The sequence below is a fragment of the Prionailurus bengalensis genome, chromosome E3 (assembly GCF_016509475.1).
Source record: "Prionailurus bengalensis isolate Pbe53 chromosome E3, Fcat_Pben_1.1_paternal_pri, whole genome shotgun sequence".
Taxonomy (NCBI): Eukaryota; Metazoa; Chordata; class Mammalia; order Carnivora; family Felidae; genus Prionailurus; species Prionailurus bengalensis.
In genome coordinates, this window is record NC_057357.1 from 26,045,861 (window position 1) to 26,117,949 (window position 72,089).

The 72,089-nt window shown below is 42.0% G+C and overlaps 1 protein-coding gene across 1 annotated transcript; it reads left to right on the forward strand.

The window, feature by feature from the left end:
* Positions 1–13,907: 13,907 nt before the first annotated feature.
* On the forward strand, positions 13,908–54,216 carry GPR139 (G protein-coupled receptor 139). The gene is made up of 2 exons (XM_043560394.1): positions 13,908–14,237; positions 51,996–54,216. The coding sequence occupies exons 1-2, from the start codon at positions 14,114–14,116 to the stop codon at positions 52,928–52,930; spliced, it is 1,059 nt and encodes a 352-aa protein (XP_043416329.1). The 5' UTR covers positions 13,908–14,113; the 3' UTR covers positions 52,931–54,216.
* Positions 54,217–72,089: the final 17,873 nt, after the last annotated feature.

Consider the following 72,089-nt stretch of genomic DNA (forward strand, 5'->3'; position numbering starts at 1 on the left):
ATGAAAGAAATTGAAGATGACACAGAGAAATGGAAAGACATCCCAAGCTCATGGATTGGAAGAACAAATATTGTTAAAATGCCTATACTACCCAAAGCAATCTACATATTTAATGTAATCCCTACCAAAATATCAGCAGCATTTTTCATGGAACTAGAACAAATAATACTAAAATTTGTATGGAAACACAAACAACTCCGGAATAGCCAAAACAATCTTGAAAAAGAAAAGCAAAGCTGGAGGCATCACAATTCCAGACTTCAAGTTATAGTACAAAACTGTAGTAATCAAAACAGAATGGTAATAGAACAAAAATAGACACATACATCAATAGAACAGAATAGAAAACCCAGAAATAAACCCATAATTATATGATCAGCTAATCTTCAAGAAAGAGGGAAAGAATATCCAACAGGAAAAAGACAGTCTCTTCAACAAATGGTGTTGGAAAAACTGGACAGCAACATGACAAAGAATGAAACTAAACCACTTTCTTGCACCATACCCAAAAATAAGCTCAAAGATTAAATGGATTAAAGATTATAAATGTGAGGCCTGAAACCATAAAAATCTTAGAAAAGAACACAGGCAGTAACCTTTATGACATGGACTACAGCAATTTCTTTCTCCTGAAGCAAGGGAAACAAAAGCAAAAATACACTATCAATAAGACTATATCAAAGTAAACAGCTTCTGCACAGCAAAGGAAATAATCAACAAAACTAAAAGGCAACCTACAGAATGGAAGAAGATATTTGCAAATGACATCCAATAAAGGGCTAGTATTCAAAATATATAAAGAACTTATAAAAGTCAACACCCCCCAAAAAAACAAACTATCTGATTTTAAAATAGAAGACATGAACAGACATTTCTCCAAAAAAAAGACATACAGATGGCCAACAGACACAAGATGCTCAACATCACTTATCATTAGGGAAATGCAAATCAAAACTACGATGAGACATCACCTCACACCTGTCAGAATGGCTAAAATCAACAACACAAGAAGCAACTGGTTTTGGTGAAGAGGTGAAGAAAGGGAAACCCTCTTGCAGTGTTGGTGGGAATGCAAACTGGTGCAGCCACTGTAGAAAACAGTATGGAGGCTCCTCAAAAAGTTAAAAATAGAACTACCTTATGATCCAGCAATCGCACTACTGGGTATTTATCCAAACAATATAAGAACACTAATTCAAAGGGATACATGCACTCCTATATTTATAGCACCATTATTTATAATACCCCAGATATGGAAGCAACCCAAGTGGCCATTATTGATGAATGGATAAAGAAGATATAATGAAATATTATTCAGCCATAAAAAAGACTGAAATCTTGCCATTTGCAACAATCTAGATGGAGCTAGAGTATAATGGTAAGTGAAATAAGTCAGTCAGAGAAAGACAAATACCATATGATTTCATTCATATGTGGAATTTAAGAAACAAAACAAAGAGAAAAAAATAAGAGAGAGAAAGAGAGAAATCGAGAAACGGACTCTTTAAATACACAGAACAAACTGATGGTTACCAGAGGGGAGATGGGCAGGGTGATGAGTTAATTAGGTGATAGGACTTAAGGAGTGCACTTGTGATGAGCACAGGGTGATAAATGGAAGTGTGAATCACTACATCATACACCTGAAACTAATATAACACTCTGTTAACCAACTGGAATTAAAATAAAAACTTAAAATTTTTAAAAAGGAAAAAGAAATAAAGCAAACTATATAAAAAAGTTTTATTTCTTTCCCCTTCCTGCTATAACATTTTGACCTCAATGCTACATTTAGACCAGAAAATACCCCATAGCATATGGATTCTTACCTGCATTTTAAACTAGAACAAACTTCCCATCCACCCTCCAAAATGCAAGCCAGCCCTGGCAACTGATGGATGGATTGATTGATTGATTGATTGATTAAATAAATGAATATGTATTCACCATTGGAAATGTTGTCACCATGATTAAACCTCCCAACAGTCACTTTAAAAGCAGCCATGACAAAGAATAAGGGAAAAAGAGTAAATGTATTGCAGGTATCCTATGGACCAAGCACTATGTAAGGCATATACACCATTGCAGTATATTTCCCCCAAATATAGTTACAGGAGATGCTATGTCTAAATGCTGTGCACCCCCACCCCCACCCCCCACACACTAAATTCATATGTTGAAATCCTAACCCCCAAAGATGATAGTGTTAGGAGGTGGGGCTTTTGGGAGGTGATGAGGTCATGAGGGTGGAGCCTAATGAATGGGATTCATGCCCTGATAAAAGAGACCTCACACAGCTCCCTACCCCTTCCACCATGTGAGGACTCAGTGAGAATACTCTGGCTATGAACCAGGAAGTAACCCCTCACCAGCCACTATATTGAATCTGCTGGTTCTGCCGTCTTAGACTTCCCAGCCTCCAGAACTATAGAAATAAATGTATGTGGTTTATAAGCTACCCACTCTGAGGTATTCTGTTATAGCAGCCTGAACAGACTAGGACAAGAGACCATGGAGAATATAAATTTAAGGGTTCCTAGACCCAGTATTAAATAACATTGGAACACATGGTGAGCAGTTCATCCCTCACCCATCTTTCTAATTACACCAAGGGAAAGTCTCAAGTGGGTGCTAGCATGTCTTTAACACTTCTCTACCACTTGCTAATCTCTCCTTTCAACAAAAAATGAACAAGCCTTAGACTCAGAGCCGTGGCAGGCTACAGTACTAGCTAGAATTTTAGTGACTATTTTTTTTTTTACTCCATGATTCTTTAAATGGTTTCCTTTTTTAAAGAACGAGAAACTAGTCTGCTTATACATGATAAAAATTAATTTTAAAATAAAGTTTAAATACCTACTTAAAAAGCAATATCATGTTAATAATAGTACATGTGGCAAAAATCATACACACAGTACTCAAATGGCTAAATTTCAGGAAGTGCTGACTTACTTCTTTTATCCTAATAGCAACCCTGTGAGGTAGATGCCATTTTTATCTCTAGTTTACATGTTGGAGTCTGTGACGCAGATAGGAAAAGTGAGGCAGCCAAAGTCAGATAGGCCTCTTCAACCCAATTCTACCTAGCTGCAAAATTTGAAATCTCACCACGCTGACTGATCACAGTGTTTGTTATCAGAATCAGAAGTTGTCAACTTAGGAAAACCTCCGATGCATCTCTTAGGAAGGCTCCAGGGGTGCCTGGGTGGCTCAGTCAGCTCAGATCAGGAGCTCAAAGTTGTGAGATCAAGCCCCGCATCGGGCTCCACACTGAGCTTAAGATTCTCTCTCTCCCTCTTCCTCTGCCACTCCCCTGTGCATGCATGCACACACACTCTCTCTCTCACTCTCAGAAAAAAATTTTTAAAAATAAAAAGTTCCAGTGAGTGCTGGCTTTAGAAATTAGCTTCCAGGTGTATGGCTAACCCTCACCTGCAAATGCTTGGGCAAGCACTAAATTCTCTCTCCAAATCTCCAGCAGCTTCTCTTCTCACAGCATCAGCTATAGAGAGGCAGAGTGGTACTAGAACCCAATGTTGCACTGTTAATTGGTCTCTTAGGTCAGTAATGTGGAGTCCCTGGGATGACAGTGCTGTTCCAGGGAAGACAGCATCTGGTGCTCAGGTATTCAGGACATTCTGAAACTTTCCTGATCAGGACAGTTCACTCCTCTGCCCCTACCTAGTGTGGCCCAGCCACTAGATTGCCTATCTGCTGGCCTTTCTAGCTGCTCTGCTTCTGTCTTCGTTGCTGCTTGGCAGAACCCGCCTTATCTGTACATTGATGAGTCATGCTTTCTGTACATTTCAATGTTTTATCCCTGCAGGGAAGATTCTGGTAAGTACCTTCACTCTCACTGCTCTTAATACTCCATGCTTCCCTGTTAGGACTATTTCTGAGGCTCTTAAAGAAAATTGAACTTTTCAGCAGTTGGAGTGCAGTGGCTGAAAAAAAAAAAAAAAGGCTCCAGGATGGGGGGAATGTTCTTGTGATAACCTGGCTAGAAAGAATATTGAAACCTTCTCTCATCTACTAGTTTGACAACTTGACCATCTATTCTAGGTGTTATATAGTATATGAGAATTCTTGGCCTCTGAATGTATACAAATCAGAAGAAACTCATATAACCCACAGACAGGATTTCAACAACAAGTTACTGTTCATGCCTCTTCTGGAGCCAGTTGTCAATTATGCTGGGAGTGGCATGATACTAAGTGTTGTCAAAACTGCCTTTGTGTTCCAGCTGTGATATCAATGCAGTGTGTGACCATGGGCGCCACACTTAACTTCCCTGGACCTCAATTCTCTCATCTGTAAAATATAGGAATTGGACAGAATCATCTCTGTGGGTATCACAATCCTCAAACACTAGGTAATCATGTGGGCACTGTGCTTGCTGTCTCCAGGCCATGGATTTCCCATGTGTAAAATGAGCTAATTAAGTTCTGACCACTTCACACAGATAATGATGAGGATTAAAATAAAATGGTGTACACAGCTATATTTGTTAAAAGTAAATTTCCATCAGTTTTGAAGTGTTACTGTAATGACAACAAAGATCACTGGTTGATCGACGCATGCCCTTGAGTTGCTAGGAACAAAATCCTTCTCTAACTTAAACAAATGGGAGGGTTTTTTTTCTGTTTTCATTTTTGTTTTTGTTTTTGTTCTCTACAAAGCCTTACCTAGACTATCTCTATGTTTTTTGGATTTTTAAAAATTGTAATAAGAACATTTAACATAAGATCTACCCTTTTAACAAGATTTTAAGTGTGTAATGCAATATTGTTAACTATAGGCATGATGTTAATGGTAAGATTTTGAGAACTTATTCATCTTGCATAACTAAAACTTTATGCCCCTTGAGTAGCAACTCTACATTCCCCCTCCTCCAGCCCCTGGCAATCACCATTCTACTCTCTGCTTCCATGAGTGGGCTATTTTAGATACTTCATGTAAGTAGAATCATGTAGTATTTGTCTTTCTGTAATTGGCTTATATCACTCAGCATATTATCCTCAAGGCTTATCCATGTTGTCACATTAGGCAGAATTTCCTTCCTTCTTTTCTAAGGCTGAATAATATTCCATTCTATGTATATACATTTTCTTTGTCCATTCACCCATGATTGGACATTCAGGCTGTGGCCACATCTTAATGATTATGAATAAATGCTATGAACTTGGGAGTTACGAGGTACTCAAGGGCTCACAGGGAAACCGGGAGCCATAGATTTGAGAATGGGCAGGAAACAAGAACCACAACAATGGCTCCAGAGCAGTAGAATCCTGCCAGACAGTCCTCATAGGACAAATGAAATCCAAACTCTTCTCCTGCCCTTATTTCACTCATTCAAGATTCTGACCCCAGAAGACAGAATCTACTGGCCAAGTTTAGAACACCTGCCTTCCCACCCATGACAGTCCTGAGCCAGAGGATCTGGCCCCTTCTGTTTCTGTAAATGAGTAGCAGACACCAGAATTCGCTGAGACCACACCAGGTAGAGAGGATCACTCTCCAAAAGGAAATCAAAACTGCGGGGAAGGGGAATAAGATTCTGCACAGCTCCTGAATATGAAATAATGACCACCCAGAGATTACTTAAATGCTTAAATAATCACAGTATGTCACCCACCAGTATGACTTTTTTTTTTTTACTTTTCAACATTACATGTTCCCCTGCCTGATAGGAGACAGGTAGTTTGGTTAGAGTGGTTTTCTTTCTTTCCTCCATATCCTCTCTCTTTCCTCTTCCACCCCTACCCCACCCCTGTTCTTTCTGTCCCTCTCCTTCTCTTTTCTCTTCCCCAACTCACTCCTGTCCGGTAAGGTGATAGGAGCAAAGGCTTAAAGGATACTTACGAGTCTCCTGGGTCTCTGAACCAAAGAGAAAAGACTGTTTTCCTCATGCTTCAACCTCCTGGTCAATTACCCCTCCTTCAATCTGCCACACAGGTGCGTACACATAAGACACAGATACACGCCCCAACCCTTGCTTCCCTCTTCCTCTCAGGCAGAGGCCCTGTTTCCTTCACCTCATCCTCTGTCATTCCTCACCTCCTGATGAAATTTGCCCACGTGCAATTTGGACCCTTTCTTCCCCCACCAGGCTGCAGGGTTGAGAAAGAGGCATGCAACTGTGGAAATAATTCTCTTCCTGCTCTGTGGCAATCACTGACCACCTCAACAGGTCAGTGACAAGCAACAAAAGACTTTATCCAAATTCTATCAGAATTGGCATGCCCCTCAGAGAACTGTAGTGAATGGTTGTTACAGAGAGCACTGGAATGGATGGATTCTCAGCAGCTCACCAAGACGCCCTCAACCACAAGCCATGCGTGTGGAGTAAAACAAATACAGCAGAGAAACGCAACGCTACAGTTCTTATTGGAAAGCAAACAAGAGCCTGCAGACAAAGACAAACCAGTAAAAGCTCTAGTAAAGCTGGCCAAGGTCAGTGGAGAACCAGGAACATCAGGGGAAATGTCAGGTACTATTTTGACAGCCTAATAGCAAGGAAGGAATGGTCTTCTGCAAAAACTCTCAAGGCTGAATTTGTCAAGAACTGCAATACCACCAGAAGGTGCTGGTTTTGACAATAGCTTGTAATAACCTACATGCCCAAGACAAAGTACACAAGATATTTTTTCCTATATTTTACTATGAAAATTTTCAAGGATACATAAAAACTGAAAGAAGTTTATAGTGAAAACTCATATACCCATGACCTAGATTCTACTATTAATATTTCCCTGGGTTAACACATATTTATCCATTCTTTTATCTACTCATCAATCCATCTGACTTTTTGATACACTTCACAGTTAGTGGCATGCAATGGTACATGTTACCTCAGAGCTTCAGCATGCAGTATTTGCTTAGGGCACATGCAGAAGATATTTCTGATATAAAAAATAAAACACAGGGATTAGGGAGAGGGAAGGATGAATGGATGAGGCACAGAGGATTTTTAGGGCAGTGAAAATACTCTTTATGACACTGTAATAGAGGACCCTTGTTCTTATACATTTGTCCAAACCCACAGAATGTACAATACCAAGAGTAAACCCTATTGTAAATTATGGGCTCTGGGTGATAATGATGTGTACATCCATTGTGACAAATGTACCAGTCTGCTGGGGGACATGGATAATGAGGGGGCCTGTGTATGTGTGTAGCCAAAGGTTTTATGGGAAATCTCTATATTTTCTGCTTGATTTTGCCATTAATCTAAAAATGCTCTTTAAAAAGTCTATTTTTTCTTTTTATAAATAAAGTCTATTTTTTAATTAAATAGATGATTGAAAATTAAATAAAACCTATGACTTATCTCTAACAGAGGATCGGCAAACTGGCATCCCAAGGGCTGAACTTGGCTTGCAGACATGTGTTGGTTTTCCCTGCCCAGAATCTATTCTCATTCCTCCTGTTACAGAATCCCAAGCTTCTTTTGAATAAATGATCCACCTCCTCTCATAATCCATGTGTTTTGGGAAGAACGGATTGCTTCTCTTGGCTCTATCACCAGGCCCATGAGCCCTACCTGGCCAATCAATGCAGTGCTGATTGGCTACAGAAATCCAATTCAAATGGTGAGTTGAGTTGAGATGGGCACATGGATCCCATTGGTCCATTGAGAGCCTTCCCAAAGACCCTCACTGAAATTCTCTTTCAGTTCAGGTTACTAATCCAATAGGATAAATCTAGGGATGCTGGTGTGCTGGTGTCCACCTTTTTTAAGATGTTGTAAGAAGCTGCTTAAAAATGCAGCTAATCCAAAGCAAAGCAGAGCCCATAGGTAGAAAGGTACAGGTAATTTATGCTCCTGGATCCAGCCAGGCCTAAAGTCCAGAAAACCGTATTTTTCAGTTATAAGAGTTAATACATTCCTTTTAAAAAACTAAATAGTTCAGGTCGATTAAACATCTGACTTTGTGGCTCAGATCATGATCTCACAGTTCATGAGTTCGTGCCCTGCACTGGGCTCTCTGCGGTCAGAAAAGAGCCTGCTTTGGATCCTCTGTCCCCTTCTCTTTCTGCCGCTCCCCTGCTCGTTCTCTCTCTCTCTCTCTCTCTCTCTCACTCTCTAAAAATAAACAAATAAGCTTTTAAAAAAGAAAAAATAGCTTGAGCTCTTTTTCTATTCATTTCAATAAAAATAATCCTGGCGAATAGTTACTATGGGTTTCACACCCAAGTCTGGGTTCAAGGTCTTGACTGTTAAGTTACGCTACAGTTAGGTCATGCACTGAAAATTCAAAGAGGAGGAAAACTTACCCTGCCCAGTAGGTGATGTGAATCCAGAAAGCACAGGTAACAAGTAACCCTCTAGTGGGAACACAATGTGGTAAGTAGTATAGAAGATAGATCTCAGTGTCAGGGAGGTGCTGGGGGACTTGGAAAAGCTTGGAGGACAAGGTGACCCTTAAAACGAGCCTTGTAGGGGCCCCTGGGTGGCTCATTCAGTTGAGCATCTGACTTCACCTCAGGTCATGATCTCACACTTCACGGGTTTGAGACCTACATAGGGCTCTGTGCTGACAGCTCAGAGCCTGGAGCCTGGACCCTGTTTCAGATTCTGTGTCTCCTTCTCTCTCTGCTCCTCCCCGACTTGTTCATTCTCTCTCTTTCTCTCTCTCTCTCTCTCTCAAAAATAAATAAATAAACATTAACATAAAAATTAAAAAAAAAAAAAGAGGAGGCTTGTAAAGTCAGGAGAAAACAGAGCACAAGTCGCACTCTTATGGGAGGTAGGGAACAGAGCGGGTCAGCAGAGTGGTCTTAGGGAGCTCCAAGCCCTTTTCACCAACCTTCTGAACCAAAACAATCTCAGTCATAATCTGTGTGTGTGTCCCTCTATCAATCTGTGTATTCATCTGTCTTCTCTGTGTCTCTCTCCACATCTCGGTCTCTCTTTTTCTTTTCTTTTTTTAAAATTTTTTTAATGTTTACTTATTTTTGAGAGAGACAGAGACGGAGCAGGGGAGGGGCAAAGAGAGACAAACACACAATCCAAAGCAGGCTCCAGGCTCCAAGCTGTCAGCACAGAGCCCAACGCAGGGCTCGAACTCATGAACTGTAAGATCATGACCTGAGCCAAAGTCAGATGCCCAACCAAATGAGCCACCCTGGCACCCCTCTTTTTCTTTTCCTGTCTCTCACTGTGTGTCTCTCTCTGCGTTTCTCTCTCTGTATCCCTCTCTCTCTCTCCCTCCCCTTCTTTCTCTCTCCTCTCTTCATGCACTCACTTGCCTACCTTCTGGGATGCAGTCCACCCCATCATCAATACCGCCCTAGTCTAAGCCACCATCATTTCTCACATGTCCAACTTGGCAGCCTCATAACTTGTCTTCCCACCTCCATTCTTGCCTTGCTTCCATCAATTGTCCACCTCTCTGACAAAGCAAATATTTTAAAATGAAAATCTAATCATGGTACTCCCCTGCTTAAAACCATGGATAAAGAAAGAACTCCTCAACACAGCCTACAAGACCCTTCCCATTCTCCAACTACATCCAGCTCCACATATCCACCCCACTCACTGCACCCCAGCTTCCCTGGTCTTCCAGTTCTTCAAAGAGTCCTTCTCTATCCCATCCTAGAGTCCTTCTCTATCCCATCCTAGAGCCTTTGAATTTGAAATCTCCTTGAAATGCTCCTCTCACCCCCAGCCCCACATCCCTTTACCTAATTAACACTTACTCGTCTTTTACTTCTTATCTCAGATTCAAATATCACTTCCTAAGAGAAGCCTTCCCTGATTGCCAGACCACATCAGATCTCACTGGTACATGTTCTCTCATTTGTTTGACTTTTTCTTTATAGCACTTATCCAAGTTTAGAAATGTGTGTATGTGTGTGTATTTGATGGATTGATTCATGCCTGTGTCTTGTACTTAAGACCCAGAAAATCAGAGACCACGTCAACTTCTTAAAATAACTTCATACCCAGAATTCAGTACAGTGGCTAGTGCACACTTCCATTTTGTTACAGTCCCCACCACTCCCTGTTGCATTCCCAACTCCAAGTTGTGTTAGTTACAATTTATGTTGTTTGTGCTACTGTTTCCCTAGAAAAAAGAATTATTCCTTTAGACTACTGCCTCTATTAAAGGGTAGAGAAATGGAGGCTAGACCCAGAGTGCCAAGTGTTTCCAGGAAAATGGGAGACTGCATTTTTCTTTACGGAAGTAGAAAATGTACAATAAATAGTTCGGTCTCACTTATGTTTATTTCCTGTCCAGGCTCGTAGGCATTTGAATTTTCAACACCTTCCCCTAACATTATTCATATATTTCTATTACTTATTTATTTATTTAAGGTATCTGACTCTTGATCTCAGCTCAGGTCATGATTTTGCAGTTTCGTGAGTTTAAGCCCCACATCAGGCTCTGTGCTGGCAGCATGGACACTGCTTGGCATTCTCTCTCTCTCCTCTCTCTCTGCCCCTACCCCACTCATGCTGTCTCTCTTTCTCAAAATAAATAAATATACATTAAAAATTTTAAGATTTATTTCTGAACACCCACCTGGCACTAGGTATGTTCTTGGCACTGAGGATACAGCGGATATGGCAAATGAAGTCCCTGCCCTCAAGTCATAGTGCCTGAATTACAGTGTGAGTTTCCTGTTGTATATCTGTCCTTCCACTAAGCAGAAGTGGTTCCAACACCAGCTCTGGAGCCAGACAGCCTTGGACCTAATCCCAGCCAGGTGGCCTTGAGCAACTTACCAAACTTCTCTATACCTTGGTTTCCTCACCTGTAAAATTGAGCTAATAGTGTTATTGTGTGCATGTAATGAGTTAAGACACAGCTGTCTCATCATAAACCCCCATATCTTTTATTTCCTACCTCTGTACCTTACGCAGGACTGGCTTCACGGGTAATGTGTCCTGTGCAGCCACACAGAGCCCCATACTTAAAAGGGCTCTCCACTTAGTTTAATGCTCTGCTGTTGCTGCCCCCCAAATTCTTAATTTTTGAACAAGGGGCCCTGTATTTTTATTTTCGTATCAGGCCCTGCAATGATGCAGCCAGTCCTGATCAATACACATTAAATGCTCAGTAAATGTCTGTTGAGAGAATGAATAAGTGAGTGAATTTAGCCAACCACAGTTGATGCTCAAGAACGCCTTTATCTTACAGAGCCAGTCAAGTGGCTCAGCCCCTGAGCAAAATTCAACAAACTTCGTTGTTGACTCATCCTGTCCCTTCCCTGGTACTAAAAGCCTGACCCAGGACCTTAAATTTCTTCTCATCTAACCCACCCATTTCCTGGGAAACTTTGACCTTGACAGGCTGCCAGAGTTCTCAGTGGAACCAGCAGTGAACCCCATCCCATTCTCCATTCTCCAGATCAGAGTCTGCACGGTTTCTACCTCTCTACTCCCTCTCTTCCTGCTCAGCATCCCTGGAATAAGATGCACCTGGTTTCCTTCATCCCATTTTACAGATGGGGAAATAGAGGCTCAGTAAAAATAAGGTCCATCAAGATTCTCCATGCAGCCCTGCTCCTTGGCCTAGCCAAGTTTCTAGTTTTATAGTTTCTAACAAGATCCCCAGAACCAAATCACACAAATTATTTTTATAGTGGTTAATCAGACTTGATAATTACATGCTAAATCTGAGACTGAGCCCACAACCCTAACAGTATCCCATGTTCTGACACTCTGGCCTGCAAAGACAAGCAAAGATAAACTTATCTCCCCATGCCCTGCCTGCCCTAAGTCAGCAGGTGCTGGGGCCTTTCATTCTCTCAATGTTTAATGAGAATCTGCAACATGCAGGCACCATGTAGAAGCTGGTGATGCAACTGTGAACAAAACAGACAAAAGTCCCTGATTCTCTAAGAGGGGAAACAGATAAGAAACAAACCAGTTCAATAAACTGTATATGGTATGACTGTGGTACTAAGCACGATGGAGAAAAATTAAGCAGGGGAGGGGCAGAGGAAGTGAGCATTTGGGAGGGTAGGAGTGGAGATTTCAATTTTAAATAGGACTGATTGGGAAAGACTTGAAGAAAGTGAAGAAGCTGGTTAATACAGCTTTCTGGAGAAAGAGCATTGCAGGCAGAAGGAACAGACAGTGCAAAGCCCTGAGGCATTATCCCTGACTCATAATGTTGAGAGATACCTGAATAGACTGGAGCACTTAGCCAAACCATACACACTCCCCCTCCCAGCCCCAGCTTCTCATCTCAGTTTTGTAGCCTATAGACAAATCTAATCTATAGGGTTTTGAACCATTAGGTATTGAATTTCTGCAATGGTACTACTTTCTTTATCAACACAGTGGGGTTTTCCTTTTGTCTTTGTTTGGGGTAGTCACATTTAAATGAAAGAGTTCACAACAAAATTTCAATATCCAACTTGGCTTGAGATATCAGACCTGTGCTCACTGGGCCCACATGACTCTTTGTAATAATCTGTCCCTTCAGGGGGCATAAGCCCCCCTATTCACCACAAACCCAGCCAGAATGCCTCCCTTATGCAGAATGCCTGGCCCTGAATGCATTGTGGTTTACCACCAGCCCCACCCCCAACGCCTGCCTTGGAAAGCCCCTAACAGTGATGGAGATTGGACACATGCCCCTTGCTGGGCATGAGAAGCAGGGGTCTCCTCCATCTTGGGAGACTGAAAGAGGCTGGGGAGATCCCTGTCAGTTCCTTCTCCCCAGGAATAGATAGATGTGAGTGGGGAGGGGCTGGGAAGCCAAGAGAGAGGTCTAAGGCTTCTCTGAGCTCATCACATGCTCTTGCATTGATCCCCCTGGAAATGCTTCTCCTCCTATTTCTGCAGAACCTAATTCTCACACATGCTGTCTTGAGCCCTGATTTCTCCCCCTGCCCAAATCTGTTGTGGCCTCTAGAAGAGCTACACTAGGAACTCTCCACCCTCCTACACTCAAGAAAAAGGGGGGTGTCTATGCACCAAAAATTTCCAAGATTGCCTAGGTCCCACCTGTTTACCTCTTCTATGCTTCACTCAACTTTCAAACTAGACCACCCTCAAATGACACCCACGTGAATTTGTATGTGTTTGAGTTGTCACGTGAGTGTGGTCTTTATGCATGTTGATTAGGGTGCTCCTGTGTTTTCACGTGTCTTGCTGAGGGATGAGAGGGCCTCCGCGTGCCTGTGAGTGTGTGTGTGTGTGCGTCCGCATAACTGGGTATTGTGTGTCTTTGTGTGAGCGTGGGTGAGTCTGTGTGTGAGTGGTTGCAACATCTTTACTCTTGACAGAAGGTCTTTGCGGCACACTTCTCTCAGCCAGCCTGCATCCTCTTCAAAGGCACTCCAGCTCAGGGACAGTCCACCTCTGGCCTTCCCCAGAATCAACACACGCATTGAGACGCACGCACACTTCCTTTCAAGCGCTGTTCCTTTGGCCCAAGAGAACCGACAAACCTTGAGCATCCTCACTCCGACAGCCTCCTCCCCAACCCCCAACCCCACCCTCCGATGCCCTGGCTGAAGGATACTCTACATGGAGATGGACTCAGAGCACTGGCAACGGGGAAGAAAAGTGACTGGGAGGAGAATCGAGCAAGGCAAACTGAGGACACGCTGAAGGAGTACGGAGCCAGAGCCGCTGCGGGGAAGCAGGTCCCACCCACACCACGCCCCTCCCGCAGAGGGATAGCTTGTTCCCACCCCGGTCTTCCTCTGGGGCTTCCAGGTCTCACTCTTCTCCTCAAACTGGAGCTGTGAGAGGCAGCTGGGACCCCCTCCTCCCATGCATCCCCCTCGCCCCACCATCCGCGTCCAGGCAGCTGCTGATTGGCTGCGGGGAGCAGCGCCCCAGCTCCCGGTCTCCGAGGCGGGAGCGGAGCGGGTCCGAGGTGGGAGGCGCACGAACCGGCTCTGGGAGCCCCTCCCAAGTCCCTGTGCCCAGCGCCCTGTGCCCTACGCGACGGCCGTGCCAGGACTCCAGGAGGGCAGGTGTAGAGGGAGCAAAGGGGACCACGGCCAAAGGTAGAAGCAAGTCCTGCAGAAAGAAAGGCGCTGCTGCTCCGGCTGCTGCCTCCGCCACTGCCGCCACCACCGAACCAGCGTCCAGAGCGGGGCTGGCAGGCCAGGCACGGAGACGAGAGGAGCGAGGGGCGAGCTCATGGAGCACACGCACGCCCACCTCGTAGCCAACAGCTCGTTGTCCTGGTCCCCCGGCTCGACCTGCGGCTTGGGCTTCGTGCCCGTGGTTTATTACAGCCTCTTGCTGTGCCTCGGTTTACCAGGTGAGGAGCGTGGGGGAGAGGGAGGAAGCCGGGACCCCCGAATGCGGAGCGACCCTGTCTAGAACCCCCAGGCCTAGACATCCTCGGCGCGTGATCCCTGGCGCCCCTTCTGAAAAAGTTTAAGCCTAAGGGCAACAGCGGACATTTCCAGACTGGGGAGAAAGGAAGTTGCTGTGCCTGTCAGGGACTCGTGTGTGTGTGTGTGTGTGTGTGTGTGTGTGTGTGTGTGTGTGTGCGCGCGCGCGCGTGCCGCGCGCGCGTGCGCGTCTCGAGCGAGCGTGGCAGGTGATGGGCATGGTGTATGTGTTGGTGTGAGTGTGCGCGTGGATTCGAGTATCTGCATGAGCATCTGAAGCAATCCGCGTCCCTGAAGGTGTCCAGTGGGGGCTGTGTGACTTGACCGCATTTCCCCACGGCTTTCTGGGGTTTCACTTCTCTTGTGGCCCCCCCCCACATCCACTCCAGCCTGAGAAAACCTCTGCCCCCTCCCCCACCGCGCGTGTCACCCCTGATTGGAGGTGAAGCCAGAGGTTCTGATGCCCAGCACTCTTTCTCTGGGGCTGCTGGGATGGAGCAAAGGATGAGCCCCTGTGACCCCTAAGCGAGGAAGGGGTCTCCAGGGAGGCTAGGAAGAGTCTGGGTGGGTCTGGGACCATGCCTTGGCCAGGGTAAGGGTCCAGAGACACCCACAGGCTTCAGAAGCCACTTCAGGGGGTCACAGTCTCCTTGAGGACATGCCTTGCCCCCTGGCTTTGCTTCCCTGTCCATCCATTCTGGGCAGCTCATGACCGCTGCGGATGTCTGGCTGGTCCCACATCTTAACGTCCTCTCCAAAGTGTGACTGAGACTTCTGCTGAATTCCTGAAGAGAGCTGGGCTGCTGGGGGCTGGGGGTGCTTGCTGTTTGTGAGAGAGGGGGAGGGGGTTCCTGGGGCTCCAGCTTGAGATAACCCCTTCTTCCAGATAGTCTCTGAGACGGTCTGTGTGGCAGAAAGATTCCTAAAGATCACTTGCAAGCAGACAAGAGAGGGACAAAAGGAAACAGAAAGAAAAAAATCCAGCATACAGCCTAGAATCACAACATCATCTACCCTGCCATTCCGCATCCTGGGAACTTGGGAGCTGGATTTCTGAAAGCCTTGTTGACATTTCCTTTTCAAAACATTCAACTTGGTGGTCAGGGCCCCTGATAAGGTTGTTTATATAAATTCCCCCTCCCAAATTTTGGAAGGAATGAGAAAGCATAAGTTTACAATCACCAAGCCTCTCTCCCAGCGAGTGATGAGGTTTTTATTACTAACTAATCGTTCTGGCTGCCCTGGGAGAGACGCTCAGCCTCTGATTCACCCTGCTGGGGCAGCAGCACGTGTCCTATAATTACCTTGAGCAGGAATTGATTTGTCCAGTCCCCACCTCCCCATCAGCCCCCCTGAGCCTCTCCCAGAGCTCTCTTTTAGGGAGTGAGTTTTTGAGGAGGTTGGTTATTGGTGACACTTGCTGAACCAGAGAAGTGATAGCCGCCCCTTTTCCCTTCGGCTCTCACATCAGAATGTCTGACCCCTCCGCCTTCAACCCTCCATCTCCTCTGCTGACTAAAGAAGCTACTGTCTCAGGCTTTCCTTCTGAAACCCCTTTAAGGGACAGAGACATAAAGACGGGGAGGCTCCAAGGGCCCAGAGCAGGGACATGAAGATGAGTAGAACAGGGGAAAGCTCAGACCTTCAAACACCTCAAGGTGGAAAACAAGATACCTCACATCTTTACAGCATAACTCCTATGCCAGACATGGCCTTCCTGACCCATAGCATTGGCACCTATTGTGTGCCAAGCAGTCCTAGGCACAGGCTCATCATGGCTGAGCCCAGGGTTAGGAGACAAAGAGAGAGGGATTAGGATGAGAACTTGGAAGGCACTGATAGGTTCTTATGCTCCACTAAAAGCTGTGACCACCTACTGTGTGTCAAGTGCTAAAGAGGTGCCTAGAGGATTCAAGGAGCTCACAAGTGGAGCTTGTGGTGGATGCAGAAGGACCAAGCATTCTGGAAAAGGATGATTGAAGAGGGCAGGCTTGCAGGAAGATGATAGGTTGATAAGTGTTTTGTTAATTGCTTGCAAGGTGGTTCAGAAGGTGAAATCCTTAAGTCACTCTCTTAGAACCATAAGGGCAGGCAAGTATGTCCTAGTGACTAAGAATGCAGACTGCAGAATGAAGCAGAGCTGGTTGTTAACATGTGGACCTTCTGTGTTTCTGTGCCTCAGTTTCCACATCTGTAAAACAGGCATTAGGACAGCAGCCACCTCCCGGAATGATGGCAAGAAGGAAAGACGTTGATGGAGATGATGGTGCAGGTTAAGCGCTCAGCTCAGTGCCTGACACACCACACACTGACTGATTGCTGCTGTGACACTGCAGTTGTGGTCATCATGAAGCTGATCTGGTTGTAAGGAGGGGGACTGCGTGGCATGGGAGTCAGAGAAGGGACTGGGAGCACACAAGAAAACCACTTAGCTCAGCGCCTGAGCTCACTACAGTATTCCCCTCCCCACCCCCAGCTACCGGCAATTAGCAAACCCTCATTGTCCTGCTACTGACCAGGATGCACAGCTATGCTGAGTGTGAAGTAACAGACCACAGAGCTTGGTCATATTGTTGAAAACTGAGATTTTAATTGAATCACTTTTCCTGGCAGTGAACTCACCCCCATTTCCAAATTCTCACAGTGATTGGAAATTGAGGGGTGGATGAGGAGTGGCTGTTTGGCAACAAGGGAGCTAGTGACTAGGAGAAAGCACAGATGTTTCTTACCTCCTTCAGTATCTAGACTAAAAGGAAGAGCTTGGGAAAAGCCATGTGGTCCAATCCCCTGCCTCTAGGAATCACCTCAGTCTAACTTAACTGCTTTGGAGTGGGACCCGGGGGTCCTAATATGAAGTATGGGCACAGCTCTGCCACTTAAGAATTCTTAACATTTCTGTACCACAAATTACCCCACTTGTACAATGGGGGTAACAGCACTACCAACTACCCACACAGATAATGTATATTAAATAAGATCATCCATATAAAAATGGCTAAGTACAGTGCCTGGACTGAGGAAAACACTTGTTAGTGCCTTCTCTGCACGGGATCTTTTTCTATGCTAAATGCTTAGATTATTGCACTTAATCTTCACCACATCCCTGTGACCTGTACATGTCCCTGAACCCATTTTACAGATGAGCAAACCGAGATTCTGAGAAATGGAGCCTCCCGTCCACAGTCACACAATCAAACCAGTATGTAAACACCTGCTCTTTCCATTGTACCACGGTGCCTTCATTATTGCCAGGAAGTTCTTCTAACTAACCCCAGTCCTTTATGCTGTGTACTCAGTGGAGAACATTGGTGTGTCCCAGCTGTTCCTAAAACTATTTCTCTTTTCTCTTCCTTTTAAGTAAGCAAGATGTTTCTAGCTTTTCCAAATGCATGCAATAAGCCAGTAAAGCTAACAAGGTACAGTTGGGGACCCTGATGGGGCCAAATGGGACAAGATAGTCCAAAGCAGAAGGCAGTACAGGAAGAAGAGATGAGCCTGATGCCTGAGGGAAGAGAGTGGCAGGGAGGACGGGTGAGCCTGGCTGATAAGGAAGGAGCAGCACGAAATTAAACTGAGATATGAAAGATATTTTTTTAAATTTTACCTTCTAAAAGGCACCAGGGATGTTACGGGAGACAAGGTAAGGAAGACGATAGCCTGACACCACACACAGCCCAGCAGATAGGAGCATTTCTGGAACTGCCATGTGAGGATGGTAATACCTGCCTGTGAGGATCGGTGCACAATGAAGGAGATGATGAGTCTGTCACCTGTCAGATAGTGCTTTGACACATGGTGGTTACAGTTGCTGCTAACAAGAGGTGAGAAAATGGTGACTAGCAAGCTGGACTGAGCCCTCAGATGCATTCTCTTTTGAGAACCTATAAACATCTTTTGAGAAAATATAGTAAACAGGTTAACAGTACAAGGTCTGGAGTTAGCCCTCTGGGGTTTGAGTCCTGGCTTTGCTATTTATATGCTGTGTAACTTTAGGCAAGTGACTTTACTCTCTGCCTCAGTTTCCCCATCTGTAAAATTGGATGATGATAATAATGGCACATACCTCATAGAGTTGCTGTGAAAATTCAGTGGGTTATATATTTAACACAATGTCTGCCACACAGTAAGCACTCCATAAGTCATATTTTTCATCATTTAAAAATTAGGAAAATTAGGGACGCCTGGGTGGCTCAGTCGGTTAAGCGTCTGACTTCAGCTCAGGTCATGATCTCACAGTCGTGAGTTCGAGACCCGCGTCGGGGTCTGGGCTGATGGCTCAGAGCCTGGAGCCTGCTTCCAATTCTGTGCCTCTCTCTCTGCCCCTCCCTCGTTCATGCTCTGTCTCTCTCTGTCTCAAAAATAAATAAAAACGGTAAAAAAATTTTTTTTAAATTAGGAAAATTAAGGAAAAATTCTCAACTTGTCTTATGACACCAGCTTTACACTAATACCAAAGCAGACAAAGATATTACAAGAAAACTACCAATCAATATTCCCCATGAACATAGACACAAAAGATCCTCAATAAAATATTACCAAATCTAACTCAGGAATATATAAGAATGATAACAAATCAAGATAAAGTTGGGTTTATCCCAGGAATGTAAGGCTGGCTCAACATCTGAAAATCATTCAGTGTGATCCACCATAATAAAAAACCTAAAAAAGGAAATCCATATGATCTTCTCAGTAGATATAAAAAAGTATTTGACAAAATTCAACATCCATTCATGATAAAAATTCATCACACTAGAGAACTTCTTTAACCTGATAAAGGTTATCAATAGGTAACCTATGGCTAACATCACATGTGATGATAAAAGATGGAATGTTTCTCCTCTAGGATCTAGAACAAGGCAAGGAGATCTGTTCTTGCTACTCCAATTCAACATCATACTGGAAGTTCTAGCCAGGAAAGAAAACGAAATAAAAGGTATACTGGAAAGGGGCACCTGGGTGGCTCAGTCAACTGAGGGTCTGGTTCTTGATTTCAGCTCAGGTCATGATCTCACAGTTTGTGAGTTTGAGCCCCAAGTTAGGCTCTGCACTGATGGTGCAGAGCCTGCATGGGATTCTCTCTCTCTGCCCCTCACCCACTTGTACTCTCTCTCAAAATAAATAAACTTAAAAAATTGTTTAAAAAAAGGTATACTAGAAGGAAGAAATTAAACTGTTTCTATTCACAAATGATACAATTACCTTCATAGAAAATCACAAAGACTCCACACAAAAAAAGCTCCTCAGAATAAGTGAGTTCACCATGTTTGCACATGTTGCACCATGTTCACACTGTTAATATGCAAAAACCTACTGTATTTCTATGTATTAGCAATGAACGATTTGAAACTAAAAATTGGAATTAAAAAAATAGATTTCCAAGTTTCCTTGAAAAGCCAGAGGAACTAATATTAGACACATATTCCCAGAAGGTTGGCTGCAGATGAGGAATGGACTGCTTTCCTATGTAGCTGCTTTTTGGGGAGAGAGAGAGAGAGAGAGAGAGAGAGAGAGAGAGAGAGAGAGCGAGCCTTAAATAGGCAATGACATTCATATTATTCAAAAACCTAGTAATATAAAAAGGCACATATTGTGAAATCTCCCTCCCATCCATTTCCCCCACTCACCAATTCCTAAATCCACCCCATCATCACTACTACACAGATAACGAGGGCATCAGTATCTTGGTTTCTCATTTGTTTTTTCAGAGTGTTTTAGTTTATATACAAGCAAGTATGAACAGAGGATCTCAACTCTTCATTTTTTTTTTACTGTTCTCAAAATGAGCACATTATACACACTGTCCTCCATCTTGCTCTTTTTCACTTAATATATTAATCATCCATCATGGTATATTGAAGCTTTTTCATTCTTTTATGAAGCTGCATAGTATTCCATTGTATATTTGTACCATAATTTAATGGGTGCCCCTTTCAAAATCACATAGGCACTCTTATGTGAAAGTCCCTATATGCGACACCTCACTGTTCTCTGTAACATGTATGGCCCCTCTTTATGCACATTTGGCCCTAGAATCCCTGTTGTAACAGTGGGAGAAAGAGCACTGCATGAGGAGTCCTGGATTCCAGGCTATTCTCTAGCAATAACTCACAGTGTGGGTCTGTCAGAGGCCTGAGAGAGCTGGGCTCTGCTTGTATAGCTCAGTTGGAGACATGGCCCATAAATGGGACACAAGCGTTGACCAGTGAAGTAGCTATGCTGGAGGCTGGCCAGGTTGGCCTTGGGCTGGGGTCCAGAACAGTAGCTTTGTTGTCCTTGCCCCTGCACAATTTCTGTAGTGATCCCATGTGTAATTTCTGCTTTTGAGGTTGTGTATAAAATGCATTGCACTGGAACTGAATGGACATGGATTTGGATCCTGTATCTTACCCGTGTTTGTTGTGTGATCTCAGATATGATACTGTACCTCTGAGTCCCAGTTTTCATTTGTAATAAAATAATCAGCCAAGTTCAGCATTTAAGAAAGAGGTCTCTGATGTTAGACTGAATGGGTTTGAATCCTAGCTTCCCTACTTACCAGTCTGTGACCTTGAGCCAATTTCTCACCCTCTATGAGTCGCAGCCTCATCAATGAGGTGGGGCCATACTAATACCTATCTCATAGGGTTGTTGTGAGGATTAAATGAAAATGTAAAAATACTTAGCACCATTCTTGGCACATGTTTGCTCTTGTATAGAGTAAGAGTTCAGTAAGTGTTATTAACCTTCTGTGCCCTGCATTGTTACTGTGGTGATCCAAAATAAAATATGCAAAGGCTTCTCACAATCCCTCAAACATTGTAGGAGCTCAATAAAGAGTACCTGGTGTTGTTTTTATTGTTTAACATGTCAACAAGCCTTGTTGACCAAGGTCTTTCCCATACAATTCCACTCAGAGTGCACCCACCAGGAATGAAACTCCTTGCCCTGGAAAACTAAGAAAGAATTATCCAATGGATTAAACAATCAATTCTATCATAAGCCTAAGGAATTTGTACCTCTCAAAGAGTTGCTTGTGGTTCAATGAAACCTCCAGAAATACCATCAGTCCAGAACATGAAACCTTCTTCAGCTAAAGTTGATAAAGGGACTGACAAGGACCCAGAAGAGTCCCCTGCATTCTGCAGCCAGGATCATAAACAGAAGTGATGCAGGGAGGTGAACACAGATCCTGCCACTGAACCTCCATGTGATCTGAACTGTGTGGGCAATGCTGATAGGGGATGCTAGCCCTGCACAGGGTGCCATGAAATGCTGGGGGCAGGGAAGGGCAGGTGTCTTGAACTCAAATACTTGCTAGAGGCAGTCAGATAGCATAAATAAACAAAGTGGCCCAGTTTTAAGAAATATTTCACTTACCCAAAGAATCATCCTTCCCTGCTGTTTTTCTGAAAACATGTGGCCCTTTTGGTCTCTCTAATCTTCCCTCAGTGATAGAGACGTATGTACCAAAACCACTGCACTCTCCTCTTAACAACTGCTAGCACGTTTGTTGCACTTACTATATACTAGGGATTCTTCAAAGCATTTTACAGGCACTAGCTCATTTAATTCCCACAATGACCCTTTGAGGTGTGCATACTTATCATGCCCATTTTTCAGATGAGAATGATGAGATGCCCATGGTCACATAGCTAGAAATCAACAGAGTGATACTCATTACTGCTATCCAGCTTTATGATAAGAAAATGGCAACACACACACAATGACAGATGACAAGCAACACTTGGACTAGATCACTAGGGACAGGGGTAACAAACAATAGGGAGGAGTGGGGAGGAGTAAGGACTGGAGGAGGTTACAAAGTACCATCACCACTCAGCTCTCTAGCCAATGCAGTGTTGCCAAATTCTTCCAAAAATCTACAAATCTAGATTTTTATATGAAATATCCTAATGTTTCAATGTTGGCAACTAATTCAAAAATTTTAAAAAACACTGTGCGAGCCAGCACTGCATGAGCCAAACCAAACATATCTTCAGGCTTGATACAGCCCACCAGGCTGCCAATTCACAAACTCCAGAGTGGGTAAAGCTTTAAGAGGTACCAAGAAATGCCAACACAGTGCACAGTGTGTGGAGAATAAAAACAAGAAGCTAGGGGGAGGAGTAAGGAATAAAAGAGAGGGAGACCCAAAGAAACACATGACTAAAAAAAAAAACAAGCATGCCAACTCAGGAAACCAGGGGTTTGGCATGACTAGAAGAAAGGACTCCAAGTAGTACCACAAATTGCATGTTGACAATGTCCTGGAACACAAATCCCCCATTTTTTTTTTGTAAATGGGAAGAGCCCTTAGAACCTGACAGCATGGTGGATTAGGATGTGGGCTCATGGTCTCCCACTGACCTGGATTCAAGTTCCAGCCTTGTGACTTCCTAGTGGCAGGGCTCTGGCAAGTTGCTTAAACCTCTCTGAGCGTCAGTGATCGTCTCTGCAGAATGGGCATAAAAGTGCCTTTTTCACAGGGTGTATGTACAGACAAAATGAAGCAATTCATGGCTAGCAGGGGTCCCAATGTCTGCCACTCCATGGCTGCTGTTTTTTAATCAATGTCAGCACCATCATTTTATAACATGAGGAAACTGACACCTTAGCCAATGTCACAGAGCTAGGAATGGCAGAATCTAGACCAGAACTTAACTTTTCCAACTTTAATTTAGTTCCCTTTTTATAAAATCACACTGCTAGTGATTTCTTGAGGAAGCAAAGTGATAGGAGTAAAGGAGAAACAGGCTGTGGAATTTTAGAACTCAGAGTAATCATCTAGATTTGGGGGCATTTTGTTGTTGTTATTGTTGTTTTATGTAACATTATTTTAGGTGGCACAAGACTGCATCATTAGTTAATCCCTTTTCAGTTTTCTCAACCTTTCTGATTCTATCAAAGGGAAAGTCTCATCTTGGTGCTAGTATGTCTTTAACACCTTTTCACGTGTGCTAAACCTCCCTTATTAACAGACACAGAGCAGGCCTAGAGCTCAGCCTTGGGAAGCAGCAGTATCTAGCTAAAATTTAATGTCACCCTTGCACTGTCATTATATTTATGTTTAAGGCTATCTTCTGTTTACAACAGGGAGGTGGGTTTGGGATTCAGGGTTGCTATATATGCTGTCCAATATAGTAACCACCAGCCTCACATGGCTATTGAGCACTTGACATTTGAGTAGCACAACTGAGGAACTGATTTTTTCATTCAATTTCATTTCAATTCATTTACAATTAAGACCTGATACTTGATTCAGTTATTGGACAATAACTGTATATTGGAACAACTTGGGTATGCGAATCTACTCTGAAATTTTCAACTGTATATTTTATGACATCTAAACAGAAATCAGGATTTCCACTGAAAAATTTAGCATCCTTAGAGAAATGTGCTCAGAATGTAAAATACATGCCAGACTTTGGACATTTAGTATGAAAAAAAATTTAATATCTCATTAATAATTTATATTGATTACATTTTTGGATGAACACAGTTAAATAAAATATATTTTTAAAATTAATCTCACCCGTTTCTTATTTTGTTAATGTGGCTGCTAGAAAAATCAAGATTGCATATGTGGTTCACATTACATTTATATTGGACAGCAGTATTGTATAAAGTATAAATTCAGGGGGAAAAAGACAAGTCACTTTAAAACAAAATGTTAATAATAGCACAGGGGACACAAGAATATGGCAAAAATCATAATATTGGTGGCCAATCACTAAAATCTGGGGAGCCCTGATATAGTACAATGTTCTTAACACAAAAATTGAAGCCCCGGAGAGGACAAGAAATTTCCCCAAAGTTACACAGCTAATCAGGTGTGATCTTGACCCCAAATCTTCTAGATTCTGAATCCAGTGTGCTTTGGCCATTGCAACAGCCCTACCATCTGTCCCCCACCAAGAGAAAGAGAAAGGGGTTGGGGCATGGGGAGGATGTGGCTACCTTGAATCCCATTGGTATTCAAACGGAGAGAACTTCTAAGTATGGATAATCCAGGATCTTTGCTTTTCTATCAAGTGAAGCTGAATGACTTGGGCTCCTCTTGAGTAAAAGTCATGACCAGCTGAACTACAGTGAGAGTTGTGACTTTCAACCCAAATACATGTTTTCATTTTGCCCCATGGCAAAGAAGGATGAGACAAGAAACCAGAAAGCACAATTAGGCAAATGAATCTGCATTTTTAAAAAAATTTTTTTAACATTTATATATTATTGAGAGACAGAAAGAGACAGAGCATGAGCATGGAGGGGCAGAGAGAGGGGAAAACACAGAATGTGAAGCAGGCTCCAGGCTCCGAGCTGTCAGCACAGAGCCCAACACGGGGCTCGAACTCACGAACCATGAGATCATGACCTAAGCCGAAGTCAGACGCTTAACCGACTGAGCCACCCAGGAGCCCCTGAATCTGCATTTATTGATTCACTTATCCCTCCCTCTCTCCTTCCATCCATCTATCCATGTGCCTGACACTGCCAAGTAGGCTCATGGCAAGTCTGTGGTAGGTTCATGGCAAGTCTAAAAAGACCCATTCGATGTCTGCATGTTCGTGTGGGGAAGACCAGCATGACCAGAAGTCTGAATAAATGTAAATAGTCCCATGTGAGAAGAACATGAAGGAGAGGCACAGGGTGATAAGAGAGCTTTTTGTGGGGGGACTTGCCCAGTGGGGAAGACCTAGAACCTGAAGACTGAGGAAGGAAAGAATGGAAGAAGAGGCAAGGGGGACAGGCTTCACGATGACTCTTAGGCAAGAGAGGACTGGTGCACCATATAGGAACAAAAAGAGGACAAGTCTGGAGTGCCAAAAGGTGGTCTGAGGACAGGAGGAAAACAAGGCATGAGATGTAAGCAGAGGAAACAGGAAATCAGAGCTTTACAGAAACCACACAAAGTGACCCTGAATTGGGAGAACACATTCTACAGTGTTGACTCCTTTTGACTTCTGGTATTAACCAATGATTTCTTTTCTTTCCCCCTTTGTTTACCAGAATATTTGGCAGTTGAAGACCTGGGGCAATTGCTTTTCCACCACAGACATTTCTTATCATTTACAGCTAAGTGCAGGGAAAACTATCTACCACATGACTTCACAGGAGGGACTATCCACAGACCCACACAGAGAGACGTGCGCGCGTGCACACACACACACACACACACACACACACACACATATAGAGATGCATGCATGCGCATGTGCACACACACACACAAATGTGTGCACACAAACATACACAGGCATACACACAGACACCACATAGACACACAGATGCGCAGACATGCAAACACACAGACATACACCCACAGGGATACACACACAGAGACATGCATACACATACATACATACATACACACACACACACACACACACTCCTCCCACAGTCAAAGGTATAGAATGGTCTGGTCCTTGCTATAGCCTTTTGCTGTTAGCATTCTGGACCTCACCACCATGGTTCAGCTCCATAGAGCTGCTGACAAGAACCATCATCTGCCTCTTGAACGAAAAGCAGTGGCCTCCCTGGAAGGTAGCAGAATGGAGCAGTAACTGGAGAGAGAACTCAAGAGGGGCTGGTGCTATGAAAAGGGTAGAGATGGGCATTCCTTAAAGGAATCACAGGCCCGCATTCTCAACCCTCACAGAGCCTGGCTTCCACATCATGTCCACCCTCCACACCCAGGACCCTTCCAGAACACCACCTGTCCTGGCTGAAAGGCTGAACACCACCTTTCCTATCAGGAAAGTAACACTGGCTTAGGAATTAGGCACACCTGGGGGTTTGAATCCCAGCACTGCAACTTTGCTAACTGTGAGGTCTTGAGCAGGTAATTTACCCTTCTTGGAGCCTCAGTTTCCTCATCTGAGAATGGGGGTGATAACAACTTTATTTATTTGGCATATATGTGGCACTCCTTTCATATGCCAGGCACCTATGTAGGCACTGGAGGAAAAATAAAGTCTGCACAGGTGTACATTCTACCAGGGAGACAAGTGGTAAACAAATAAACAAATGCATACACAACACTCTTTGAGATATTGATACATGCCATCAAGAAAACAACGTGGTAAGGAGATAGGGAACTATATTACATAGGGTGGTCAGGAAGGGGCTCTCCAAAGAGTTGATGTCCAGAATGACACTGGAATGATGAGAAGGAGCCAGCCACAAGAAACACAGGGGAAGGACATGCCAGGCAGAGGGACTCCACAGGGTAAAGGCTCAGAGGTGGGAAGGAGGTGGAGTGAGGGCAGACTTGTGTGGCTGGAATACAATGAACAAGAGGGAGAGTGGCAGGAGATGAGGGGAAGAGGCGGACACTGGCTGGATTGTGGGGCCTTTTGGTCCACAGTGAGGAATCTGGATTTGCAAGAAGAGACCAGAGCCTTTTAAGCATGTGATATGACCTAATTTGAGTTTTTCAAAGGTCTCTCTGGCTGCTGTGAAAAAAACAAATGGAAGGTGGTTTAGGAGGAAAGCTCCTTTTCTTAGGAAAGAAGAGGAAGCTGTTGCAGTGTGAACGATCTCTGGTTTCCAGTAGGAGAGAGTGCGCAATACCTGTAGAGTGGCCAACACAGTGCCCGGCACACAGTAGGAGTGTGGGTCAAGGGTCATGTTCACAGACGCTCCAAACCTACTCCCACCCCATCCACCATCACCTCGGTCTCCAAGTGAAACAGCATCAGACATGTGAAGTAAGCAAACTAACAATGTCCTCAGACATCAAGGACATCTGTGCCTGGCTCTCCAGGCACCATGGCAAAGCGCCCGCAGCACAACAGAGAGCTATCATCTTGGTTGTGGCAGTGGGCAAGTCCTGCTAATGATCCAGCTGTCAATTGCGAGAGTCCTGAACAGAGAGAAAGCAAGTGTCTGGACAAGAAGAAAAGGGTCACCTTCAGCACTGTCATTTGACAAATGAACAGGATTGAGTTCTGGCTGGCATGGTAGAGAGACATTATCATCGTGACTGCATTCAGTTCTAATGACCCAAGGTATTACAGGAAGAAGGGAGTAATGCCCCCAGGATTGAGGTGGAGACTCCAAGGACGTCCTGAAAATGGGAAGAGAATGCTCATGGAAGAGGAAAGAAAATGGTAGTTTGCCTCTTGGATCTTCTCAGTGTTAGACCTTCTGGCCAGAAGAGAATGGCTCTAAGAAATAAGAGGATTTTTTTTCCTTAATCACTATCAGTACTGAATAATTTCCTCAAAATGCTATTCAGATACATGCTGGTTAATACCTTTCTCAACCACCCTCATATAACCTCCTGAAGAGGCCTGGACTGGGGGTCATAGCCAGCCAACAGCCAACAACCAACCAGAAACTCAGACCCCTTGGAATGTGAAAGAAGCCTGTGAAAGGTTTTCTTAAAAGGCAGCACCATGCCTATTAACATTCAGAGGCAATCTCTTAAAAATTCAGGTTTCTCATGAGTCTTGGAAAATTTCAAAGGCTGGAAAAACTGAGCTTTCCCTGTCACTAAGTGCCTAGAACCAAGTAGCCACAGCCTTCTTTAGGTGGCACTTGTGCTACCCAGTTCATTGGAGTTATGGCGCCCCAGCACAAAGATTTTATACACACACACACACACACACACACACACACCTGGCCTGTTTCTCTCACTTCTGTTCCCTACCTTGCTCCTATAGGATTTTAAATTTACTGTCTCACTGTCTAAAGCTTAACACATACGTACATATATCCCATATCCATTTATACCACCACACTTTTAGCCGCATCTATGCTTTCCAACCACACTATATGCTTTCCTGCAAGAAGGGAAGTTGGTGAAAACCTGGGTTTGAGATCCACTGGACTTTGCGGCTGTGTGCAATTAGCTTCCCTGAATGTCTATTTCCATATCTGTAAAATGAGAATTAGTAACAAGGATGCACCCCTTGTTGAGGGGAATACACAAGACAATGTACCTGGCACATGGTAGGTTTTTAATAGAGGATTTTTTTTCTTAAGACTGACAAGGATTTCCTATCAAATCCTCACCTGGACTCCTTAGGCTATGTTAAAGATCTGGCTCCATTACATGAGGCCAGACTTCTTTTCATTTCATACTTTGTGCCAGGAATTCTAGGGGATAAAGATGAGCGAAAGACAAAGATAAACATGGCATGGCCCTTGCCCCTAAAGAATTCACAGTCTAGATGGGTAGAAAAGCAAGTCAATAATCATAATGTGAAATGACAAGTTCTACAACAGGGGTGAGGGTGAAGCATTTAAATTCCTGTGGGACCTCAAACTTATCTTTGCCTAAGGGCATCAAAAAATGCAGACTTAGGCTTTGAACTAACCATGCCAACAGGCATGGGATCTGAGTCATCTCCATGATGACAGTACCCTCTGGGGGGCCTTGGCACATGATAGGGGGCTTAGCAATACTGAATGGATAGGTGGGTGGATGCATCACATGAATAGGTGACGGCCTTCTTTATCCCATTAATGTCATGTCCACACTAACCTTGAAGAGACTGAAGAAAACATCTTGATCACCACTATCATCATCACCACCACCACCCTTTATCAAGCACTTAATCCAAGCCAAGCACTGAATCAAACACATTATTCCACACTGACTCATTAAACCCCAAAGTAATGCCTGTGAGGTGGTACTTCTATCGTCCCCATCTGGTAGATGGGGGAACTGAGGCTCTGAGAAGTAAAATAACCTGCCCAAGGCAATTCAGCTCCTGAGGAGCAGAGCTAAGACAGAGTAGGCCTGTGTATCACTGCTTGCACTCCACTCTTACCACTGGACCTGCTGCAAACATTGGTATTCAGAGCATCAGAAAAGACAAATGCTGTGTCTACAGACCTCTGTCTTGGTTCACCCTCCCAGCCTGGTCTTTGCAGGCATTTAAAGGGACTATGTCCTCCTTCCCGACTGAAGACTCTCCCAGTGTCCCCGTTGCCCTCTCCCCAAGCAGATGGTTTAATTACTTGAAATTATTTTTGAGCAAGGACAGGCAGGTGAATTCCCTCTCCACCTCATACCTAACCTACAAAATGGAAATTGAGCTGCCTTTTTTTTTAAGAAGCATATTGTGATGAAACAATTTCTGTGAAAACTCTGTGGTCTTCCAAATCCTTCCAAGATTTCTGTTATCAGCCATAAATGCGCTTAGTTTCAGTCAAGTGCTCAAAATTTCAAATCCAGTTCATGTGGTGAATGTTTATTGACCACCTATTACGTGCCAAGCTCTATTCCTCATGCTTAAAAAGAATCATCAATAACAGCCATTAATGTTAATATAGTGCTGGCCAATATGCAAAGTGAATTAAAATTTACAAAGGGCTTTCTCATCCATTATGAAACTGAAGCTCGGAGGAGTTAAATAGCTTTCTCAAGTTACTACTGGTAGGCCAGGCTGAAAAGCAAAGCTAGATCCTATACAAAGCTGTCAGAAGTAGGAATGATCCCCAAAATGGAGCCTCCCCTATGAATTCTGCCAGGACTTTCCATTATTTATTCATTCATTCGCAAATTATGTGTTAGCTATTAGTGACACAAAGACAAACAGATCTGGGTTCCTGCTCTCAGGGAGGACTCAATCTAGCTGAAGAGATGAAGAAGCAACTCACAGTAGCATGAAAATTGGTAAGATATGAGCAAGAGGGAAGCCCATGTACCATGGGACAAAGAAGAAGAAATCAACCCCAGTCTTGGGTTGGGTTGCTGGGAATGCAGCAGGGTCACAGGGCAGACTTTTTTTGCTCCTACTATCTGAAACTCACCTTCCTAATATCTGGTACCCAATACGCAATGTGAATTCTGACCACAAATCTCTTTCTTCATCATACACATGTATGGAGCATCTCCTTCACATGAGAATCTTTGTTAAGAACTGGGAATGAGAGAGATGAATGAACTTTGCCCATACTTTTAAGATGTGTACTGTCCAGTGGGCAAAACAAGTAAATTGAAAATTGTAAGGTTGTACTATATGAAATTATCAGCATTTGGCCATTTTTTACCTTTTAAAATGCATATGTTCATTTTTTACCTTTTAAAATGTATACCTTATAGTGTAATAGTTTGCTGTTCAGAAAAAAAGCTCAGGATGATGTCAAAGCCCCAAACCAGTGATCTGACACCATAGTCATGCATCTACCATCGCATCCCCCATGTAGCAGTATCCATGGCTGAAGCTTGGAGAGCACAGTTACTGAAGACCTGATGGTAGAAACTAAACTAACAGCTATTTACCATAATTGTAACTAACATGAATGGAATGCCTATGACCTGTTGGGCACTGTTTCAAGCACTTCCAATGAATTAACTAACTTAACTCTAACCCATGAAGTCAGTATTATTCTATAATACCTAATATTCTATAATACCTAATATTCTATAATAATAATAGCTATTATTACCCCATTCTACAGATGGGGTACAAGAAACTGAGACACATGGTAGGTTGTGAGGTGGCTCAAAGTCATGCAGTTAGTGCTATGACAAAGCCAGGCTTCTAACCCAGACATCAGGAGTGATGTCATCTGCTCAGCTGAAGCACTAATTGTGCTTTTGGTCAGAACAGTTCTTTGGTTCCAGGATCATCCAAGTGGGGCTTTCATTAAAGCCATGATCTCTTCCACTGAAATGGATATGGGGAGTTGAGGCACCTAACCTCTGGGGTATAGAATTGTAAAGGCTGCCTGTGTTGGAGGTAGAATCAGGTAGGAATCAGGAATCAGGTAGAAAATCTTCCCTGAGGGGATACTGGCAAGATAATTGGGGTGGCATCTAACTCCCCCATCAGGCCAACTGGATTTAAGCCTTATTTTTTATACTGTTAAGAACCAGAGCCAACAGAACAGTCTGGTGAGAGATGCTGAAAGACTTTGGACTCAAGCAGGACTGGTTGGGGATGCAAGAGACAAAGTGCAACCCAAGGTTGAAAAGGAAGCCATTCTCTTCACCTCTGCTAGGAATATATAGCCTCTGAGGGTGTTGGCACTTAGAAGCTTGTGAATGGAATCTTCTTCCCATTCCATTGTGTAAGCAACAATTGCTATTACTTTTGGGCTTTGGTTCTCTTGAGGATTCTCTTGCTGGTTCTAATAACATTCCAGCTAATTCTCTTGAGTTCTCTAAGCATACCATTATACTATCAATAAATAATGATGATGATGCCTTCTTAAATAGTTACATAGTTATCCTCCTTATTTTAGTTTCCCACTTTACCATTTTGGCTACACTGTAGATTTGGATTCTTTGTTAGCAGCTTTAATATTTAATATTAGTTAAATTAGTTTTACCAATAATATTTTATCAGAAGGAAGAGAATGGATTGAGTTTTGCATCAAATGCAGACAGATTGCTTTGGGAACAGAACTAAGTTCCCTCAGTAACTCAGGTGTAATATGATGACATCTAGGCTCAATGCTGCACTAAACATTTATCAAGTACCCACCATGTACCATCATGTATCAGGTACTGTACTAGTGACTGGGAATACGGCCCAAAATGAGACAGGCCTTCCCAGGGCTCCCAGGATCAGGATGACCAAGGAAAGAGAAAAGACAAGGTGCCTCTAAAGGTATTTGGACCAAGAATTAGCTGATGTGGTTTTTAGATGGGCAACAAAAACATTACTGCAAGTCTCAAAACCTGGCAGTATCATTGATAATAACCAAGAAATTGACTGAATTTTTATTAGCTTCTGAAATCTTTTACAATCTATTCAGCTGAAAAAAGGAGATGAGAGCAGTGACATTAGAATTTTTCATTTATGAATGCTTTTGAGAACGTGGATTCAAGAGAAATTACCAGATATTTTAATTTTCTGCTATCTCGCCCCTGATACCAATCAGGCTACCTGTGAAACAATTTGTGATAATTAACATTTGTCTAACGCTTTTCCAGTTTGCAAAGCCACTTCCCATGTGTTGTCTTCTTCAGTCCCCACAACAACCTTGGGAGTCCGCAGAGCAATTTCACTGAGGTTATCACCCTGGATTCTTGAATTCTTATCCCTCATTTCCCTCTGGTCCACACGCCGGCCAAGCCTGGCATTTTTTACAGTGCTGCAAACAAAGCATGCTTTCACACTTCCTTGATTCTGCACTTGTGGTTCCCTTCTGCCAACAAAGCAGCCCATCCTTTCCTTGTTCAAACAAGGAGTATCCTATTCATTCTGGGAAACCATGGGCAGGCAGGGAAAGGCCTTTTTTCCCTAGGGCAGCGAGGAAGGCCCAGCATCTTAGAGTATAAAGCACCCAATGATGGTGCCCATGTCAGAGTAGACCAGAAGACCAGTAGGGCACAAGTTGTCCTGCAGGTGATTTAGGTGTCATTGGAAGCAATGGCCCCCAGGCCTTCTGCCTTCTTAAAGAGTGTAGCAGTTAACACTTTGCAATTAGTCAGACTTGAGTTCAAATCCTGGCTGTGTGACTTACTAGCTGTGTAACCTTGGGCAAATCTCTAAACCTAATTCTAAATTCCCTCCTCTATAGAAAGGATCTAACAATACCCACCTTTAAAATGATGGGAGTAGCAGTAACTAAGTGCAAACCACCCACCACAGTTTCTAACGTACAATAAGGGATTGCGAAGTGGAAGCTATTATTCATTAGTAAGACCACTTCCCTTGTGGCAGAAAAAGGCACACATTTATCATCATCATCATCATCATTACTGCTACTGCTATTATTTACATTTCTCTCATTTCTAAAAACCCACTTGCTTTTCCTAGTAACATTCTCCTTGTTCTCTCTTAGAAATGATATTTCTGCTCAGAGGAGAAAGGGAGGCGGTTTGTTTTGTTACAGGCAAGGGGCACAGCAAAGCATAGGGGGTATCAGTGTGGGGGCTGGACAAGCTGGCTCATGAAGAGTCAAGAACAAGAGTCATCCAAGACAAAGCGGATGGGGGAAGTGTTATAGAAAAGGGAAACTGCACAGGCAAAGGTCAAAGTCTGGAGAGAATGTGGCTTGTTGGGGGGCTTCACGTGCAGTAGTTCCTCTCAGCTGGGACATCCCCTCAGCAGGGATGATGAGTGACATGGGATGCAGAGAGGAGCAGAGGGCACAATTCCAGTGGTGTCTACTAGGCAGCCTATATTCTTCTAAGCACTTTCTATGCATTAACTTACTTAGTCCTCACAATCAGATCCATTTTACAGGTGGGCAAATATAGGCACAGAGAAGTTAGGTAACCTGCCCAAGGTCACACAGCAAGAACATGTCAGATCTATATCCAGTGCCCAGGCTCATCACCAGCACACCAGAAGGCAACGATTCTTTTTCTCTATGACACTCAGGCATGTGTCCCAAAGCCAGAAAAGAAACAGACCCCTCCAGAGTCATGAGAAAGTAAGGCATCCTTCACCTGCTGAATTCAGCTTGGGCAGAGGGGAAGCTACTCTCTCTCTGGCACCTCCCAGTGTGCAGAGGTGGGTTTTTAGAAGTTCCCAAACATAAAACCATTTCCATATAATTATGCCTCCTTGACCTACATGTCATTCGGCTGTGTGCATGGGCTTGAAGCACAAAACAATTTCTGCAGCCAGAGAAAATTGCTTCCCGAGGCCCCAGGGTAATTAGACATTGTCTTCTGGGCATGGCCTGTTCCCTGTCCATCCACATCCTCTGACATAGGTGCTGCCACTTCAACCCGGCATCCACTGGGAGAATGCAGGTCCCGTGGTGGAACAGAATGTCCATTAGGACAGCGGCCTTGGAAAGCGTGCAGCAGGGCTGTGTGCATCAGGAAATTTTCCAATGTTCTTGAACATTCAGATCCCATGGAACTTTCCTCTGTTAGCCCAAGCAGGGAAAGGGGGACACATTACATCGGGAGGTGTTACTTCTCAAGGATTTGGTCTATGAGGTCTATGAGGAAGCTACAATACCAATACCCATGTCTGGAAGTTTCTTTTTTTTTTTTTTTTTTTTTTTTTTTTCTTTTTTTTAATTTTTTTAACATTTATTTATTTTTGAGACAGAGAGAGACAGAGCATGAATGGGGGAAGGTCAGAGAGAGAGGGAGACACAGAATCTGAAACTGGCTCCAGGCTCTGAGCTGTCAGCACAGAGTCCAACGCAGGGCTCGAAACTCACGGACCGTGAGATCATGACCTGAGCCGAAGTCGGACGCTCAACCGACCAAGCCACCCAGGCGCCCCTGGAAGTTTCAATGAGGTTTATAAAGGACCTTCTGTTCTTTACTCCCCCACCCACCCACCCCATCCCCACCTGGATATCTGTAGTTTGATACAGAAATAACAACCATCTTTTAAAAAAAATTTTTTAAGTTTATTTATTTATTTTTGAGAAAGACAGAGACAGTGCAAGTGAGGGAAGGGCAGAGAGAGAAGGAGAGAGAGAATCCTAAGCAGGCTCCATGCTGTCAGCTCACAGCACAGAGCCCAGGGTGGTGCTCAAACTCACGGAACTGTGAAATTATTACCTGAGCCAAAACCAAGAGTCAGATGCTTAACTGACTGAACCACCCAGGCACTCCACAACTATCTTACCTAGTAAAACCCCTTAAGGCTGAAAGCCCTTCAATGACTCTCCATTTCCTCAAGACAAATTCAACTCAACCACGACTGCAAAACTGTCTGAATCATTAGAGTCGGGTGCTACTACTTCTCTACCACTTCTCCAACCAGGCCTCTCTCCCAGCTCTCTCTCCAGCAAGGGCAGGCAGATAACATAAATGAGTGAGGTCTGGTGGGGACTGGTTCAGCTGGAGAACACCCCCGCCCCCATGAAAATGTCACCCAGGGTGCCCTCTCCTTCTGATTTTCAAAAGAAGCTCAAATCTTCCACTGGCCATGAAATACTTCAATTTATAGATATGACAAACTGATTCAGAAACCCTAAAGACACATCTGCAGCCTGGTATCTACCCCACAAGCCTCTGGTCTGTGACCTCCATTCTATGCTGAACTTTCAGCTTCTCCAACAGCCATTCTCTTTTTCTTGTCTCTTGACCTTTGCACATTTTGTTCTCTCTTATTGGCATACTTTGCTCCCCACTCAACTGGTTCTTACTCCTCCATGTCACTGCACACACATGCCACTTCCTCCCAGAAGCCTTCTGTGATCCTCTAGTTTAGATGGTTACCCACTCTCAAGTGCTCCCAATAACATGCTGTCTTCTGCTGTTATGGAGCTTCTTTCTGGGTATCTATCTGGCTTCTGCCAGGCTAGAAGCTCCAGGAAGGAAGAAACCATTTCTTCAGGTTTACTATGACATCCACAGCTGTGGCACAGTGCCTGAACACAGCAGGGAGTCAGTATCGGTGATAGAAGAAAGGGGAGGGAGGCTGGCCTGAGTTGTCTGTGATAATGCAAAATCCTTCTCACTCCAGAATCTCTTGGGTTGGGCTGTGAGCAACAAAAATAACATCTGTTGAGCACTCACTATGTACGAGGTATTCTTCTAAGCATTTCATGTAGTTCCTACAAGAACCCTATGAAACAGGTAGTACTATCCCCTTTTTACAGATAAGGAACATTAAGGCACAGAGTATTTAAGAAACTTAAGATCACAAAACAAGGAACTGGAAAACTTGGGATCCAAGCCCATGAAGCCTGGTTTCAGAATCAGTGCCCTTAACCTCTCCACTTTTCAACAAGGGAAAGGGTTAGTGCTCTATGGAAGAAACTGTCTATCACACTCGGTGGATAAATGAATAATATTTGGGAACCGACTACATGCAAGGCATGGTATAAATGCTCAGTCTTCTATGGGAAAATGTTATTGTCTGCCTTGCAGAGATGAGAAAACTGAGTTAAGTGTCATGTTCAGGCAAGGAAATGGGGAACTCAGATCCATCATCCATCATAGGAGGTAAGAGAAATAAGTTCCTAAGAAGCTACCTAGAGAGACTGGGTTTAGACAGAAAAAAACAAAGGGAAGGGATATGATCAAGTTATCATGTGTGTAATGGAATACCACAAAATTGACAGCAAGTAGATAAATGTTCCACAAAGAATGCCATGGGGAATCCATCCACCCATCCATCCATCCGTCACTCTTATTCTACAAATGTTGATAGAGTACATACTCTTTGACTGCCCTGCAAACCCTCAAGGTTCAGAGAAAAGAGATACAGTCCCCACCTCCCAGGGGCTCTCACTGAATGGGTAATAAAGATTTTGAAGAAGATCATTACAAAAATGTGTTAAATACTCTAGCCAATGAGATGCTTGACTCAGCATACTGAGATCAGGGAAGGCTTTAAAAATAAAAAATCTACCAGCCAAAGAGCTACAGGCAAGGAAGGCATTCCAGGCAGAAGAAATAGCCCATTCAGTGCTATGAAGGAAAGAAAGAGTGCTGTGCATTTAGGCAAAAGCTCATAAAGTGAAGAGCAAGGTGCATTTGCATGAGTTACAGAAGGGAGCTGATGGTGTGAGAGGTGTCTTGTTGGTCATGCAAAAATCCTGGATTTTGGCTACAGAGCAGAGGTCTCAAACTAGTTGCCCACAGGCCACACTGTGTGTGTGTGTGTGTGTGTGTGTGTGTGTGTGTGTGTGTGTGTGTGTGTGTGTTGTTTGAAAGCCTCTCCTAAAGCACTGGAAGACCTGGCCAGTTGGCTGTCATTCCCTCATGGAAAACCACCAGGAAGAACTAAATAGTGGCTGCTCTCTTGAAGGAGGGCATGAACTACTCAGTTCATTAAAGGTCCCTGCATGCCCACCTCACATATTGATATTACCTGCCTGGCCCTGTTGCCATTTGAATTTTCAAACCTTGGCATAGAGCCATTGACAGGAGCAAGTTTGGAATGACTCCTCATGCTGCCTTGGTATGATTGATTCAGTAAGTTCTGAGCACCCTGAGCCCAAGGAATGGGTCTTGTACTCCCAAGAGCCTATTCCAGGCTTGGCACGTAGGTGGGCATCACTAAATTTATGTTGAACGAAATTGGATTCACGTGGAAGATTCTGGCACAAATCCTCTTCAGAGAAGAATGATAATCTCTCTCTCACACTGAACACTAAATTAATTTCCAGTTGCCTTTGATCATATCACCTGACTCATTTTCTGCAGTAAACCCTTCGCAAGCTCCCAGTCTATTCAAAATTGTTAACCAGAACTTCTGTGTGTCTGTGATGTTGTGTTAATCTATATTTGTAGTTAGTCATTCATTCAACAGTATTTATTAAGCAGCTACTGCATGTCAGAAACTGTGTAAGAGGTTGGAAATGTATTAGTAATAATAAGCAAAACAGACACACTTCCTGCCCTTCTAGAGTTCTAACCCCTCTAATAGTAACGATGGTGAAATTTATATAGCATGCATGGTACAAGTATGCATCGTACTTGTTCTAGGCATCTTCCCTATATTTATTTATTTAATGCTCATAGAAGCCTGTGATAGGTGCCAAATCATCATCCTTTTTATAGATGAGTAAACTGAGGCACATTATTAAGTAAATTGCCCAGGATGACACAGCTAAAAAGTGGCAAAGGCAGATTTGAACCCTAGCAGTCTGGCTCTGGAATCTGTTCTCTGTGCCCTTGTCTTTCTGGAATAACAGTGGGAGCCCCCGAAATGCCTCTTGAATCATCAAACCAGCAGACTTTAAAGTTGTGGTCAGTTCCAGTAGTGTTTATAGCAATGGAACCATAAGTAGACAGATTAATCGTAGCAATGTGCTCTGGAACCTAGTGAATGTTCAAGTTTTTCCTGACATCATGTTACTGCTTTTCTTTTTTCTTTGTTTTTTTAAGTTGGAGACCCTTGATGCAGACCTAATACTGGAAAGCAGCTGGAGGTACAAAGTCGCCAGCTAATTGTTGCCATTTATACACAGTCTTAGCTCCAGGGTAACCAGCTGTCCCTAAGAAGTAGCCCCTTAGAAGAAAAGCCTTCAGGCTAGAAAGACAGCATGGGTCACTGGATGAAGAATTATTTGTTTAATTTATCTCTTATATCTATTAGATTCTTAGTTCTTGACTGTGCTGCCCACAGGCCTGCCTCCCTAACTCATACCATTCCTGGATGTTGGAGTGCCCAGTCTCCCCGGTCTCCTCTTTCATGCCTCTGTGTAGCGTTCCCTGACCCCACTGGGGGGCCTTGTTGCTGCTCTCTCCCCATAGACCTGAGAAAATGCCTGGGGCAGCCTGAGTCACTCTTGCTGCTTGGTCATGCAAACTCTTTGCCATTCTTGCTAGCAGAAAGATCTACCTCCCCTCATCAGCAGCCTCAGCACTGTGAATAGCACACAGCACACGTCCAGCACATGCCTTTTGAGTGCAAGAAGGCCCAGAGAAATACGTGATTTACCCAAGGCCACAAAGCTAGTAGGTAGCAGAACAGAATTCTACTTGGTCAACATACATTGTAAGCTCTGTGTGGACTTGATCTGCTTGTGTGTTTCCACATTACTGCATCACCCATGTCTGGTAAAGGGCCTAGTAATGGTGGGGCTCAGTAAATGTTTGTTGAATGAATAAGTGAGCACAAACTTCATTTAATTCTTCCTTTTTCCTTGCCTGCACTGAAGAAGACAGGCAACGGAAAACAAGGCTTTTTGTGTTGACTTTGTGTTGACTGTGTTTTGTATGCACAATTGATAAGCTATTTGCCCGAAGCTAAAAATACCTACCCCTGGCAGCCATTGGGAGGCAGATGGATGGTGCTTAGCACAAGATGTTTAATCAAACAGTGACAACCCGAGCAGAGCCACAATTAGCCTCTGACACCCCAGTGAACTCTAGATGAAGAGCCCGGAAGCCTCTGACTTCCTGTTGGTCCCCTGGCACCCACTGACCATCACCCTGGGTCCACAAAACAGCACAAACAAATGAGCATCCTGTGTGCAAGGCAGTCACCAGCTGGAAGTCAGGGGATGGGCAGTGTGGGCTGAAACTGAGCACCCCGGACAAATACGAGGGAGAATTAGCCAGTGGGGAGCATCATTCAATATTGGAAAGGGCAATGGAGAGTGCCAGCTGATACACATATTTAAAAAAAAAAAAGGAAAGAAAGAGAAAGAACAAACTGGCCTATTTCTATATAATGGTCAGTTCACTAGAGCTAATTACGGAAGCATCTGGACAAGCACGTGCATCAAATGGACTCTAAGTCTAATAAATTGTTTTTGAATCCCAAGTCCAGGACACACTTGATGTCTGTTCGGGCCAGTTTCTTAACCCACTGAGCCTCAGTGTTTTCATCCCTATAATGGGGATATTAATAGTACATATCTCCCAACGTCATGTGAGGATTCAATTTAATGTTAAGTAAAACCTCTAACAAGTGAGCCACATGGGGTAAATGCTTTAAAAAGGGAACTGTTATTAATACATGCATTAGTTATTACTAAATGTGCTCACCTCTAATATAACAGGTATCCATAAACAGGAGAACGGGAAGAGGCATTTGATTCCTTAACAGCCAACTACTTAACCCTTCAGTCTTTCTTATCAATAAAGGGATGGAAAGAGTGCCTAGTTTATTTGTAAGGATTAAATGTTGGATATTTAATATTAGATACTATGATATTAGATGACATTTGATCTGAAACGTGCTTCATGTATATGAAGGGATGGGTTTTAGGGCCTGAAACACAGTAAGCGCTCATAACTTCCAGGGGCCCTGAAAAAATGGTAACGGGTCTTCTGTCTCATGCCTCTTTGCCTTGGGACATGGCAGTTCACTCTCCCTGGAGAGTCCTTCCTTGTCTTGTGTACCTGTCAAACTACCACTCACCCTAACTAGATGCGAGCTATGATACTATCTTTATTATTATTGCTTTATTGGTAACTGGCTCATTTTTGCAGCTCTGGAAGCTGAAGCCCTGAGAAGGGAAATGGCTTGTCCACGGGCACACACAGGTCTATGTCAGAACCTAATTGAAGCCTGAGGCATCTCCCAACAAAATTGGGATGCCTAGGCACACTTTTTCCCCCATCTTAATGAGATTTAATTGACCTACATCGCAGTATAAGTTTAAGGTATAGAGCATAATGGTTTGGCTTACATATATTATGAAATTATGGCTACAAGAAGCTTATCATCCATCACCTCAAACAGCTACAATTAAAAGAGAAAGCAAAGAGAGAAAAGGATTTTTTTTCCTTACGATGAGAACTCTTAGGGTTTACTCTGCATTAACAACTTGCACATGTATCTCAAGGACACTTTCATTGACCAAGTATAATGAGTCAGAGGTCTTTTCTACAGCCAATTCTCCCATCCTCAAGAAATACAGCAGGAGAATCCCCTGCCTAGACTTGCCAGTGATTCTTCCTCCATGTCAAGCCTTCACCTCATTCAGATCATCTCCTTCACAGGACTAGTCATCACACTCATGCATACTAACTAATCGTGGCCACTTACTGTCCACTCTGCCCATGCCAGGCTCTGTGCCAAGAGCTTTATGCATGTGACCTCCTCTGATTCCCCAACAATCTTCTGGGAAACACATGTCACTGGTTCTCCTACTTTACTGAGGAGGATGCTGAAGCTTCTGGTGTTACTTGTCCAAGAATGACAGCTAGAAAGGAGCAGATCTGAGTGTAGTTCATCTATACTCCAAAATATATGCCTGTCATTTTAATGAGCCTGTCCCTTCTGGTAACTCTTACATTCTATGTTTGCTGGAAAGACAGCTCAAGCTCTGCCCCTATCTGTGTTTGCAACAAACCCTGGAGCCATAAAAACACAGCTGCATCTATCACTTGACCCAGGATGGTACCACTGAGTGCTTTCAAGATACTTCTTCGACTTACCAGCTGTGCCATGTTGGACAGGTGCCTAACCCTCCCTTCATCAGTTTCCTTCTTTGTAAATGGAGACCAGAGCCTACATTCTCTTTGCACTGTTATGCCCTCACATCTTTCTTTAAATCAACTCATTTTCTTAATAAACTGAACTTATTTTATAAGCATGTTTTTAATCACTACCCTAAATGAAAAAAATAACATTCCTCTAATTCCATTTAAACTAAACACATAACTTTTAAAGTAAAATTATTCACTGAGGAGGGCACCTTTTGGGATGAGCACTGGGTGTTGTATGGAAACCAATTTGACAATAAATTTCATATATTGAAAAAAAAGTAAAATTATTCATCAGTGAATCACATAAAATCACCTCATCTCTACAGAGCCAAGAGGCTCATAGTAGGTGCTCAATGTATAGTAGTCATAAGAAAATAAACTTTGGCACCAAGCAGTATGGTTTGGAAACTTTTGAGTCTATTGGCCAACTTGAGACCTAGCAGTTGTCATGGTTACCCCAAGACGGTGCTCCTGGTCAAAAAGTCAGAAGGAATTTTGCAGTCAAGAGAAGGCCAAGTGATTGGCCCAGATGAATGTGATGACCAGTCCAGGTACTAATTCACTTTCCCCCATTGTCTTGAGTCAGACTACCCTGGCAACCATCTTAGCTCTTGCCGACTATTCATCTGCAAGGGTCAGCCTTACTAGATCTCAACTAGTTCTGGTCTACAATGGAAACCACTGCTTTGTTAGATTCTAGGAAAAGCCAGGAAGACTGCATCCTGCATCCAGGGCTCAACCCCCCGGGGCAAATCCACAGCATTTGTTCCACCATGGCAAATATCACTAATCCAACACAGCACTACTAAACTCAGGCATGGTTTTAGAACAGGGAACATGGTAGCCACTACCAAAAGACTGAAGATGAACCGTGTTTTGCCATTCCTGTCTCAAGCTGTGCAATCACCCTTCACATGAGACTGTAGAAATAGAGGAAATACTACCCTTAGCTTTGAAAATAAGCCACTCCAGTGCTAAATGCGGTGACAAATAGGGGTCTCCACAAGAAAATAGAGAAGAACATGATAGTAAAGCTACAAAGAAAATTAAAGAGCTATCAAAATAAAAACTAAAATTTTAAAAGAACAAAGGCTATTTCAGAGAAAGCAAGAGACAACTGAGTCATTGTGTAACAATGGCTCTTCAGGGCCCTAGATAACAGCCAGCGTTCCTCTCCACCAAGCAGAGAAACAAAGTGAGGAGTAGCCGGTGGAATACCACTGCAGCTAGAGGGATTAAGTTAGAGGCAATAAAGAATTTCAGGATAGGGTGACAGGATTATTAGTGCCTGGAATTATAGGTTAAGGGAGACTAGAATCTTCTCTGGGATTCCTGGAGAGCTCAGACTCTCTCTGACTCATCTCTGCTCCCAGCACAGTGTCTGGCCTCTAGCTCAATAATTGTCTGCTGAACTGCACTTGCCAGGTGTAAAATGTAACAATAGGTAACATAGGTGTAAAAAGAAACAACAGGTAAAATTTACTGAGGGCTCATTATGTGCCAAAAACTATGCTAAGCATTACACACACGGTATTTCATGTATCTTTATAACAACCAACGGGGGTAGGTTTATTATGATGCCCATTTCACAGGTGTAGGAACTGAGGCTCAGAGAGATTAACACTATACTTCACAAACTCTTCCAACTAGGATAGGTTCTTATATACCTGGATATTTTGGGTGAGGTTAAGCCTGCAAAGAACAACAACAACAAACCCAAATGGCTCTTTAGAGCCCATCTGGGAATCTGGAAGCCATCCCTCAAGGACTGCCTTTCCCATAGGGTGAGGGTTGGGACCCACTGCCTGTCCTCACTAGTCCACAGTCAGTTTTGTGCCACTAATAACCAAAAGCAAGAAAGACTTTTGCATTCCCAAACTTCTGCCCTGGAGCAAGAGGAACAATGAAGAGACAGGATGGCCACTGGCCAGCTAGTAGTGCCTGAGGTTGGAACCACATGGCAAGACAGCTACCCTCAATTCCTTCCCTGCTCCTCTCCTAGGAGCCCTCAGGGCAGAACCACCTGAAGACCTTCTAGTACCATCCATGGAGGCCAAAAAGACTGAACACCAAGTCGTCAGCATCATGCTTTATTCCCTCTTCTTCCCTACCCTCCAAGATCCAGAGTGGAACAGGTAACAGTGAGGAAGATGACAACCTCCAAGAGTCAATGCCCATCACACAATTCAATCTCCACTCCCCAGCTGATCTAAACAAAGGCAGTGCTGACTTCTTGCCTGGGAGGCTTAAACATTGCTTCTCCTAAAAGTCTATCCTTCGGGCATCTCCCAGGAACAGCTAAAATAACACCATTGAAATTGTTTACAATGTTAGGGGTCCTTGTACTTCTGTAGGACAACAGGCCTAACTCTTCCAGTGCAAAAAACAGACAACTTTAAGGAGGAGAGATGCATTTAAGTCACCAAGGATGGTGAAATTCACAAGAACATAATTTAGGATGCAGAAAAAGAGGATTTGCAGAAGGGAACCTCAGGAATCAGCCCAGATAAGAAATTCTCTGTCCTTTTCTGAAGACCTCCATGAACCAAGCAACTGTGGTGTCTGGCCTGCTCTTGTTCACACAGCAGCCATTATAATCAAAAAGTTCTTCTTGGTGCCTAATCTAAATCCTTTTGTAGTTTCAACTTGAGTTCTTTTCCTTTTTACAAATTTTCTTAGCTGCCTTTAGGAAGAAAGAGAGATATGGAAAGAGGGAGAGAGGGAGGAAGAAGGGGAAAAAACTGTGTTACCCTTTAAACCAGCATTTCTACTTTTGGGAATTTATTCTACAGATAAACGAAAAGACACTTAATGAAGTTCTACAGTGGCCAAACAAAAAATAAGATAAAATAAATAATGTTCAGCCATAGGTGAATATTTCATGAATATTATTGACAATGGGAAAAATCCACGATTTATTTCTAATTTCAAAAAAAATCAATTTGCACAACAGTTTTATTGTATGATCTCCTTGTGTAGCAGTAATTATTATTACTAATTACATTTATAATTTATAATAACTGCTGTCACTTGGGGTTCCACTGAGCTGGACATCAAAGATGGCACACTCAAATGGCTGACAATTAATGTTGGATTTGGCTATGAGATCACCTGGGGCTTTCAACCAGAGTCCTGCACACCTTTCCATCTGACTTGGGCTTCTCATAGCTGGGTTCCAAAATGGAACATCCCAAGACCAAGTATTCAGAAGGCCCACATATTACCTGTACATACAAGGTCACCCCTGTATGTACAGACCCATAGTCTATTGCTCAAAAGTAAATCACAGGACCAGCTCCAATTCAAGGGAAGGAGACTACCCAAAGGCGTGAATATTCAGACATGTGGTTCATCAAGGGCTATCTATGAGACTAGGCACTACAATACCTTTGGAAAATGGGATTTGGACAGACTTTCACATTCCAATGTCTAATGTAGTAGTTAAATATATAAACTGGGAGGCAGAAAGCCTGGTTTAATGTCCTAGATCACCACTTGCTTGCTGTGTGACCTCGAACAAGTTTCTTAACCTCTCTTGAGCCTTGATGCTCTCAAATCATAGTTCCAACCTCATAGGTGGTTGTGAAGAATTAAATGATATATGGTCTGTTAAGATGCTTACAAGTAAATGCTCAATAAAAACGAGCTAATAATAATATAATTACATGTCAATATAATGTTTAAGTTTTTATAAGTATATGTTTTACTTTTGTAATTGAAAAAACTAATTTTCAATGACAAAAAAAAATCCAGCAGAAATGAGAGAGATAAACTCAAAACTCCCAGTCAATGCTCTGTTCCAGCTACTTCTTCCAAGGAACCTAAAGGAACCGTATACTCCTCACAGACACAGAAAATACCTCTGGAAAACTTTGACCCTTTACCTCTGCACCAGTAGGCCATTCGGTGGTAGGGTCTGACAGCCAAACCCATGTTGTTCTTTCAGCCACTCCCCAAATCCTCTCAGGTTTGAGCATAGTAAGCTGCAAAGTACAGGAAATTAATTCCCCCAAGAATATAACCAAGAAGCTTTGCAATCACAAAACACGGGCTTTCTATTACCCAAGAGCTTAAAACTGCCCTGTGACACCATTGACAGAAAGGATTTGCTTTTTTGAAGCATTGACATTTTGATTGTGAAGTTCACTGGGGCTTGCTTAGGTTTCCACAACAACAGAGTCTTGGGCTGGTTAGTTTGAGAGAAAACCTGAGAAATAGAATATCAGGTGGTGATGACTTGGGTTTCTTTGGTTGTTTTCTTTGTTTGTTTGTTTGTTTGTTTGTTTGTTTCACCCATTATAAATACGCACAGACCCTGTCAACACCACTCCTTTTCTTTGGGGGAAAACGTGCCACCAAAGAAATGAAGGGATTTCTTAATGTAATTACAGCAAATGTGAAACCTTAAGAGTTGAAAACTCTACCTTCTCATTTCTTTTTCAGAAAATCAATACACAGGCATCTTTCCATTCCCCTCCAAGTTTCTGTGGCTCACACATGCTCTCTCATCCCAAGGATTTCCTAAGTGTGCTTGATGTTGCCTTGGGGGCAAATCTATCTGTACAAAAGAAACGGGAGACTCAGTGTCTGCGGGTTAGTTTCTCAAGAGAGACAATTACTAGAAACTTAAGGAAATGTCAAATAGGAATACGTAGCAATTTCGTTTGGACTCAATGACTTGCCTTACTTAAAGCATTAATTAGATGGGGCTGAAATATTTTTTAAACAGCTTGGATATGGAAAATTTTTAGCACCACACTTCAAATAGCATTCATCTGGGGAGTAAGAGACAGTGGTGAAGAGTCACTCCCTGCCGAACATATAGTAAGGTTTTTTTTTTCCCCTGGGGAGACCCCAGCATTTATCCATTCCTGCTTCTTTATAGGCTGGCAGGTGGGGCAGGAACATGGGAGAGAAATGACAGCACTTAGTTCTAAGTCAGGGGCAACCCAGGAAACAGGAAATCACTTTCCTCCAGCTGAGAACCCTTTCCTGTGATCAAAAATAAACAACACATAACTTGATATGCCATAAAGTCAGAAAGAACTAGAGTCACTTTCTGGCTCTCCCACTTACTCCGGATGTGGCTTTGGGCAAATAACCTAAAGATCCAATCCTCAGTTTCCTCATCTATAAAATGGGGATGATAATAGGACTGATAAGAGGCCTTCTTTCTGTTCCATGAATACCATATTCATTCCCACCTCAGGGCCTTTGCACTTGGCATTCCCACTGCCTAGAATTCCTTTCCCACAAGTCTTTTCATGGCAGATAACCTTCTTTTCACCCTTAATTAAACTCAAACGTCACTTCCTAACCTAAAGAATAATCTCCCATCAATTTGTCTCATCCCTGGGTTTTATTCTGGATAGTATGCTGTCTGAAATTCTCTTGTACATTTTTATAGTTATTTATTGTCTGTCTTCCTCACCACACAATAAAGCAACTTGTGCATTTTGTTAACCCCTGCATCTCCAACACCTCATACAATGCCTGGCACATAGGAAATGCTCTGCTAAAATTTGCTAAAGGAGTGGACTCTCAGTCAATAGCTAACATTCATTGAAAACTTAACCACATGCCACGCACTGTTCTAAACACTTTGTAAAAATTATCTCACTTGATTCTCAAAACAACCCTCTCAAGGAGATATTCTTATTAACCCGATTTTATAAAGAAGGAAACTGACATGCAGAGAGATTGAATAAATCTGCCCAAAGGCAAAGAGCCAATAAGCAGTAGGGCCAGGACTAAACTCCAGCAGCCCAGCCCCAGACTCCACACACTTAATCAGAGTCCTGATGCTCTTTGATATGTAACCATCAGACCTGATTTTACAGCTTGAATTTACGAAGCCCTGAGTGTATATGATTAGATCAAAGTAGCCAGACTTTTGACCCACACCTTCCCCCAAATCATTCTATGTGTGTTCACCAATCCCTCTTAAATCACCTGTGTGTTCTCTCTCATTTATCTTTTTTTTTAATTTATCTTTATTTATTTTTGAGAGACAGAATGAGACAGAGCATGAGCAGAGGAGGGGCAGAGAGAGGAGACACAGACTCTGAAGCAGGCTCCAAGCGAGCATTTAGCACAGAGCCTGATGTGTTGCTCGAACCCACAAACCGTGAGATCATGACCTGAGTCGAAGTCAGACACCTAACCAACTGAGCCACCCAGGCGCCCCTCTCATTTATCTCTTTAATACTTAGTTACTTGTGTGTTTTTCTATACTTTCTGAGTGGAGACTCTGAATACCAATTTGTTTCTACCATGGGCCCATGCACACAGAAGGTAGATGCTAAATACTTTTTGAAAAGATTTCTAAATGAATAAAACATTTTGGAACATTTTTCAACACAATACAGCAAGAGTGTGTGGGTGCTTGGGTGGCTCAGTCGGTTGAGCATACGACTCTTGATTTCAGCTTAGGTCATGATCCCAGGGTCATGGGATTGAGCCCTGTCGGGCTCCACAGTGAGCATGTGGCTTTCTTAAGACTCTCTCTCTCTCTCTCTCTGTCTGTCTCTCTCTCCCTCTGCCCCTCTCCCCAACTTGCTTTCTCTCTACAATAAAAATAAAATAAAATGTGCATTCTATTAAAAAAAGAGAAGGGGCACCAGGGTGGCTCAGTCAGTTAAGCCTCTGACTTCAGCTCAGGTCATGATTTTGCAGTCTGTGAGTTCGAGCCCCACATCTGGCTCTGGGCTGACGGCTCGGAGCTTGGAGCCTGCTTCAGATTCTGTGTCTCCCTCTCTCTCTGCCCTCCCCACTCAGGCTCTGTCTCTCTCTCTCTCAAAAATAAATAAACATTAAAAATTTTTAAAAGAGAGAGAGAGAACAAAAATGTATACAAAGCAAGTAGAAAATTAACATTAGCATTCCTTGCCTTAATAAACCCAACTCTTCATGCTTTTGCCATCTCAGGGCCTTTGCATATGCCGTTTTCCTTGCCTGAAACACACTTTCTACTCTCACCCTTTTTGCCTATTTACTTCCTCCTGGTTCTCCAAATTTCAGCTTGAACATCATTTCCTCAGTAAATCTTTTATTTATCACTCATACCACTTACAGCTTCCAGTTACATATTTTCTACTGTGGCTCTTCAGTTAACTTTTTGGTTTTTTGCCTAAAAGATTCTAAACTCCATGAAGGCAAGACCATCCATGTCTATTTTGGTCAACATCTCCTCCCAGGGCATAGCTCATAATCAATGCACAAAAACACTGTTGAATGCATGAATAAACTTTTGAAATTTCATGTTTACAAATACAAAAAAACTTTGCTTTAATGGGACTTTTTTTTTTTTAATGTTTATTTATTTTTGAGAGAGACCAACAGAGTGCAAGTGGGGGAGGGGCAGAGAGCAAGGGAGACACAGAATCCGAAGCAGGCTCCAGGCTCCAGGCTCCGAGCTGTCAGCACAGAGCCTGATGTGGGGCTCAAACCCACGAACCGTGAGATCATGACCTCAGCTGAAGTCGGACGCTTAACCGACTGAGCCACCCAGGCGCCCCAGGACCTCTTTTCTTAAGTAGTGACTTCAAATAGAATTTACTCATTATTTTTCGCTTTTGTATACACTGTAATATACCTGCATGGTACCCCCACCACTACCTGGAATTACTCATATTGCAGAGTGGTTTAGAGCATGGGCAGTGGTCCTGGGTTTGAATTCTGGCTAATAAATATCATAAATGCTTAACTCTTCACTGCTTCAAATATTATTTCAAAGTGCTTTGAAAAAGAGCAAGAATAGCACAGACTTAAAAACAAAAACTAACAGTAGGAAATACAGAAAGGATATGAGGAAACTAGAACTCTCATACCCTGCTGTTAGGGAATGTAAGTTAGTAAAACCACTTTACAGACCAATTCAGCTGTAGATGGTAGAGATAAAGATGCACTTACTCTAGAACATAATAAATATACTTGTACATGTATATTACCCAAGAGAAACTCTCAAATATCAAGCTGTTAACTACAGCAGTTTTTTTTTTTTTAATTTTTTTTTTTAACGTTTATTTTATTTTTGGGACAGAGAGAGACAGAGCATGAACGGTGGAGGGGCAGAGAGAGAGGGAGACACAGAATCGGAAACAGGCTCCAGGCTCTGAGCCATCAGCCCAGAGCCTGACGCGGGGCTCGAACTCCCGGACCGCGAGATCGTGACCTGGCTGAAGTCGGACACTCAACCGACTGCGCCACCCAGGCGCCCCTACAGCAGTTTTTAATAGCAAAACCTTGGGACTAATTTAACTGTACATTGTTTTATTTTTTGTTTTAATTTTTTTTAATGTTTATTTTTGAGAGAGACAGAGTGTCAGCAGGGGTGGGTCTGAGAGAGAGAGAGAGGGAGACACCAAATCTGAAGCAGGCTTCAGGCTCTGGACTGTCAGCACAGAGCCTGATGCAGGGCTTGAACTCAAGAACTGAGATTATGACCTGAGCCGAAGTCGGAGGCTTAACCAACTGAGCCACCCAGGTGCCCCTAAATGTACATTGTTTTATACACGCGTGCGCACACACACACACACACACACACACGTATGTCTATATGTGTATATATGCACATATTATGTAGACATACATGTGTGTACATGCCTATACATGCCTATTATACAGAAATATATACAGACATGTGTATATATGTACAGATTTGTCTCTGTACGTATATGCGAATAAGTAAATTACAGTAATTTTATACAATGGAATCCTATATAGTCATTAAAATGAGTGAATGAGAGCTGCATGTATCAACAATATGGTCTCTAAAACATAATGTTGAGTGGAAACAGAAGCATATGGAATGGATGGTCCAATCTAAAGAAAAGTAAGGGTATGCAAATGTGGCCCTGAAGATTACAGTATGGGGTTTGCCTCTAGAGACAGAGAAAGAAGGAGGGAAGGAAAAGAATGGGCCTGGGACAATTTCAAAGAGGACTTCAATTGTATCTACAGTGTCAGTTCTTTTTTTTTAAGAACTGAAACAAATATGTTAAAATGTTAAAATTTATTTAATCTGAGTGAAGAGTGCACCAGGATATGTATATTACAAGCTAATTTTACAAGTGAACTATTGTATAACATTTTAAAAAGTGAGATTAAGAGAGATTCAGATGCCAACTCTACCACCATACTTCAGAAAAGAGACATAAATTCTCTGATACTCCTGTTTTCAAAATAGGATTAATAGTGTCGATTGAAAATTAATGGGATTCAATGTGCAGAATGACTTATAGATATTATCCACTGGAATATCATTTTAGAATGAGTCCCTAACAACTTTCCAGATGTGTCTTATTCAGAGAGACTTTTTTTTTAATTGATCAGAAATTATATGCATGCATGTCAAGGGGCACCTGGCTGGCTCAGTTGGAAGAGCATGTGACTCTTGATCTCAAAGTCATTCAAGCCCCATGTTAGGTACAGAAATTACTTAAAAAAAAAAACTTTAGAAGAAGAAATTATATGCATGCATTTTCAAAACAAATCACACACCAAGAAAAATAATATATTGCTACTGTTTGTTCAAAAACTATATATATTATAAAGACATATATAAGGATAGACTATTTATTACTGTGATTGCCCTGAGGGAGGGGTATTTGGGTGGTTGGAGAACAAGAAGGGAAATTTACTTCTCCCTGCTATTATTTCTAATTATGTACCCTATTGTAGATTACAGCTCTTCCGTGATACGATGGAGTTACATCCTGATAAACCCATCATAAAAATTGAAAATGCATGGAATACACCTAATCTACTGAACATCATAGCTTAGCCTAGCCTACCTTAAATATTCTTAGAACATTTACATTAGCCTATGGTTGGGCAAAATCATCTAACACAAGGCTTTTTGAATACTGGACTGAAAGTGAGAAACAGAATGGTTATACAGGTACAGATCGTCGTTAAGTGTGTCAGGTTTTTTTTTTAATCTTTTTTTTTTAATATATGAAATTTATTGTCAAATTGGTTTCCATACAATACCCAGTGCTCATCCCAAAAGGTGCCCTCCTCAATACCCATCACCCACCCTCCCCTCCCTCCCACCGCCCATCAACCCTCAGTTTGTTCTCAGTTTTTAACAGTCTCTTATGTTTTGGCTCTCTCCCAAGTGTGTCAGTTTTAAGAGCTCATGATCACGTGATTGACTGGGAGCTCGGACTTACTGCTGTTGCCCAGCATAACAAGAGTCTCATACCGCACATCACTAACCCAGGAAAAGATCCAAATTCAAAATCCCAAGTACAATTTCTACTGAATGCCTATAGCTTTTGCACCACAGTAAAGTCAGAAAATCGTAAGTTGAACCATCATAAATCAGAGACCATCGGCACCTACTCTAAAAAATAAATATAATTTATCTTTAAATTAATCTGAAGGTCATGATCTTCTCCACTCCATCAATACTAAACCTACATAAAAAGGAAAGGTCCTAAAATCCAGGTTCCAAAAAGGTTCTTAAGAGGTTAGTCTCCTACCTGAACACATGAAGCAGGGAACACCCCATATTTTCCTGCATGCATGAGGACAAAAGAAAGAGCATGGGATTTCAGATTAGGGGATCTAGGCTTGGTTCCTGTCGCCAGCACTTACTAACTGTGTGACTTTAAGTGAATTCCTTAAGCCCTCTGGGCCCCAGTTTCATTTCTGAAGTGAGAATAATGGCAACACCACCTCCAATGATTGTGAGGAATAGTTTATTTATTCCTACAATATTAAATTACGAGTATGTAATTTTGTCAAAATAGTATCCAGATGGTTGCATGAGCTATAATTTGTAGTGTAGAGACTGTCTTTCAAAAGCACTGGTTTGGTCCCTTTGGCTTCCATGGAAGTACCCATAAACATAAGCCTAGGGCCCTATATTAGCCAATGAAGTCATCTGACTTCAGAGATAAACCAGATTCTCTTCTCTCCACAGCCAATATCCTGACAGTGATCATTCTCTCTCAGCTGGTAGCTAGAAGGCAGAAGTCCTCCTACAACTATCTCTTGGCACTTGCTGCTGCTGACATCTTGGTCCTCTTTTTCATTGTGTTCGTGGACTTCCTGTTGGAAGACTTCATCTTGAACATGCAGATGCCTCAGGTGCCCAATAAGATCATAGAAGTGCTGGAATTTTCATCCATCCACACTTCTATTTGGATTACTGTTCCATTAACCATTGATCGGTATATTGCAGTCTGCCACCCACTCAAGTACCACACGGTCTCCTACCCAGCCCGCACCCGGAAAGTCATTGTAAGTGTTTACATCACCTGCTTCCTGACCAGCATCCCCTACTACTGGTGGCCCAACATCTGGACTGAAGACTACATCAGCACCTCCATGCATCACGTCCTTATCTGGATTCACTGCTTCACCGTGTACTTGGTGCCCTGCTCCATTTTCTTCATCTTGAACTCAATCATTGTGTACAAGCTCAGGAGGAAAAGCAATTTTCGCCTCCGTGGCTATTCCACAGGGAAAACTACTGCCATCTTGTTCACCATTACCTCCATCTTTGCCACACTCTGGGCCCCCCGCATTGTCATGATTCTCTACCACCTCTATGGGGCACCTATCCAAAACCGCTGGCTGGTGCACATCATGTCCGACATTGCCAACATGCTGGCCCTTCTGAACACAGCCATCAACTTCTTCCTCTACTGCTTCATCAGCAAGAGGTTCCGCACTATGGCGGCCGCCACGCTCAAGGCCTTCTTCAAGTGCCAAAAGCAACCTGTACAGTTCTACACCAACCATAACTTTTCCATAACAAGTAGCCCCTGGATCTCACCAGCCAACTCACACTGTATCAAGATGCTGGTGTACCAGTATGACAAAAATGGAAAACCTATAAAAGTATCCCCATGACCTCACAGGTTTGGCACCTAGTGCCTCTGTCTAATCTATTTCCAGATGGGAGGGTAGCCCACTTAAAAGTGCTAACCTGATTTCCTATCTCCACAGACTGAGCAACCCTCAGACTGGTAGATGAGAAAAGATGGAAGAGAAGAAAGAAAAGCACCAATCTTGTTTTCATTTGTGCATTTATTTTCACAATGTCACTTGACAGCAGAATTTCTACCAGTTTGAAGATGTCTTTAGAGGTTGTGTCATCATCCTGTGGCCAATGAGGACACAGGAAAGAAATAGTCTATGACTTTGCCTTGGCACCATCCAGTCATTGGGAACCTCTCATTTATGTGATACACCAAGCCACAATAGCAGGTAGCTGAGTCCACACTCTTCCTCTAAGAGCTGAGGTCAACCATCGTTTCCCTGTGCCATCCCCAGCAGCTAATGATGCTGACCATTGGGATTTGGGATTTTTCCAAGGTGCCCTTTGTCCTAGAGAAGGTTGTGGTCTTGAAGTGGCCCTGGAACCCTAAGCTACAGAATGACACTGTAAGGGGACAAGCAAGTATTAATCCCATCCAAACTCTGGCCAGAGCTTCTTTGGAAAGGCTTCAAACCAACATAACTATGACCCTCAGATTTGGGTCTAAAATGCAGGCTTTCTATTTGTCATTATGTATAGATTTTATCTATCTCCTCCAAAACAAAGACCCCTGCCTGGTGCGTGGGGGGGAAGGAGGATCTCTTGAGCCCAGAAAAACAAAAAAATAAGCCCACTCTTGCCATTGTTTCGATCCATCCCGTGTCAGCTGTGTATGATCCCTTTACTCAAAATAGCTTCTTATTGCGGTGCCACTTAAGCTTCCTGGAGAAGCCTTTTACATGTAGAGTTGACAACCCTGCCTCCTTGCTTGCTGAAGCCCTCACCAAATTGTTTTATCTGAAGTGACTTCCAAACTGGACTTAATTTTCAAGGGTCAGGAACTGTAGCCCTCCAGGTGTGAAAGGAGACATTCTTAGCTCTGCCCCACAGTCTACCTGGTATTACTATTCAGCCACAAATGCAGATAAAATTCACACGGAAAGGTGCCCATGTTGTCTGCTTGTGTGCCCTTTGATGCATATGGCTCAAAAGGGTGGTACCAGTTTTCAGTGAAGCTACTTAATTCAGGTCCGTTGCAAAATGATAAAATATGAATTTATTTAGCTGTTCTCCCTTGCCTGTCCAAGGCAAAAAGAGCTCTCTGATGTAATTAATAGGGGCTTCCCTCGGATTTGCCACTCATGTGTGTACACACACATGCCCACACATGTTTGATTATATTAGGCTTATATGTATCCAGTAATGTATTTTAAAAGGGAAACCATGCTGGAGTTCCACTTATTTAGCTTTTTAAAAATTTCTCTTCCAGATTACCAGTATTTGAAATTATCTGTGTTCTGGAAGAAATCTCCCAAAATGATTTTGGAATTGTATGGTGTTTTTGGTGAGCAAACAAAAAGCAAACAGTCCTCCTGGAACACTTGGTTCCTCAGGCTGGATTCTTACTACATTTTTAGTCCTAAATTGGAAGACGTGTCTACCCTTTTTAAGGAAATCTGCAATAAAATGAGTATGGTAGAAAAGGCCCCAGTGCAACACAAGCCCTAAACAATTAGTCAATGCCTTCAATACTAAGTCAATATAATTTTAGGTCATGGTAGTCCTGATTATTCTAATTCCTACTCCTTTTAAATGACTGCAGTAGAGTCTCATCTTACCCAAAGATTAGATTCTAAAGTCAGTGCAAAAGAAAAAAATCTGGCAGAGCCGAAGTTACTTCTGCAAGGTCCTGAGGAAGGAACCGTATTGGAGACCATATTCTAATCCTTATAAAACCTAACTCAGCTAAGTTCTTCTCCAGCAATAGAACAGATTTCTTATATCAAGGATAAGACAAAGTTGGCATGCATTTAGAGACCTCCCTTCACTGTATGAATCTAATGTATCCAAGAACATTAAGATTGCACTCGTGCAGCAAGATGCTCCCACTAGAAGAGGTTCACGGAAGTTGTATGAGGGACAAACAGGTTAGTATGTCCCATATCACACTCTCCCCAGCGCACATGTGCATCAAATGGAATGGTGGGCAGACTCCCCCACAACCTTTAAATTGCATTTCTCTTTCAGTTTCTTTTTTGCCAAGCACATGTAGTCCAAATATGTCGTGTTCATTAAGTGTGTGTATGATGCAATTCCACCACACCCCTTATGAATGAACATTGACCAAAGGCTACCTACACTGAAAATATATATATATATATTTTTTTTTTTTTTAAACACATGGCTCAAAAATGCTAGTTTGAGCTATATGTGGATGAGTCACAGTGCAATAGCTCTAAAGATTAAGCAATTCCTCTTTAAGAATGTATGCAAGATGGAAAATATGTGTGTAAATCTCAATGCTCCCTGCTCCACATTTTTAATTACATGTAAAAACTGTTGATGTTTAAAAAGTAAAAAACTGGGTGTGCATTTGGAATGTTTTCCTCATACACTCATTTATTAATTCTCTTACCAGTAGAGGTTGTACCACGTTGTATTGTGATCTTTTTTCCTTCTGGCTATATTTTATATTTTGATAAATAATATTTAAAAGAGGTCTGATTCTTGAAGGCATTCCAATGAGTTGTTACCTTCTGGTTAAAATGCATAAGAGTACTCACTGGGTTAGGTTAATACATATGTCCTAAAATTTGTTTCAGATAATCTATGGACTTTTAATTTATTATTATTATTTATAGTAATAATTATGGACAATAATGATAAGGTTTTTAAGAAAAAAAACTTTTAAACCTTTTCTTTCAGGCCAGTTTTGGAAACAGCCTTGAATTTTAAAGCCTGTCATGTAAAGAGCTGCTGTTGACGGCACTTAAGCAATTGCCTTATATTAGGTTTTTGTGAAGGACTGTTAACTAGCATTTCTCTTGTGTGATTTGTGTCCCTGGTTGGACATGCAGTGATGCTACACACGTACATGCTGTGTCTTTTTATCAGACAGCTCAAGGACTTAACTGTCTCATGGGGAAAGAAATGAGGAACATGAAAGACAAACCATAAAAGACAGACCATGAGAAGGTATGAACTTCCATTTTGCAAACATTCTGCAACTGGAAGATTACTTTGCACAGTTGGAGCCTACTGGTCCAACATGAGCCTATGTGAAGTGAATCAAAGACTCTAATGTTGGCTATTCCAGTTCAAAGAATGGAATAGAATGTTACCAGAGAAGAATAGTAAATGTTCGTATTTTCTTAATTAGATAATATATTGTGTTTGGACTTGTTTGTATTATAATAAATTCTAATATGGTGCACACTTGGTGTTTGGAATTTGCATATATGTTCATGCTATGGCAGAACTCTGGCTAAAAATTTTTAAATGAGCTTTTTACTTATCCTTTGTGCTGGTGCTACAATGAGACCTGAATCCCACCTATCCCTTGGTTAGCCAGATATATTTCAGAATTTAAGACCACTGAACTCTGCTTCCTATAATCCTAATTAGGTAGTTTACTGGGGATAAATCTGAATTCTCTTTTGACTTTATCCTTTACATGTCTTCAAGACAATGCTGACTATAATCATAAGAGGAAATCTAGCATAATGACAAAGAGCTTGGACTTGTTTTTCCCTCATGACTTATCTATAACTGGAAGATTTTATCTTTTGACTCCCTTCACCCATTTTTCCCACGCCTACCCCCCATCTCTGGCAACCATCAATATGTTCCCTGTATCTACGAGCTTAGCTTTTTGTCTTGTTTTTTAAATTCCACATATAAATGAGATCATACAGTATTTTTCTTTTCTCTGTCTGACTTATTTCACTTAGGATAAAGCCCTCAAGGTCCATCCATATTGTTACAAATGGCAAGATTTTATTCTTTTTATGGCTGAATAGTATTCTGTTGTGTGTATATACCACATCTTCTCTGCTCATTCATCTATTAATGGCCACTTAAGTTGTTTCTGTATCTTGTAATAACTTGGATGTTGAAGCCAGACAGTCATGGTTTCACATCCCAGCCCCACCATTTACTAAATGGGTGGCCTTCAACAATTCTTTGAAGATCTCTGAAAGATGGTCCTCACATAAAAAATGGTACAAAATTTAATTTTTTGGTTGCCTTCAAGGTAAATAGAAGCTCTCAAGGTCAGGAAATCAAGATTTGGAGTCAATTTTGGCAGGCTATAACTTTGCAGGCTATTCCACTTCCTACCTGTGTGGCCTTGCACAATGTTCTCAATCTCTCTAAGTCTCAATTTCTTCTCCATAAAATATGGCTACTAGTAATTCCAATACATACCTCATAGGGTGATTATTAATAGTAGAGCTAAAAGGAGTCTCCAAGTGCACATCATTTTACGGGTAAGGATACTGGGTCAAAAGAGGTCAATGACTTTGTCCAAAGTAGTCACTACACACTTCATGCCTCCCACTTTACCTCATTGCCTTCTCTGAAAGATTCTGACTCATGCCCTTTTCAGATTTGAGTATATTGCATAGTTTTCCAACCTTTCAAGCCCAGGTCATCCAAGCATGAGATATATTATAACTGCATGGTAATTAAAAAATTTTGCTTGACCTTTCCCTCTAAGGTAGATTTTTTTTTTAAGTTGACTCTCTGGAATCCTAACCACAGCTCTTAAACTAGCTATGCATTTCCCACACAAACCACTATCAATTCTGACAGCCACCCACAAACTATTGTCACAATCTATCTTTGCGTCAACTTGGATAATGAAAGTAACTTACAAGTTGAGACGGAAGCACAAAAAAGCAAAGAATTTGCTGAGAATGTTGCAAGCAGAAGCTGCTAGGCATGGCTACAGCATCCTCATTAATTTTGTTCACCAACTCAGGAAGGCAGGATAAAAGTAAGTTGATGAAGGTTGAACTGTTAAATAATAATCCTTTTATTAGTGCACTCAGCTAAATGTGATGGTTCAGCTTCTATGGAGGGTATGCAATTAATCCACAAACTTGCCAGACACAACAAGGGGGATAAGAGGCTCATGTCTACTGGGATAAATAGAAACTGTGAATTTCCCGGGTTTATTGGGAGAATGTGTCACTGTAATGCCAGAAAAAGAAAACTTCTCTGATTAAAAAGGAGCAAAAGAGAGCCACAGGGAAGAGATTCCTTCCCATCAACTCTCTGCATGAGGAACTTACTATGTCCATAGAGCTTTGTTACCTAGTGAATGGTAATAATACAATATTTCTCTCTACTGGAGATAGAACAAAAAAGCACGTGAGACTGAAACTCAAGTATGAGAGATCCAGATCAAACCCAAAAGGGAAGTCTTCATAATGCTGTCTACTCACTCCAAAAATGGAGTTCTCAGAATCTGGGTATATTTTCAAATGGACTGTATATCAGAGTCTTGGAGGAAAACAAATCTCACTCAGACGGTTTCAATAAAAAGCTTTTAACCAAGGAGACCTTTAAAAATGGTCTCATCAAGATTAAGGGAACGAACAAGAGTTATTGAGATTCCTAGGAACTAGAAAAATTAGTGAAAACACTGTTACTGCAGCTCAGTGTGGCTGAACTTTGGAGGTAGGGCCTTCTAGCAAACAAGTGCCACACCATTACCAGAGATGTGAGGCCTGAGAGGAAATGGAAGATCCCCAATCTCTCTTTTCCTTCCCTTTGATAGCATGTTGATGCCCCCACCAGCAGAGCTCAAACAGAAGTCAGCCAAGGAGGGTGAGCTGGTGATGTAGTCCATAGTGGCCAGGCCTCAAGGCACAAACAGTGAAAAATAGATCAAGAGTGAAGTGAGACAAGCAGCAACTGCAGAATAACCAGCAAAGCTTGGATTCTTATTTTCCTATCACTGAATGCTGGAGAGGATCATGGAGGATACTTCACTCAAATAAAGAAGGAAGGAAGGAAGGAAGGAAGGAAGGAAGGAGAAGGAGAAGGAGAAGGAGAAGGAGAAGGAGAAGGAAGAAAGGAAGGAAGGAAAGAAAGAGAGAGACAGAAAGGGAAAATTAAGGCCTAAGAGATCGCCTTGCCCGAGGTCATATGACCTAGATGTTGGTAGGTCCGCCTTCTAATGATTTTCTAGCACAATCCCAGGAACATGTACTGTAGACCTTCACAAACTTGCTTTCCAACCATCATACTTAGAATTTTCTTTCATTAATCCTCAGCATCTCCAGTTGTCAACATGAATATGTTTGGGAGAGAAATGAGGAAGCTGGGCACTCATTTAGTAACCATTGTGTCTCAGGCACTCCTATGATCACTCACTTATTTGACTAATATGTGTTGAAACATATGATGTCTATTCATATTCCAAATCTATTGTAGGCATAGTGATTCTCTGGTGAACAAAACACATAGGGCTTCTGACTTTGTGGTACTTACATTCTATCAGGAGAGACAATATGCAAGAAAGCAAATAAGGTAATTTCAAGTAGTGCTAAGACTATGAAGACTTTCCTTTTAGGTAAAGGAAGCATAAAGTACAGACACTTTGAAATGAGAAAAACCCTGAGCACTCATAGTACAAATAGGAGACTAGCATTACCGAAACATAGTAATCCAGGGGAAGAGTGATACAGACCAAGGCATGGAGGGGCTGGCAGGAGCAAAATAATGCAGAGCTCTGTGGGGTCTGGTAAGGAACTTGGTGAAGAGCCACTGATGAATTTTAAGAAAGAAATTGATGTGATCTTAAGTTCAATTGTTTGTTTTGAGAGAGAAAGAGAGAATGCGAGTTGGGAAGGGGCAGAGAGAAAGGGAGAGAGAATCCCAAGCATGTTCCATGATATCAGTCCAATGCAGGGTCCAATGAAGGGCTCAATCCCATGAACAGTGAGATCACAATCCAAGGCAAAATCAAGAGTCAGACACTCAACTGACTGAGTCACCCACACACCCCTGATGTGATCTTCTAACCACATCACCTAACCATCATAACAACTCTTGAAGAAGAGTATTGTTACCTCCATTCTTCAGATAAGAAAATGAAGTCTCATGGGGATTCTCACAGGGAAGCCTCAAGGTCACAGTAAGTAATTTATGAGTGGTATTTAAGCCTAGTCCTGTCTGGTTACAAGAGCCATTTCTTCAGGCCACCTTGACACAACTTCCTTCACATCCCATACTCTCTTCTGAAACAGCAGCTTGTTCCCATTAGCCTTTTCATCATCCAAAGCTGATATTTAGACTAAAGCTATCCTCTAATTCCAGTAATGAAGAGTCAGAAATCATCAGGTCATGATAGCATATGGTTCTATTTCATGACCTAATTCATGTGTCTGATGAAATCTGGCAGAGTAGAGAATCAGTCACACAAGTTCATGGAGAAAATAATATAGACTCTACTGGCAGGCAAAGCAAATATATATATTTATTTACCTAAATATATATATATATATATATATATATAGTGTATTATGTATATGTATATGTGTATATTATATAATTATGTAATATGTATATGTACTGTGTAACATAAAATTATATATTATAATATATGTAATATATAATAAAATATATATTGTTATATATTAAAATTTTTGAAAGCTTATATCTTTTAAAACAAACCTCAATAGTATTTTCAATGACATTGTTTTGCAAATGCTCTTATACACAGATTTCAATTCTTGGTCCCTCTCCAGCTTAGTGGCTGGCTCTTCAGAGCAAGGGCCTTTGCTTCTGTCCAAGGTGCTGAAATCATTTGACCAAGACTTTGATTTGAATAAGAAATGCACAATCTGCTAAGAAAATTTTATGTATAGGGGTGCCCAGATTGTTCAGTTGGTTAAGAATCCAACTGTTGATTTCGGCTCAGGTCATATCACAGTTCATGAGTTGAAGCTGCGACTCAAACTCTGTGCTGACAGATTCATTCATTCTCTCTCTCCCTCTCTCTCTCTCTCTCTCAATAAAAACTTTAAAAAAAAAGAAAATTTCACTTTTAAAGATACATATTTGCTCCCTCTCATTAAAAAAGGAATTGGTTCTCCCAAAGCAAAACAAAACAAAACAAAAAAAACAAGAGTCCAGGACCAGATGGCTTTCCACGGGAATTCTACCAAACATTTAAGGAAGAGTTAACACCTATTCTCTTGAAGCTGTTCCAAAAAACAGAAATAAAAGGAAAACTTCCAAACTCTTTCTATGAGGCCAGCATTACCTTGATTCCAAAACCAGACAGAGACCCCAATAAAAAGGAGAACTACAGACCAATTTCCCCGATGAACATGGATGCAAAAATACTCAACAACACGTTAGCCAACCAGATCCAACAATACGTTAAAAAAATTATTCACCATGACCAAGTGGGATTTACACCTGGGATGCAGGGCTGGTTCAATATCCGCAAAACAATTAACCTGATTCATCACATCAATAAAAGAAAGGACAAGAACCAAATGATCCTCTCAATAGATGCAGAGAAAGCATTTGACAAAACACAGCATCCTTTCTTGATAAAAACCCTCAAGAAAGTAGGGATAGAAGGATCATACCTCGAGATCATAAAAGCCATATATGAATGACCCAATGCTAATATCATCCTCAATGGGGAAAAACTGAGAGCATTCCCCCTGCGGTCAAGAACAAGACAGGGATGTCCACTCTCACCACTGTTATTCAACATAGTATTGGAAGTCTTCACCTCTGCAATCAGACAACACAAAGAAATAAAAGGCATCCAAATCGGCCAGGAGGAAATCAAACTTTCACTCTTCACAGATGACATGATACTCCATATGGAAAACCCAAAAGATTCCACCAAAAAACTGCTAGAATTGATTCATGAATTCAGCAAAGTTGCAGGATATAAAATCAACACACAGAAAACGGTTGCATTCCTATACACCAACAATGAAGCAACAGAAAGAGAAATCAAGGAATCCATCCCATTTACAATTGCTCCAAAAACCATAAAATACCTAAGAATAAATCTAACCAAAGAGGTGAAAAATCTATACACTGAAGACTATAGAAAGCTTATGAAAGAAAGTGAAGAAGACACAAAAAAATGGAAAAAGATTCCATGCACCTGGATAGGAAGAACAAATATTGTTAAAATGTCGATAATACCCAAAGCAATCTACATATTCAATGCAATCCCTATCAAAATAACACCAGCATTCTTCACAGAGCTAGAACAAATAACCCTACAATTTGTATGGAACCAGAAAAGATACTGAATAGCCAAAGCAATCTTGAAAAAGAAAACCAAAGCAGGAGGCATCACAGTCCCAGACTTCAAGATATACTACAAGGCTGTAATCATCAAGACAGTATGGTACTGGCACAAGAACAGACACTCAGATCAATGGAACAGAACAGAGAACCCAGAAATGGACCCAAAAATGTATGGCCAACTCATCTTTGACAAAGCAGGAAAGAACATCCAATGGAATAAAGACAGTCTCTTCAGCAAGTGGTACTGGGAAACCTGGACAGCAACATGCAGAAGAATGAACCTGGACCACTTTCTTACACCATACACAAAAATAAAGTGGGTGAAAGACCTCAATGTAAGACAAGAAGCCATCAAAATCCTTGAGGAGAAATCAGGCAAAAACCTCTTTGATCTTGGCCACAGCAATTTCTTACTCAACACGTCTCCAGAGGCAAGGGAAACAAAAGCAAAAATGAACTACTGGGACCTCATCAAAATAAAAACCTTCTGCACAGCGAAGGAAACAATCAACAAAACTAAAAGGCAACTGACAGAATGGAGAAGATATTTGTAAATGACATATCAGATAAAGGGTTAGTATCCAAAATCTATAAAGAACTTATCAAACTCAACACCCAAAAAACAAATGATCCAGTGAAGAAATGGGCAAAAGACATGAATAGACACTTCTCCAAGGAAGACATCCAGATGGCCAACCGACACATGAAAAAAAATGTTCAACATCACTCATCATCAGGAAAATACAAATCAAAACCACAATGAAATACCACCTTACACCTGTCAGAATGGCTCACATTAACAACTCAGGCAACAACAGATGTTGGTGAGGATGTGGAGAAAGAGGATCTCTTTTGAATTGTTGGTGGGAATGCAAGCTGGTGCAGCCACTCTGGAAAACAGTATGGAGGTTCCTCAAAAAAACTAAAAATAGAACTACTCTACGACCCAGCAATGGCACTACTAGGCATTTATCCAAGGGATACAGGTATGCTGTCTTGAAGGGACAAATGCACCCCCATGTTTACAGCAGCACTATCAACAACAGCCAAAATATGGAAAGAGACCAAATGTCCATCCATGGATGAATGGATAAAGAAAATGTGGTATATATATACAATGGAGTATTACTCAGCAATAAAAAAGAATGAAATCTTGCCATTTGCAACTACGTAAATGGAACTGGAGGGTATTATGCTAAGCGAAATTAGTCAGAGAAAGACAAATATCATATGACTTCACTCATATGAGGACTTTAAGACACAAAACAGATGAACATAAGGGAAGGGAAACAAAAATAATATAAAAACAGGGAGGGGGACAAAACATAAGAGACTCTTAAATATGGAGAATAAACAGAGGGTAACTGGAGGGGTTGTGGGAGGCGGGATGGGCTAAATGGGTAAGGGGCACTAAGGAATCTACTCCTGAAACCACTGTCGCACTATATGGTAACTAATTTGGATGTAAATTTTTAAAAATAAAATTAAAATAAAAGGAACTGGTACAGCATTATTTACTTTATGAAACTATTTAAGAATTGGATTTCTTAGAACACGAGGTCCACTGGGGCCTTGCTCCTCAAACCATGGTCCACTAATGGCAGCATCACATCAGTATCACCTGGGAATTTGTAAGAAGTATGGAATCACAGGCTCTACCCCAACGTACTGAACCAGAATCTGAATTTTAACAAGATCCCAGGTGATTCATACACACATGAAATATTGAGAAGTACTGCACTGTTGGACTTTAAAACAGTGGTTTTACATCCTTGGGAAGCTTTTTTAAAATCCCAATACCCAACATGAAACCCAGATGACAGTATTTTTTAAAGTTCCTTAGATAATTCTAATGTACAACCAAAATGGAGAACCACTGTTTTTTTTTTAAAGAAAACTTTAAATCACTATCATAAATGGAAAACCAGAATCACCTGCCATAATAGATAGAACCCATTTTAAAAAGGCCAAAGATTGTTAATAATTCTTACTTTATACAACTCTCTGAAACTAACATCTATTCTCTTTGTGTTAAAAAACAAAAGACAGCATCTTTTGGGATGAGCACTGGGTGTTGTATGGAAACCAATTTGACAATAAATTTCATATATTTAAATAAATAAATAAATAAATAAATAAATAAATAAATAAATAACAAAAGACAGGAATTAAGGGCCTACTACCACCATATTGAGACTTTCTCCTTAACCTAATCAGAAGGATTAATAACAAATTAGAAAGGGAAAAAATTTTTTGCAATGTGCTTCAATGTTACTGAAGCAAAGCCTTTGTCATCTAACTTGATTCACATACCCCTTGTTATAAGCACTGTACTTTAGAAGACATTGACCTATTAAACAAGGAGCCTTCAGCACCTTCCTTTAGTGATTTCCAGCCTTAACTTAAACCTATGGCCTGACTCTACACCCAAATGAATTAAATCAGAACCAAGGGCAATGGGCTCAAGACATCAAAATTTTCTAAAGCCTTCCCATGTGATTCTGATACAGAGCCAGGCTTGAGAACCACTTGCCTATTTGGTAACACTTGGTTGCCTGTAAGAACTGGCAAATTACAATACAGATTTCCCAAATAATCTTTCATTTGGCTATTTCCCAATTCAGACTTTCCAGAATTGGTTGAGGTTTCACGGTGTGTGTACTTCTCACTGTTGAAGATTAAGGAAACTGACAAATCACACCCTATACCCCCTTACTCTGAGTGTGGAACCTGCTGAGAAACAGATTCAAGAAACGGACTAGTGGAGATCAATGATCAGTTCTATTACTAGAAGGGTGGGTTGGAAAACCTGGTTGAATTGAGAGCCAATGGACTTCCTACCCAATCAGTTTATATTTTGGCTCAAACACTCATGAGAGTCTGGAACTGTATAGAATACAGTTGCAAGCATAATATCTGTCCCCCAAGGAGAGTCCTATCAGTGAGGACAATTACAGACAGACCTCTAGACCCTCCCCTGCAAGCCACACCTGGACCACAACCCAGTTAGGATTCCTGTGTGGAAGGCAGGAGCATGGAAACAATTCCTCCTTTCTGGAGGCCTGAGAAATAGAAAGATAAGGTGGCTTTCTTACATATATGGTGTTCCTTCTTCCTCTGCTACAAATCAGTCAAGGCCTTCCCTCTCCTTTGGGGGCAGAGTGAAAAAGAAGGGTTGAGAAAAGTTACCTTCCAAGTACCTCTGAGAGTAAAATCAACACTTCCTAAACTACGGGTTAAGATAGAACTAACAGATGGAATCTACCCCTGAAATCATTATTGCACAATATGCTAATATGGATGTAAATTAAAAAAATAAAAAATAATTAATTGGATTAGGGGAAAAAAAGAACTATTAGAAAGAAAAAATGGGTCTCCCCTATATTCACATCCTTATGACCCAGGGAATTCAGTATTTCACAACCCACAAGGAGAAAAACAGTCAGGTGTGCTGCACTGTTAAAATACTTAGATAAAAGGCAAGAAAAGATCCTTCTAATCCTCCAGAGCCTCATGTCCTCAAATTAGGGCTATTGGGTGCCTCCAAAGGCATAATTCTATCTTCAAGACCTCAGCCCTCGTCTATCTATCTCTCACTGCCAGCACACAGTTCTCTAAACGCTCTGAAATCAAAAATAATTTTTTTAGTTTTTTTAATATTTATTTTTGAAAGAGAGAGAGAGACAGAGTGTGAGCAGGGGAGGGGCAGAGAGAGAGAGAGAGAGAGAGAGAGAGAGAGAGAGAATCTGAAGCAGGCTCCAGGCTCTGAACTGTCAGCAGAGTCCGGCACGGGGTTCGAACTTGTGAACCATGAGATCGTGACCTGAACCAAAGTCAGATGCTTAACTGACTGAGCCACCCAGGTGCCCCTGACATCAAAAATAATTTTAATTGACTTTGATTAAAATAAGGATGCCAAATAGCACTTTTAGGAGTGAACAAAAGTGGTGCCAGTATCAGACACCTTCACAGCACTGCAACCCTCAAAGGCAAATTCCTGGTGTGCAAGGATGTGGGTCATGCAGATCTAGGTTCAAATCCTGACTCCACCACTTGCCAGCTACATGACACTAGAAAAGTTACTCCAGTCTCTGAGCTACTGTTACATCATAAGGAAAGTAGGAATAACAATAGTACTGACTTGAAAAGGCGGGTGGTGGGAGTTATTTGCATGATTTTTTTAAGTGTTTGGAACATACCTGTATTACTAATAAATAGTGCTATGATTATTTAGTTCCCCACGATAGGGACAAGAGAACACTGCATATTCCAGAACTTCTCTGGGAAACTGGGTCACCTTTGCAATGACAAGGCCACTCTTGAGAAGAAAGGTTTAGTTATGTCATGTTCCAGCTTTCTCTCTTTTTCAAAGTGGAGAAAGCATATCATTCATTGCAATCATCTAGTGACAGTCCCTGGAAAAGACAGAGCATCAAGGATTTGGAAGACTAGGGGCAGGCCATCAGTCACTCCACAGTCAATTTCAATACCATGAAATGTGGCCTCCAGTTACACCCGAATTCTTTCTCTCAAACCGTATGCATCCAACACTAATTGCTGGAGTGAAACTTCAGCCTTCAGGATGATGTGATGGCGGCTGCATAAAGGCCACTTGCCCATCTCGTTAGGGTTGCTATCATTTCACACCAGTGATGAGAAAAATGGAAATAGTTCCTGCTGGTGGGTGAAGGTTGATACAGGTGACCTGTCCCCAAGATGTCAAGTATGTCTCCAGGGCTCTGAGAGAGGATACAAATATTCCTCAGCTAGAGACAAGGGCTTCTTGTTATTGCAAATTAATCTTATAAATATCTGATTTTTAAGAGGCTGTAAGGAAATGACTCCCTGTGGTTATATGTGTGTCCCTCTTAGTGTATCTGATTTCTGGGGCATGGTGATGTGTTCTGACATCGCTGTCCCTGTGAAGTCTGCAAGGGAAAGGCCACAGCCATGAGAAGAAAGGACAGGGTTTTCCCCAAGAATGAGGTCATCATAGCATCTGTCATCTGGGGAAGAAGCAGGCCATTGGACAAGGCAAAAGGAATGGGCTTGGAAAAGTAGGAGAAAGAGTTCAGCTTCTTTGTCTTAACTTGGACAATTTATATGTTTACAAGATGTTTCCTGGGAAGAAGATGCTAAATGTGGGGCTTGAAGCCAGAAGAAAGAGAACTGGGATGGTTCATCTTTCCTGAGATTTCTACCAATGAGACAGGTCTACCTAGAGGCAATTCTACTTCAAGTTTGACTGCTTCCTTAAGGTTCTCTTTGCTGGTTTTCTGCTACATCCCATACCTTTAAAATATTCCATCTTATCTTGGTGGAACTGAAATATTAAATGAGACTATATCTCCAACCAAGTCCAGCACAGCTGTAGGTAGATGTGTAAGCCCCTTCCAAAGAGAAAGGATCATACCTTACAGTGAGAGAGACCCTGCTTAAGGAAACAGCAATACTTTTGGGAGGTTAACCTCTCCCTTTGGTTTATACATGTGCTGCTAAGGTTATAAAAGGATTTTACTGATGCCATATTATCTCAATCAGAAAAGGCTAAATGTATAATAATGCAAACGTGCCCCTGCCTCACCATCCTGTAGATATACAAAGAGCTATATTAAAAATGTTCTAGGGCACCTGGATGGCTCAGTTGGTTAAGCGTCCGACTTCGGCTCAGGTCACGATCTCATGGTTTATGGGTTCAAGCCCCGCATCGGGCTCTGTGCTGACAGCTTGGAGCCTGGTGCCTGCTTCAGATTCTGTCTCCCTCTCTCTGTGCCCCTCCCCCAATTGCACTCTGTCTCTACCGAAAATGAATAAACGTCAAAAAAATTGTTTTTAAAGTTCTATTAATTATAATCTACCTAAATTTTTCTGTCTTGCCTCTGTGTGTTCCCTTGGGTCCCCCTTTCAATATTTCGAGGAGTCTCTGTGGTCACTTCACATGTCCTCAATCTATTAGCTAGTGTGTCCACATGGAGGCCTCCCTGTTCTTCTTTCTCTATAGTCCCAGGTTCTTCTTGTTGATGTCTCCCAAACATGAAGAACTTCAGAGGACCTCACTGTTGCCATTACTAACAGAGGCCACCATGAAAAGGCCAACGAAAGCTAGAGCAGGGCCACATTCCAAGCAGAAGTGGGAAATGGTCTCTCTTCCAGGTCAAGTCACCTGGCATATATTTGGGAAAAAATCATGAAGATTCTAAGTATGAGTAGGCAGTAAGCAGTTCACAGAAGAGGAAATCTGGAAGGTGAATGAATTAATGAATGAATGATGCATACATACCTACATACCACGTCTAACTTCACTAAAAATCAGGAATGTGGACATTAAAACATCAACAATTTTCATACCTATTGGATTGTCAATAATTAAAAGAAACAGCCTCAAGTGTTGGATGGATATGGAAAAGACAAATGCCTGTGAAAAGAGAAAAAATGGGTATAAGCACTTTGAGGAGAAGCTGGGCAACACAGAGAACAACTGGTGAGCGAGGCATCACCTTACCATCGAATAATTCTATTTCCAGCTGCACACTTCAGGGGAAAAAATCTCATGCATATGCTCAAAGATATGGGTACCAGCATGTGTATGGCAGCATTGTGGCATTAGCAACAACTTGGAAATAGCCTACATGTCCACCAAGAAAATGGTCAAATAAATAGGATGCTACATCACAAAGCAAATGAATGAACTAAAGCTACAGGTGTCAAAAATAAACCTCAAAAGAGAATGTTAAAAACTGACATGTATATAAAATATGATTACATTTATTTAAGTTTCCTTGGGTACATACATACATTTAGAGAAACAGTAAAAATATGAATGGAGACGCTGAATCCCAAATTTTTGATAGTGAATACTTCTTGGACAAGAGAAAGGAAATCCGAAGGAAACAGACACAAAACAGACTGCAACTGAATGGACTGATGTTTCATTCCTTTAAATAACTCTGAAACAAACACGGAAAAATGCCAAGATATTATACAGATGAGTATATATACTCTGCATTTACTGTATTTTATAAGAATGTGGAAGGCAAAGTAATCCCCAATGAGTCAAGTCCTTATATAATCTCCTCTCTATGAGTGCAGACAGAACCTGTGACCTGATTCTAACCTACAGAATATGACAAAGGTGATAGGATATCACTCTCATTATTATGTTACATTACATGAGGCTTTGCCTTAGCAGACTAGTCTTGCTGGCTTTGACAAATAAGCTGTCATGTTGTGAGAAAGCCACATGGCAAGGAACTGTGGGTGGCCCTCTAGGACCTAGGCATTGCCCCAAGCTGACACCAAATGAGAAGCATGGCCCTCAGTCATAGAGCCACAAGGAAATGAATTCTGGCAGCAGCTTGATGAGCTTAGGACTGAATTTTCCCTCAGTCAAGACTCTTGATGTAAATGCCTTCTTAGACCCTAGCAGAAGAGCCAGGTAAGCTGTACCTGCACTCCCAACCCTCAGAAACTGAGATCATAAATATGTGTTGTTTTAAGCCACTAAATTTTTGGTAATTTGTTACACATAAGTAGAAAACTAATACAAATAAAATATTCATGAAAAGAAACAGTCAGGAGTTCAAAGGAAAATCATAAAATTGTGATGTCATGATGTTTCAAGAAGAAGGAAGTAATTAGCTAGACAAACGTCCTCAAGGCTAAGTAGGGGACAGCCAAGACATTTCCTTACACATAGCAGCTTCAGAGCAGCAGGCAGGTCAGAAGTCAAGGAGAAGGTGAGGAACTGGAGACAGCTGGCCAAGAAGTTTGTCAGGGAGGAAGACCGAGAGGGAGGGAGTTTCTCACTGCACGGAGGCGTGATGCTGAAGGAAACTGGTTGGTTTTATTTTTTATAAACTAGGAGAAATTTAAACATGTTGACCTGGTGTCTCACAGGTTTTTTTTTTTTTTATTCATAATCAGATGGCTGAATGGATACATCAAGTCTGCACATTAGAATCACCTAGGATAGCCCACAGCCAGTGTATATCCATGCAACAGAATACTACCCAACAACAGAAAGGAAGAAAATACCATTACATTACAAACCGTCCAGTTTCCCAATACCATTTGCTGAAAATTTCTTTTTTCCATTGGATATCCTTCCTTGCTCTGTCAAAGATTAGTTGGCCATACATTTGTGGGTCTATTTCTGGGTTCTCTAGTCTGTTCCATTGATGTATGTGTCTGTTTTTGTGTCAGGACAATACTGTCTTGAGACTACAGCTTTGTAATACAGCGTGAAGTCTGGAATTGTGAGGCCTCCAGCATTGGTTTTCTTTTTCAACATTACTGGTTCCATACAAATTTTAGAATTGTTTGCTCTAGATCTGTGAAGAATGCTGGTGTTATTTTGATAGAGGTTGTACTGAATATGTAGATTGCTTTGGGTAGTATCGGCTACAAAAAATGCCCATAACCACTGTATATCCATGCAACAGAATACTACTCAACAATAGAAAGGAACAAAATACCAATACCTGCTACAACATGGATGTACTTCACAAACATGCTAATAAGTGCAGGAAACCAGACACAAAAGACTACATACTGTGTGATTTCATTTACATAAAATATTTTTCTAAAGAACAAAGAAAGTCTATAGAGAGAGAAAGTAGATTAATGGTTACCTGAGACTGAAGGTAGGAATACAGACTAATTGTAAACTTTTTTTTCTTACCACTGTTCCATTAAACAAACTTTCTCATCTTCTCTGTCCCAGGTGTTGGCTTCTGGCAGTCCACCCATCTGCTGAAGTAACCTTCTCTCTCCAGATGATCCTCATGGGTGCATACCTTTTAGGATGACCCCTAGCCAGCTCCCTTCCATGGTAAGGTTAAGAGCAACCTTGCCTGTGTGACTCCGGGCAATGCAAAGGCAGCCTTATCTCCTCCTCGGATTCCAGCTTGGCTTGGATTGGAGCTTGTCTTGGATATTTATGCGTACAACAGGTAACAATTACTTTATTCCTTGAGTTTCAGGGGATATAATTCAACCTTTCCAAGCAGATATCTTTAAGTCCACTGCCACCACCCCCTTCTGCCTCATGGTGGGAAGAGGATGCAGAAATTCATCAATAATCTAAAAACTCTCTGTCTAAAGACACTTCCACTCTTTGTTTTATTCACTCTATACTTTCTTCAGCTCCTGGATCAATCTTTAGCCTTCTCCCCATAGTCTGAAGTCTGAGGATGGGCTAATTCTAGAAGATCCAACCTCAGGGCCTGCCAAAGTCCTCTCAAAAGAATTTAACACCTCACTTTAGAATACGGGGATTCCTTGCCCCTCCCTATTCCTATCAGCTTTGAGAACTCACCCAAAACTCTGAGACATGAAGACAAGCTTCAACCATCCATTTCATCTCACATTGGCCAACCACAGGATCCAGAATGTATGATGACCAAATTGTGATTTGAGTGCATGTGTGTTTCTTCCAGATAAAAAGCACACATAAATGAATGTGTTACATTGACGGGAAAGGTGTGCTCAAGGTGTAGACAGATAGCATTAAGGCACTGGATTTTCACCTGGATATCATTCCACATGGCAGTGCTGTGCTTATCATGCTGAATGGATGTGTGCTGTTATGAAATATCATCATTGCCCAGCTTGCTCATCTAAACACACACTACTCCAATGAGACAATCAATGCCCTCACTCACCGAGATCTTTTAATGCAAGCAAAAATCTAAGAGGTGGATGGATCAAAGTGTGACACATCCAGTGTGCAATCCAGACCTTGAACCATCACTCTATGGTCTGTTCTGGCCTGTGGCCACATTTCTATTCAGACAATGGTTTTAAACATGTGTCAGTTTTAAGCAGCCCATCATTAATACTTATCTTGAAATATGAACTGGTTCTTCTCTAGCATGGAGTCAGCAAATTTTTTCTGCAAAGGGCCAGATGATAAATAATGCTTTAAAGTAATCTCTACCCTCACCATGGGGCTCAAAC

Coding starts and splice junctions, on each gene's coding strand:
- GPR139 (XM_043560394.1), top strand. CDS start 14,114: ATGGAGCACACGCACGCCCACCTCGTAGCCAACAGCTCGTTGTCCTGG. Junction 14,238..51,995: donor GCTGTGCCTCGGTTTACCAG/GTGAGGAGCGTG, acceptor TTCTCTCCACAG/CCAATATCCTGACAGTGATC.